Below are 72089 nucleotides of genomic sequence, written 5' to 3'. Positions count from 1 at the left end.
ATAGTATAAGAAATGTACAAAGAGCAAGATTCAAGCCTGCTGTTTAGATCATAAACAAGCAGAAACACAAATGCTTCTATCAAATGCTTCTAACACAAATATAGATAGATAGATAGTATAAGAAATGTACAAAGAGCAAGATTCAAGCCTGCTGTTTAGATCATAAACAAGCAGAAACACAAATGCTTCTATCAAATGCTTCTAACACAAATATATATAGATAGATAGATAGATAGATAGATAGATAGATAGAGAGCACATGAATTTGTTTTCCTGTCTTTTCCTCTCCTTTTCCAGCCTGCTGTTTAGATCACAACATTTATCAGTGATGCAGTGATGCAACGCGACCATGCTAATTTTCGCTAGCAATGATATGGGATTTCCTATATAACATTAGCATCAAGCTAATTGCGCCATATAATTTCTTAGCTTTTCAAACGCGAATTCAAACGCGGAAACAGAATGTGTTTGATTACAACAAATATTATATAGTATAGTATATGAAATATACAAAGAGCAAGATTCAAACATTTTTATTTATTTTTATTGTTTGACGGGACTCATTAGAGAAACTGTCGTCTCTACGTGCGATTGAATTGTAACTTTTGAAACACGAGTCTACAAATTTTCTGCCCTTTGTTGTAGTATCGGTAACATACAGTCTGCTTGTAACTTCAACTTTTTCGTGAAGTATCACATTTGGTGTTTTGGTCATATGAGCTTGGGGGTGAGCCAGCTTGTGCTTTGGCAGGCGTATGAGCTGGGGGTGAGCCGCTTCCACCGCATTACCAAGACAATGGGCGTTAATCCCTTCACAGCAGGGGAGTGGGCTACATGGACCCTACCAAGCCCTGTGAAATTTTTCGCTTCTCTAGGAGCTCTAGTGTTAAGCATGCCAACAACAGGTAATTGCTTTTTCCATATGTCCACAAAAATGAATGGAAATAGATTGGGATTGGGATGCGGCCAATCAGGGTTTAGGGAGGAGCTTCGAAGTCGGGGCTTCGAATGCTGGTTCGTCCCGGGGCCCTCGACCACATATCCGAAAACCACGTGTCTAGGCCCTTCCAGAGCCTTGTGAAAAAAATCTGAAAAAAATATTCCTGAAAAATATTTTTGAATGGACTGGGAAAAGGGATCTGTGTCCACGAACCATCTATCAGATAAATTGGAAGTGGGATGCGATACGGTTAAGGTAAGGGGTGTGAAAATTCCGTGAAAATTCTGCTTGGCTTTCGGACCCGTGCTTACAGTATGTTGTCCCAGAGCCCTCCCAGACATCCCCTATGAAATTTCATGACCTTACAACCTTGGGAAAGTCACTTCCTGGTTCGTTTTTCGACTTCCCGACCACCTACGGACACGAGCTTTTAGTATGTTGTTTGTGGTCCCTAACAGAACTCCCCTGCAAAGTTTCGAGCCAATTGGCCCATGGAAACACCTACTTCCGGCCACGCCCACTTTTGGGGGCGGGGCTTAAATATGTTGTTTTAGGGGCCCCACACTACTCCCCTATCAAGTCTCGAGCCGATCGGCCAATGGGAACACCTACTTCCGGCCACGCCCACATTTGGGGGACGGGGCTTTATTATGTTGTTTTAGGGGTCCCACACTACCCCCCTATCAAGTTTCGGACCCCTACGACATTTGGTTCTCTTCCTGTGCCCCTACCTTTAATTCCTGAACTTGTACATGCCCACCTGGGGTGGGTAGTGCCCAACCATCCCACTTGCAATCTATTTCAATACCAAGCAAACACATGGCATAAACTGGAAATGGGATGTGGGTGGGGTGTGTCCAAACCTCCCACTTGCAATCTATTTGAATAGCATGCCAACATTAGAATAAACTGGAAATGGGATGCCATGCCCGTTTGCTTATTATGCCACGTGTTAGGACTTAAAACTGATTCTGGATCAGTGTGAGATATCGGGCGTGGTCCACGGATAGCTCGAGAGCGCCCCCGGAGGCGTCCACCAAGGCACTATGGACTTACCAGTGTGGTCAGTAAGGAAATCACAAAGGTGTCCATTTGGTAATTTAGTTAAATGGCTATTGGGATCCCAAATCGGGTTACAATCCCATTGGCCCACTAGTGCGTCCACTGGCAAATTAATTCAAAGTTGCTTTATTGATAATAATGGGCAGCGTCATGGTACTCATCATGGAACCCATCGCGGTACCTGTCGTCGCATTGGTACCCATCGTCATTGGGAGCGCGGCATCCTGGGAAGCCCAGCCGGTGTCACTGGGAGCCAGGGCGGAATCCTGGGCAGCCGAAGTGGAGTCCTGGGGAGTACGTTTACCAATCTACAGTAAAAAAAATGTCATGGTACCCGTCGCAGTACCCATCGTCGCGGTGGTACCCATTGTCATTGGGAGTGCGGCATCCTGGGAAGCCCGGCTGGCGTCACTGGGAACCGGGGCAGAATCCTGGGCAGCCGGGGTGGAGACCTGGGGAGTACTTTTACCAATTTACAGTAAAAAAATGCTTTATTGATAATAATGGGCAGCGTCATGGTACTTGTCGCGGTACCCATCGTCACAGTGGTACCCATCGTCATTGGAAGCATGGCATCCTGCGATGCCCGGCCGGTGTCACTAGGAGCCGCTGCGGAATCCTGGGGAGCCGGGGCAGAGTCCTGGGGAGTACTTTTACCAATCTACAGTAAAAAAATGCTTTATTGATAATAATGGGCAGCGTCATGGTACTTGTCGCAGTACCCATCGTCGCGGTGGTACCCATAGTCATTGGGAGCGCGGCATCCTGCGAAGCCTGGCCGGTGTCACTAGGAGCCGCTGCGGAATCCTGGGGAGCCGGGGCGGAGTCCTGGGGAGTACTTTTACCAATCTACAGTAAAAAAAATGCTTTATTGATAATAATGGGCGACATCATGGTACTCGTCATGGAACCCATAGCGGTACCCATCACGGTGGTTCCTGTCGTCATTGGGAGCGTGGTGTCCTGGGGAGCCCAGCTAGTGTCACTGGGAACCGGGGCAGAATCCTGGAGAGCCGGGGCGGAGTCCTGGGGAGAACTTTTACCAATCTACATTTTAAAAAATGTCATGGTACCCATCGCAGTACCCATCGTCGCGGTAGTACCCATCGTCATTGGGAGCGTGGTGTCCTGGGGAGCCCAGCTGGTGTCACTGGGAACCGGGGCAGAATCCTGGGGAGCCGGGGCGGAGTCCTGGGGAGAACTTTTACCGATCTACATTTTAAAAAATGTCATGGTACCCATCGCAGTACCCATCGTCGCGGTGGTACCCATCGTCATTGGGAGTGTGGCATCCTGGGAAGCCCGGCCGGCGTCACTGGGAACCGGGGCAGAATCCTGGGAGCCGGGGCGAAGTCCTGGGGAGAACTTTTACCAATCTACATTTTAAAAAATGTCATGGTACCCATTGCAGTACCCATCGTCGCGGTGGTACCCATCGTCATTGGGAGTGTGGCATCCTGGGAAGCCCGGCCGGCGTCACTGGGAACCGGGGCAGAATCCTGGGGAGCCGGGGCGGAGTCCTGGGGAGAACTTTTACCAATCTACATTTACAAAAATGTCATGGTACCCATCGCAGTACCCATCGTCGCGGTGGTACCCATCATCATTGGGAGTGTGGCATCCTGGGAAGCCCGGCCGGCGTCACTGGGAACCTGTAAGTGTGTGACATTACATGCCTTTAAGCCTGGAGCCTTTCTGACATCCACACATAGGGCCCTCATCATTATTCATAAGCCCAAATGTGCACTTTAATCGGATAAAGTGTGTGGCATTACATGCTTTCATGCATGGAGCCTTTCTGACATCCACAGAGAGGCCCCTCATCCTCTCTCATAAGCCCAAGAGTGACCTTTAGTCGGATAAAGTGTGTGGCATTACATGCTTTCATGCATGGAGCCTTTCTGACATCCACAGAGAGGCCCCTCATCCTCTATCATAAGCCCAAGAGTGACCTTTAGTCGGATAAAGTGTGTGGCATTACATGCTTTCATGCATGGAGCCTTTCTGACATCCACAGAGAGGCCCCTCATCATTATTCATAAGCCCAAATGTACACTTTAATCGGATAAAGTGTGTGGCATTACATGCTTTCATGCATGGAGCCTTTCTGACATCCACAGAGAGGCCCCTCATCCTCTCTCATAAGCCCAAGAGTGACCTTTTGTCGGATAAAGTGTGTGGCATTACATGCTTTTATGCATGGAGCCTTTCTGACATCCACAGAGAGGCCCCTCATCCTCTCTCATATGCCCAAGAGTGCACTTTAATCGGATAAAGTGTGTGGCATTACATGCTTTCATGCATGGAGCCTTTCTGACATCCACAGAGAGGCCCCTCATCCTCTCTCATAAGCCCAAGAGTGACCTTTAGTCGGATAAAGTGTGTGGCATTACATGCTTTTATGCATGGAGCCTTTCTGACATCCACAGAGAGGCCCCTCATCCTCTCTCATAAGCCCAAGAGTGCACTTTAATCGGATAAAGTGTGTGGCATTACATGCTTTCATGCATGGAGCCTTTCTGACATCCACAGAGAGGCCCCTCATCCTCTCTCATAAGCCCAAGAGTGACCTTTAGTCGGATAAAGTGTGTGGCATTACATGCTTTCATGCATGGAGCCTTTCTGACATCCACAGAGAGGCCCCTCATCCTCTCTCATAAGCCCAAGAGTGTCATTTAGTCGGATAAATTGTGTGGCATTACATGCCTTTATTCCTGGATCCTTCCTCACATCCAGAGAGAGGCATAGCAACCTACTCTCATAAGCCCAAAAGTGCACTTTATTCGGATAAAGTGTGCAAAATTCCATGCGTGGATCATTTGTGAGATCCATAAAGAGGCCTCTCAAATCCTCTAAAATGCCCAGGGAGTGACCTTTGGTCGGGCAAAGCGTGCGCCATAATCCTTGTCTTCATTTAATGGTATACCATATACACGGCTTTCAGAAGACCCTCTCCCCTATATACCTGCTGGTAGGTGTTTGCATATCACCCATTCAAAAATCATCCAGACAGGGGAAATGAGATGCATGTCCGTCAGGGTGCACCTTCGGCGGGCACTGTCAGAGGATCGAGGCCTCTGGATGATCCACCCTGTGGTCAAAATTGGAACATAATGCGATTTTTGAACACAAAATCATAGGTATGGTATAACATTTTTATCGACATAGAATTATTTTTGCCGAAAACTGACGCCTATGGTATACCAAATTAAGCGACATAGAATATTTTCCACTTGAAAACTTCGTGCTGCTGGTATATTTATGGACATAGTGCAATTTTAACAGAATATGGGACTCTGTGCATTTTCTGAAGAAAATATCTTGCGTATGGTATAATTCAGGAAGGGAAATAGACTAATTTCCAACAAATACCTCATGCTACTGGTATATTTATGGACTTTGTGCATTTTCTGATCAGACACTTCAGACTGGATTTACACCTATTTCTAAGCAAGATAGAAAAAAAAACTGACAATTTTTCTTGATCCTGGTGATGTACCCGAGCTAAAGAGCATGTTTTTCGGACACTTTTATGCTTTTTTCCCTTAAAGCCACCACCTGCTACTGGTATATTTATGGACTCTGTGCATTTCCTGAAGAATACTACTTGTATATGGTCTAACAGAATATCACACTTAGACTAATTCACTCATAAAACTCCATGCTACTGGTATATTTATGGACTCTGTGAAATTTCTGACTTGAAAACCTCCACATGATGTTGGTATAATAACCACCTCATGCCCAGATGAGTGCACCTTCATCGGACACTTCAACTAGTCTGAGGTGTCTGGAGGAGCCACCCAGTGGCAATTACTAATGGTATAACAGAAAAAAAACGATGGAGTACCGGTGACATCTTGTGGACTTTAAGAGTCAATGCGCCTTCCAAATAAGATTAAACTGTGCACTTTTTTCCTAACAGCATTTAACCATGGTATAATTTAAATTAAACTCTCTTTTATTCTAAGTTCATTTGGCCATGGTATATTTTATTTAAAATGGCCTTTTTTACTCAAAGTGTCTTTTCTACTGGTATATTTTATTTAAAATGGCCTTTTTTACTCAAAGTGTCTTTTCTACTGGTATATTTCATTTAAAAAGGCCTCTTTTTATTCTAAGTGTCTATGCTACTGGTATATTTCATTTAAAAAGGCCTCTATTTTATTCTAAGTGTCTATGCTACTGGTATATTTCATTTAAACAGGCCTCTATTTTATTCTAAGTGTCTATGCTACTGGTATATTTCATTTAAACAGGCCTCTATTTTATTCTAAGTGTCTATGCTACTGGTATATTTCATTTAAAAAGGCCTCTATTTTATTCTAAGTGTCTATGCTACTGGTATATCCTTGGACTTTGAAATATTTCCACCTCGCCTAACCCTCAACTCTTCCTAACCACTACTCTAACCACTACTCTAACCCTAACTCTAACCACTACCCTAACCCTAACCCTAACCCTAGCCAAAATTTTGACTTTCTGCAAACTTCACCAAACTCACACAGGGAGTCAGGGGGACTCAAACTTAGAGAGGAGTGGTAAAAGAATCGTGCTATCATGTTCCAAAGCTGAGATCTGGAGATCCCACTTCCAATTTACTCAAGTCATCAAAATAGTGGGGTATTGGACAGTGGAATTTCAAAACTCTGACCACTCAGCTTGCATAAACCAGACATGGGGAACATGAATAAATGGTTTTTGAAGTGTTTCAGTCATTTATTTAAATTAAAATAAGTCAATGTATTTGAATGGCATCCCAATTCCAATCTACTTGACATATGAAAATAGATTGGAAGTGGGATCCCATTCAAATAGATTGGAAGTGGAAAATTCAGTGAAAATTCCGCTTGGCTTTCAGACTCGTGCTTACAATATGTTGCTCCATTGCCCTCCCAGACATCCCCTTTGAAATTTCATGACCCTACGACCTCGAGAAAGTCACTTCCTGTTCCACTTCCTGGTTCGTTTTTCGACTTCCCGACCACCTACGGACGCGAGCTTTTAGTATGTTGTTTGTGGTCCCTAAGAAAACTCGCCGGCAAAGTTTCGAGCCGATTAGCCCATGGGAACACCTACTTTTGGCCACGCCCACTTTTAGGGGGTGGGGCTTAAATAACTGCTGCTCTGCATGCCCTCAATTGCCCCTCGGGGATGAATAAAGTTTTGTGAATCTGAATCTGAATTTTTCTTGCTTTCACCCAAATTTGTGCTCCATCGATCCCTCAACCCTTGCTGCTACTATTTTGTCCTCCCTTCCTCATCAGAACTGCCTGTCTTCTCTCTCACTAGACACAATTACCAATACTTTCCTCTCTACGCTCTCTTCATCCTTCTGTGTCCTCCCTCCCCCAGGCTTAAGAGAACTGTTCCATCCTCCCCCTGGCTAACTGAAGTGCTACGCACCCACAGGAGAGATCTAAGAACTGCAGAGAGAAGGTGGAAGAGAAGTCGCCTAGATTCAGACCTCCACTCATATCAATCTCTCCTTTCAGAGTTCTCACTGGAAGTCACATCAGCAAAGTCAGCCTACTACAGAAAGAAATATAAAAAATCTGTATCCAACCCACGCAAGCTATTCAGTATGTTTTCTTCTCTCCTTAACCCTCCCTCATCCCCTCCTCCATCCTCTCTCACTCCTTAACCCTCCCTCACCCCCTCCTCCATCCTCTCTCACTCCTGAGGATTTTTTCATCTTCTTTGAAAAGATTGCAGTAGTCCATCAGTCCTTCTCCCCACTCAACTCCTTGGCTGCTTTCTCCCCTCCATAGTGCAGAAATGGTTTTTTTAGGGTTATCCATTCATTTATCACCAAAGTGGTATGAATGGTGTTAGCACAAAAGCGGTATGAATGGTGTAAAATAGTGTAGAAGTGGTTTTTTAGGGTTGACCATAAGAACCCATTCATTTATCATCAAAGTGGTATGAATGGTGTTAGCACAAAAGTGGTATGGATTGTGTATTTACAAATTATAGTGAGGTAGCAGTGCATTGTGTGTGTGTGTGTGTGTGTGTGTGTGTGTGTACGTGTGTGTGCGCGTGCGTACGTGCGTGTACGTGTATGTATGTATGTGTACGTAATGTCAGAATTGGTGTAAGACCGCAATAAGTCGGCAATAAGACCGCAATCAACTCGTGAAATATTTAATCAACATTCGTTAAAATATGATCTTATCATTTTATAATTTCATTTGCTCAATTTGTTGTGTCCAAGAGTCCAACATTTGCTTAAAACCTTGTGTAAATGCTAAACAAATATAGCAAATTTGTCTAATAAAATTCAGCTAAAATGTGCAACTTATGTAAGGATTTTCATTAATAAACAAGGAAAATAATATAAAAACACAAAAAATGACTTTTATGACATTTATGTATTTTTATTGAGTTTTTGAAGTGTGTTGGCTCCAAGGAGATTTCTCCTCTTAGATACATAAGTTCTCCTGCCTTAGAAAAAACTCTTTCACAGGGTACAGACGAAGATAATGTGCATAAATATCTAAGTGCGATGGAGAGGGGCTGACAGTCTGTTACGAATTGACCAGGCAGAGAGGGATCCAAATGCGGAAGAACACCGCTTTTATTGAAATGAGATGCTGGTACAGAAACAGGCAGGGGAATCACGAGTACTAGGATAAGTAACAGCGTGTTCTTGGCGTGGTCAGGACGGTCCAGGGTCATACCGGGGGAGCAGAAGTCAGGAGGTACAGAGGGACTAGGCAGGAGACAAGGTCGGGGACGTAAGCGAGGGTCAGAACACAGGAAGGCAGACAGGTAATAGAACGGCTTGGTATGCGGCATGAGTCGGCAATACTTCGCGACTGAGACGTGCTGGGGAAGGTGTATAAGTGTGACTGAAAGGGGGCGTGGTAATGAGGGGCAGGTGAGGCTGGTTAGGGAAGATCAGGTGGCATTCCTTACACAGTCTTTGATGATCATGTTGATCACAGCGTCATCCACAGCTTGCTTGTTAGGAACTGTAAGGAAATAGTTTTTGCCTTATTAAAGTACTGACAAGTTTACAAACAATATTACATTGTTACACAAAGCAATTTGTGTGTAATAAACAAATTTACATTAAAACATTTAAATTTTATTTGAGCATTTTAACATTTGGGGTACTCTCACCAGTATGTGCTGATTCTTCATTGCCATGCCGAGCTCTATATTTCCTCAGCATTGATGAAGTGCTCTTGTTGATGTAAGAAAGCTCCGTGGAGCAGAGTCGACACTTCAATCAATCAATCAATCAATCAAATTTTATTTATATAGCGCTTTTTACAACAGTTGTCACAAAGCAGCTTTACAAGTGCCGGGTCCTAGCCCCCAGTGAGCAAGCCAAAGGCGACAGTGGCAAGGAAAAACTCCCTAGTTTTTTTCATGAGGAAGAAACCTTGAGAGGTACCAAGACTCAGGGGGGGAACCCATCCTCCTCTGGCCGACACCGGTCACTATGACAACAACAATTTATACAGAAAGAAGAGAAAGAAAAGGAAAGAGATGTAATAATGTCCATCATGGTGTAGGCATCCGGTTTGGCAGGAGGTGGCTGGCCCAGGATGGATCGCTGGTCTCCTCATCTCATTATTCCTCAAGCAGGCAGGCAGCCATGTGGAGAAATGAAACAGGGAAAATTAGCGCTGCATGGGGACATATACAGGACAGGTGAAATTATAAACATTTCTGGAGTGTGGCAGCAACTCCGGCATTAAGTTAAATTATTACAGCCTAGCTAACAAAGGCAGAACCAGAAGGTAACACAGGCTTGGGGGCATCCTGAGACAATGGCATCCGTCCACTGCACTGTCAACAAACTTGAGTGACCTCGAGCAGTGACAGGATGACAGCACCAGCGCACCAGTCTACCATAAAACCCTTCGTCTATGAACCCATGGATCTGTACCTTTATCTAAGGGGGGATATTAATTATCAAACGCTAAACTAAATAAGTGGGTTTTCAACCTAGACTTAAAGATTGTTACTGTGTCAGAGTCCCGGACGCATTTAGGAAGATCATTCCAAAGCTGGGGGGCCTTACAAGAAAAGGCTCTTCCCTTTATCAAATGTTAGGTCAGAGTCGAGTATGAAGCCTAGGTTTTTGGCTACTGTGCCAGGTGTAATGGGGTAGTCTGCGAGATTAAGCATTAGATCTGGAATTTTCTGTTTTGAGGCCTTAGGGCCCAGGAGGAGAACTTCTGTTTTGTCCTCATTAACACTGGGAAGGCCAACGCTACGAAAAAAGTTGCGAGGAAAATCAGCCGCCGAGTAGCCCACTTCCCCGCTGTGAAGAGATTAGTGCCCTTTGTCTTGCTAAAGACATGGTGCGTGTTTGAAGCGCCGACCCCCGCTCTCCTTTCCAAGGAAATTCAGCCCGGCCAGTGCATCTGTATATCACAGCTCCAAGAAGCAATTCACAAGGCAATTTCACAAGGCAAACCAGACAATGACTAGCCCATTTTATGAGTGTCAAGCGCCGACCACCGCTCTCCTTTCCAAGGAAATTCACCATGGGCAGTTCATCTGTATATTACAGCTTCAAGAAGCAATTCAAACGTTACAATCTATATTTCTTTATAGCGCGAAGATAATTATTCATATGCTGAATAGGAATGAATCCTTTGGTTTGAATCACGCTAAACATTCTAAGTGAAATAAATCCTCGCGTTGTTTTTGTAGTAGGCATACGTGCTGTGCGATTTTCTCAAAGCACACCAGACACAGACTAGCCAGTTTTATATGTTTCATTCGCATTTTATGCTTACTTCATCGCACTAAAGAATAAACTACAATAATGTGCATGTAGTAGGCATACTTGTTGTGCAATTTTCACAAGGCAAACCAGACACTGACTAGCCCATTTTATGAGTTTCAAGTGCTGACCACCGCTCCATTTCCAAGGAAATTCAGCCTGGCCAGTTCATCTGTATATCACAGCTTCAAGAAGAATAAACAATCCATTTGTAGTAAGCATACGTGTTATGTGATTTTGTATGTGTTTCATACGTTTTTTATGCTTACACTAAAGAATAAACAATGCGTTGGCGGTACGTGTAGTGCGATGGCAAATTCACAGAATCGTGCTGCAGAGTAAACAAATATACATTTTGAATCCACTACAAACTTGTAAGATACCAGTCAATCTGTGTACCTATATTTTTTGTAATGTAACATACTTGCACATTGTGTTAGAGTTTGAGTATATACGCAATTTACAGAAATAATGCCGGTAATAGAACCGTTGTTGTAAAAGTTTTATACACACATACACACAGCATTTAATATCTCTTACACAGGCCTCAATTTTTCCTAAACTGAGTTTGTCATCAGGTTTGGCTGATATGTAAAGTTGAGTGTCATCTGCATAGCAGTGAAAATTGACACCATGTTTGTTTATAACTGTGCCCAATGGTAGCATATATAATGTAAATAATAGTGGTCCTAAAATGGAGCCTTGCGGGACCCCATATTTAACTTTTGTATGTTTAGATGGAATATTATTGAGCTCTACAAACTGATAGCGATTTGTTAGGTAAGAATAAAACCATGAAAGGGCTGTGCCTGAGACTCCAACCCAGCGTTCTAACCTTTCTAGCAGGATCCTATGATCAATTGTGTCGAAAGCTGCACTAAGATCAAGAAGCACTAACAGTGATACATAGCCTTGATCTGATGTGTAAGGAATGCCACCTGATCTCCACCTAACCAGCCTCACCTGACGCTCATCACCACACCCCCTGTATCTCTACTTAAATGCCCACATTCCACTTCCTAGTCGCGAAGTATTGTCGACTCATGCCGCGTACCAAGCCTTTCTATTACCTGTCTGCTTTCCTGTGTTCCGACCCTCGCTTACGTCCCCGACCTTGTCTCCTGCCTAGTCCCTCTGTACCTCCTGACTTCTGCTCCCCCGGTATGACCCTGGACCGTCCTGACCACGCCAAGACAACGCAGTTGTTACTAGTCATAGTGCTCGTGATACACCTGCCTGTTTCTGCACCAACGTCTCATTTCAATAAAAGCGGTGTTCTGCATTTGGATCCCTCTCTGCCTATTCAATACGTTACAGAAATACTTCGCCAAACCATGGATCCAGCAGAAGATACACTAAAGACACTCACCGAGACGGTCCAACAACTCGTGGGAATAGTTCGAGATCAAGATCTCCAAGTGGCAGCACTCCAGGGAGCCGTTCGTCTCGTCACAACGACAACTTCCACACCCGTGAGCGTCCCCGTAGCCGTACCCGAACGTTACGACGGGTCTCCCGAACGATGCCGTAACTTCCTCATGCAGTGTTCAATATACTTCACGTATCACCACGCTCGATTCCAAGCCGAGTTGCCAAGGGTCCACTTCATTCTCTCGTTTCTCACTGGTACAGCAGGTACTTGGGGCACCGCTTTGTGGGACACCAAAGACCCAGCCCTCTGTCTGAGAACCAGTTCACAGCGCTGCTCCGAGCAGTCTTCGATCACCCTGCAGACGGTCGTGACATCGGAGACTGACTCTACGGCATCCAGCAAGGACAACGGAGCACAGCGGATTATGCTAGGGAGTTCCGCACACTGGCGGCAGGGAGCGGTTGGAGCGACTCAGCCTTAAGAACCGTGTTTCGTCGGGGTCTGAGGACCGACGTGCAGGTCGAACTCGCCTGCCGGGGAGAAGCACTCTCTTTAACTGAATTCGTTCAGGCAGCGATAAGAGTAGATAAGTTGTTGAGGCCCTACCGTTCTGAAATAGATGACACTCCCATTCCCATGTCCTGTGCACCATCTCCCCGCGTATGTGAACAGAACCCCCATGAATCTGATAAGTCCATGCGGCTAGGCAGGTCCCCACTCACTTACCAACCCTTACTGGTTACCCAGAGAAAAAACCAAGTTAACCTACCAGTACTAGTATCTTGGGGGGGGGCATAGACATGAACCTGTCGGCTTTAGTGGATTCAGGAGCGGCAGGCGATTTCATAGACCGGGACCTAGCCTATCACCTCCACCTTCCCACCGTACCTATGGATCCTCCCTTGAAAATTAACTCGCTAAACGGACAGCCTTTGGGCGAGGGTGTAATTTCACTTCGTACCTGCCCCGTAGAGCTACGAGTGGGCCTGTTCCACAGCGAGATGCGGGAGTTTTTCTTGATATCCACGCCCTGGGATCCTCTCATACTAGGCTTTCCTTGGCTATCGGCTCACGACCCGGAGATCTCCTGGAAGAGACGAGAGCTGGTACGGTGGAAAACCCGTTGTCTCGAAAATTGTATTCACTTACCACTCCGGTCCTCCTCAGTAGAAAGTCCTGATACACCCCTGTCTGATGTCATCCCCGTACAGTATCGTGGATTCGCTGATGTGTTCGACAAGGACAGTGCCTGTCGTCTGCCTCCCCATCGGCCATGTGATTGCGCAATCGACCTCCTCCCAGGAGCCCCCTTACCTCGTAGGACGAAACCTTACCCTCTCTCACGTCCCGAGGATCAGGCGATGGAGTCCTACGTCACCGAAGCCCTACAGAAGGGATTTATCCGACCATCCACTTCTCCTGTCGCAGCTGGCTTCTTCTTCATCGAAAAGAAAGGAGGGGGATTACGTCCTTGTATTGATTACCGTGCCCTTAACGCAGTCACATCGAAGTACGCTTACCCTCTTCCCTTTATCACCGCCTCACAAGAACGTCTGATGGGGGCGAACCTCTTTACGAAGTTGGATCTACGGAGTGCGTACAACTTGATTCGAATCCGAGAGGGCGATGAGTGGAAAACCGCCTTTATCACCGCCAGGGGGCACTATGAGTACCTCGTAATGCCTTATGGACTGATGATCAGTCCCTCCGTGTTCCAGGCATTTATGGATGACATCTTCCGTGATATGATTGATGATTTCGTGTTTGTCTATATTGACGATATCCTAATTTATTCCCCGTCTGTCTCTGAACATGTCCGGCACGTCTCAGCGGTGTTGCAGCGCCTGCGGGAACACCACCTGTATGTAAAGGCTGAGAAATGTGAGTTTCATCGTTCCACAGTGACCTTCCTCGGATGTACGCTCTCTCCTGGTCAGGTCTCCATGGATACAGATAAAGTCAAGGCAGTCACGGACTGGCCAACCCCCCGTTCTACTAAAGAACTGCTGCGATTCCTGGGTTTCGCCAACTTCTGTCGCCGTTTCATCCACGGCTTTGGTGAGTTGGCAGCTCCTCTTACCAATCTCCTTAAAGGGGGGAAGTCACGAGAATTTATCTGGACTACCGAGGAAGACCGAGCGTTTTCACTCCTTAAACGGGCTTTCACGTCGGCTCCTGTACTACATCTCCCTGACCCCCTGCTCCAGTTCATCGTGGAGGTCGACGCCTCGGAGGTGGGAGTAGGCGCTGTTCTCTCACAGCGACAGGGAAACCCGCCGAAGTTATATCCCTGTGCCTATTACTCAAAGAAACTGTCAGCCGCCGAGATGAATTACGACGTCGGTGACCGAGAGCTCCTAGCCATTAAACTTGCCCTCGAACAGTGGCGTCATTGGTTGGAGGGAGCGACACACCCCTTCTTAGTCTATACAGACCACAAGAATTTAGAATATCTGAAATCTGCCAAGCGACTGAACCCGCGGCAAGCCAGATGGGCATTATTCTTCTCTCGGTTTCGCTTCACTGTAACTTACCGACCCGGATCAAAGAACGTCAAAGCGGATGCCCTTTCCCGACTGTATGAAAAGGACACTGTTGTTAAGGAACCCGAGTATATTCTGCAGGATTCCTGTTTCCTTGCAGTCATCAGGTGGGAGATTCAGGAGGAGTTGGATGAAGCCCTGCGTACTGATCCAGGTCCCGTGGAATGCCCCGAGGGTAAACAGTACGTCCCCGTACCCCTTAGGGGGCGTGTCCTCCAACTCACTCATGACACGGCAGGCACGGGTCACCCAGGTATTACACGTACACGACACCTCATCTCACAACGTTATTGGTGGCCGTCCTGGGAAGATGACATCAGGGATTACGTGTTAGCGTGCTCGGTCTGCGCCCAATCCCGCACTCCCCGTACTCTCCCAGCAGGAAAACTCCTTCCTCTACCTGTTCCTCTCCGGCCCTGGACTCACCTCGCTGTGGATTTCGTCACAGATCTACCCACTTCTGGAGGTAACACAGTTGTTATGGTTATCGTAGACCGATTCTCTAAAATGTGCCGCTTGATTCCTCGCCCCAAACTACCTACTGCTATGGAATCCGCGCTGGATTTGTTTAATTATGTCTTTCGCATATACGGCTTACCTGAAGATATCGTCTCAGACCGAGGAGCACAGTTCACATCTCGGGTCTGGAGGCAGTTCTGCAAGCTTCTAGGCATAACAGTTAGTCTGACTTCGGGTTACCACCCCCAATCTAACGGAGTGGTAGAACGATACAATCAAGAATTAGGGAGGTTTCTCCGTCAGTATTGTGCCTCCCAACATGACTGGCACAAATACCTCCCGTGGGCAGAATATGCCCGCAACTCCATCATACACTCCACAACTAAACTCACACCCTTCCAATGTGTCTATGGTTATCAACCTGCATTCTTCCCATGGGACAAGACACCTGCTGACGTCCCGGCCCTGGACGAGTGGCTCAAGCGCAGTGCCCGCACCTGGGAGATGGCACATGTCCATTTACGCCGCGCCCTGCACACACGCCGGCTCAACGCGGATCGCCGTCGTCTTCCTGCCCTGATCTATCATCCGGGACAGAGGGTATGGCTATCGACACAAAACCTGCATTTGAAACAGCCTAGTAAAAAGCTTAGCCCACGGTACATCGGGCCATTCAAAATACTCAGCAGAGTCAACACTGTCTCGTATAAGCTCCTTATGCCTGCTCATTATCGTGTCAATCCTGTCTTCCATGTCTCTCTCCTTAAGCCAGTTCACTATAGTCCGTTCACCACTCCCCCTGTGCCCACTAGCCCTCCGGATCCCCTGGAAATCGACGGTCGACCGGCATACATCGTCCGAGAGCTTCTGGAGTCTCGGTGCCGAAGGAACGGACTCCAGTACCTAGTGGACTGGGAAGGATATGGTCCCGAGGAGCGGGCCTGGATTCCGGCGAGGGATGTCCTCTGCCCTACCATGATAGCGGATTTCCACGCAACGCACCCCAACTTTCCCGCTCCCAGGCGCCGCGGTAGACCCCCGGCTCGTCGTAGAGCGTCAGGAGCCGCTCCTTTGAGGGGGGGTACTGTAAGGAATGCCACCTGATCTCCACCTAACCAGCCTCACCTGACGCTCATCACCACACCCCCTGTATCTCTACTTAAACGCCCACATTCCACTTCCTAGTCGCGAAGTATTGTCGACTCATGCCGCGTACCAAGCCTTTTTATTACCTATCTGCTTTCCTGTGTTCCGACCCTCGCTTACGTCCCCGACCTTGTCTCCTGCCTAGTCCCTCTGTACCTCCTGACTTCTGCTCCCCCGGTATGACCCTGGACCGTCCTGACCACGCCAAGACAACGCAGTTGTTACTAGTCATAGTGCTCGTGATACACCTGCCTGTTTCTGCACCAACGTCTTATTTCAATAAAAGTGGTGTTCTTCCGCATTTGGATCCCTCTCTGCCTATTCAATACGTTACATGATGCAAGGAGGAGATCATTTGTTACTTTAACTAATGCTGTTTCAGTACTGTGATGGGGCCTAAAACCAGATTGGAATTTTTCAAATATGTGATTCCTATGCAGATATAGGCATAATTGCTGGGCAACAGCTTTTTCTATGATCTTAGATATAAATGATGTGTTTGAAATGGGTCTATAATTAGATAGTACAGTCGGATCAAGATTTGGTTTCTTGATCAGAGGTTTAATAACTGCTAATTTACATGATTTGGGCATGTGACCTATTGTAATGGATGAGTTAACTATAGTTAGAAGAGGTTCACCTACAATAAAATAAAACGTTACTTTATCTGAATACAATTAAAACCAGAAAAGAGTACAAACATATTTTATAAAAAAATAATGTCCAAAGGAGAAACAATACCTTATTTGGCGTCAAAAGATCAAAATGACTCCAGACAGAGGAAAATGTCCTGGTTCGATCTGTGAGGGGAAAAATACAAAATACAAAAGCAACAGTAAAACTCCATCCAACAAACCCGCAACATGCCGATACAGTTCGTTTCCTTATAAACACAATTTGGCGTGGCACAGCCAAACGATACACTTCTTGTATCGGTCACGTGATTTTTGTTTAAAACAATACACGCACCAATACAGGTTTTCACTCTTGTGCGCTCGGCCCAGTGTTGACGCACCAGTATCGTTCGTCCCATCACTACTAGATGGCGTTTTGCACAAAAGGAAGAATGAGCCAAACAAAATATTCGTAATGGTGGCATTTGCACGTAATGTCAATATGTTAACAAATTAATGTGACTAAATAACCTTTTAGAATCAGTGCCTTGTGACCTTGTTCTCAGTAGCTTCCCCATTGCCAGTTTTGTTTAGTTTCATATTGCATTTCCTGGTTTGTGCGAAAACGTAAATGCAAAATATAGTTTCAGTTTTGTTTCTTGGTTAGTGTAATAGTTTGCTTGGTTAGTGTAATAGTTTGCTTATTTGTCTGTGTGTTATTCTGTTGGCATATATGTCACTATATTATCATGTTCGTTCGCCACACCACTAACCCACTGGCCCGCACGCCCACTGTGAAGCGTTCATGTCTTTTGTCTTGCTAATGCTACAGACTGCGGCCTTCCACCCCCACATCCACAGAAAGCTTGTTCAATACTCAGAGTACCAAAGTGAAGCCCGCAGACCGAGCTAAAGCAAGTTTGTTTGTATACTCAATCTTACGCCATTTCAAGTTTTAATGTCCAAAAGTTGTGTATGTTAGTGAATTGCAGGCTATGGTGAACATAACAAATCTACAAATCTACCACAATCTATAATGTGTTAGACAAAAAACAAAAAACATAAATAGGCAAAATTTATTACAAAAATATCATTATAAAAGGTAGGCTATGTACCTTTGCGTAACAAAATGCAAAATTATTAAAATGATATTTTTGATGGCTTCACGAATATAGTTGCCTCTCTCCTCTCTACGGTTCACTTTTTTATCTCGCCGTATTGTGTTGCCGTTTCAAATGGAGAGGTGTTTGATCGGTGAATAGCCGATGTGTGATCCCACATCCTAACGACCGTGTAATCACCGAGCGTTATCACCATTTGGTGATTTACATGTAGCTTATATTGCATAAGTTTTCGTTCCCCACCTCAAATTAAGTTCTATTTATGTAGTGAATTGTGAACTTTAGAATAAACCTCCACCGCTGTGGTCCATGTTCATGCACTGTTTGAACAATATTTGTTTATTTATTACAGCCAGGTTTAGGAGGTTGTAGAACACCGCTACAGGCCAACAACGGGTGCCTCCCGTCTCTCTTTAACGTATATTGAATAAGTTTCATTCCCCACCTCAAGTCAAGTTCCCTTTGTTTTGATTTGTATGTCGGCTTCACACAACTCAACATTCAAAACACAGCTTAGGTGCAGTCTTTGCACATTTGCCACAGACCAGTCGCTTACATGTCTGGCAGATGTCATGTTTTGTTCCCTGAACATCTGCCGACTTGGCATTGTTTTCTTTTTAAGGGCGGGCAAGGAGCTTCAGGTAAAATTTGCTTTTGTGCCACTGCCCTAGTTGTTTTCGCCATTTTCTGCTGTGCACATGGCTCCTGAAGGAACATTATGTCTTTTATACTCATCATGTACTCAAATCTTGTGAACATTGTGTCCTCTCCTATGTTCTCTGTGACCCTTGTCACCTCATTTTACCCCCCTGTCTCACTGTATGTGAAAGGTCCTTTCACCCTGTATGTGAAAGGTCTTAGTATGCCAAACGCAGGCTTATCATTTCCTTTCAGGTATTGTGCTTCCTGTCCACTATGCGACATGCAGAAGAATTATGCTCGGTCTGCAGAATTTTCTTACTTGTGAGAAGAAGGTGTTATTTCCATATAGGGTAGAATTTATTACCTATGTTAGAATAGCAATCTTGAGCCCACCCTGCTGCTTGCGTGCACAGGGATGGTCTGTGTATGTATAAATGAGAGGAGCGCCCTCTCATCTTTGAACATTTGAGATACAGCCTGCCTGTTTGAATAAACTCCTCCTATTTCTAAGAGAGTTGTTTGTTCCTCAATTGTTCCGGGAGCTCCCTGCCACACACTTCTCTGCAGAGTGTTACACTCAATTGAAGATTAGTTTCAGGTGATCCTCCGTGACCCTCCGCTCATTGCCGAACACAAGAAGGTGCTTTCTACTGAGAAAGAGACATACCTTTACAAGTGGTGACCCCGACGTGATCCCTTCTCTCAGGTAAGACATAAATTTGATTTTTTGACTGCCTGATTGACGGGATCACTAATTACGAGGGAGCGAGTCTGACCTTCCCCAGGGGAAGGAGACGGAGAAGTTCTCGAGAAACCATCGGTTTTCTCTTGAGAAACGTAGTTACAAGTAAAATAATTTGTTGAATTAAATTACACGTCTGCAAAAGAGAAGTGCTGGTTTTTTTTTGTTGGTCTGATTGTCTGTCTGTGTATCACCGCCGCGTGATAAGTATATTACTGTACATCTAGGTCCGTCATTCCGTCATGGGTACGTCATTCCCTAAGCCTGAACTCAATGAAACCCCTGCACAGTGGATGAATAGATGCGGACTCGCGTACTTTGTTACACCGTATCTAGATAATTTAGCTGGATGGACAGAGTCTGTCCCGCAGATACCGTCCTACCCGAGACAGGGTACGTTCGATGCTGGGTATCTGTCTAGTGCTTACCGTATGATACACGAGTCGTTGGGAGATCCCGAATGGGATTACCCTTATATGGAGGAATGTTATAAATGCTGGTATGATATGAAAGAGCCCTGGAATGAGGCAAAGAAAATATTTGTTCCAAACTCTGTGTTGAAAGCCATTCCTAAACCTAAAGTTAAAGTCAACGCGAAATCTAAATCAAAAGTTAAACCGACTGTCAGCGCGTCTGCACCAAGTGCTCCGCTGCCTCCGCCGTATGAGAAGCAGGAGGATAAGCCTGTTAAAAAGGCTGGAACACCTGTTAAACCCGTCACCACTCTTTATCCCGATCTCACCGCACTAAATGTCGCGACACCGGCTGTACAGCGTAAAGCTGCAGCTCGCCCTCCCCGACCTCCGAAACCGATGAAGCAAGACAGCTCTGATTCTGATTCTGATTCCGACTCAGAACCAGAATATGACTCTGGCGATCGCCCCGATCCACCGCCCTGGCCACCGCGCGCCCCCGCTAACGTGGGCATGGCATGGGCAACCAGTTCAGCGGGAGTTGAAATTACTCCCCCTGATGTCACAGCTTTTACCAACTCAGCCACCCAGAACTTAATCCCAAATTTATCGGGTTTATTGGCCATGAGTGAAACGACAGCGAGCTTTAGTTTAGTAGCGAGCATCAACAGTTATGTTCTCACCGGGCGTGTAAGAAGCAATACTGTTTTTCACAAATGTATCAAATATCTCAGAGATCATAGCAAATTTATCAGTTGCAAGGGGGCAGCCCTTGTGCTCTTGTCATCAAAGCGCAGATAGCGCATGATATCTCTGAATGTCTGTCTAGCACTAGAGCTCCTGAGAATTCAGGATTCTGAGGACATCACCCCTCCTTCTTCTCCTTCTTGCCAGCAATTAGCAAAGCCAAACATCACCCTTTATTATGTTAATTCACAGAGCAAGACTGAGGCAGCAGCCTCACCCAGAAAGTCTCTGATCACAGAGATCACAGATCACAAACAAGCAGAAACACAAATGCTTCTATCAAATGCTTCTAACACAAATATAGATAGATAGATAGATAGATAGATAGATAGATAGATAGATAGATAGATAGATAGATAGATAGAGAGGTAGTATAAGAAATGTACAAAGAGCAAGATTCAAGCCTGCTGTTTAGATCACAAACAAGCAGAAACACAAATGCTTCTATCAAATGCTTCTAACACAAATATAGATAGATAGATAGTATAAGAAATGTACAAAGAGCATGATTCAAGCCTGCTGTTTAGATCACAAACAAGCAGAAACACAAATGCTTCTATCAAATGCTTCTAACACAAATATAGATAGATAGATAGATAGATAGATAGATAGATAGATAGATAGATAGTATGAGAAATGTACAAAGAGCAAGATTCAAGCCTGCTGTTTAGATCACAAACAAGCAGAAACACAAATGCTTCTATCAAATGCTTCTAACACAAATATAGATAGATAGATAGTATAAGAAATGTACAAAGAGCAAGATTCAAGCCTGCTGTTTAGATCATAAACAAGCAGAAACACAAATGCTTCTATCAAATGCTTCTAACACAAATATATATAGATAGATAGATAGATAGATAGATAGATAGAGAGCACATGAATTTGTTTTCCTGTCTTTTCCTTTCCTTATCCAGCCTGCTGTTTAGATCACATTTATCAGTGATGCAGTGATGCAACGCGACCATGCTAATTTTCGCTAGCAATGATATGGGATTTCCTATATAACATTAGCATCAAGCTAATTGCGCCATATAATTTCTTAGCTTTTCAAACGCGAATTCAAACGCGGAAACAGAAAGTGTTTGATTACAACAAATATTATATAGTATAGTATATGAAATATACAAAGAGCAAGATTCAAACATTTTTATTTATTTTTATTGTTTGACGGGACTCATTAGAGAAACTGTCGTCTCTACGTGCGATTGAATTGTAACTTTTGAAACACGAGTCCACAAATTTTCTGCCGTTTGTTGTAGTATCGGTAACATACAGTCTGCTTGTAACTTCAACTTTTTCGTGAAGTATCACGTTTGGTGTTTTGGACATATGAGCTTGGGGGTGAGCCAGCTTGTGCTTTGGCAGGCGTATGAGCTGGGGGTGAGCCGCTTCCACCGCATTACCAAGACAATGGGCGTTAATCCCTTCACAGCAGGGGAGTGGGCTACATGGACCCTACCAAGCCCTGTGAAATTTTTCGCTTCTCTAGGAGCTCTAGTGCTAGACATTGTCTCTTTGAAAATGGAATTTCCCAAGTCAGCAGACCAGTATTCATTAAGTTTCATGCTTTTACTGGCTGTTATACCTCTCAAATAAACGAGACCCACAAATGCTTTCAGTTCGTCAGCTGTTAGTTTGAACTGAGCATTATTTCGTTCAGCCTCTGTGTATTTCAGAATTGTGCCCCACATTTCTGTGTCAAACACAGTAAGCTGGTCAGTGGACTTTTAACACTAGAAGTCCCTGAAATTTCAACCACCCCCCTGAAGTCCCTAAAGAGGGTCCAAAGAACCTTAGTCCAAACTGACACCTCTGGTGGCTCCAATTAACATCCATTCATTTGCAAAAGTGGCCACTGCCTAAGGAATCAGCAGGGGGGAGAAGAGCTGAACTTGCCTCCAGTGTTATGTAAATGAGGCGTGTGTCAGGTATGGGTGGTTGCTGCTGAAAGCTTGCACCTCCTTGGCTGCCATATGAGACTGTGCAAGATCTCTTGCAAGAAGTCTCCTCATCTACAGAACCATGTTTGAGATTTGATTTGTGAAAGGTTGAAATAATGTGAAATTGACACAAACATAATATTTGAATTATAATGGCATATAAGTGGCATATTGATTAGTCAAAATGGCTCTGATATTTTTAACCTTATTTTAAGTAGTTTTGTCTTTTGAAAAACTGCTAATAGGTATAAATGTTTTTACATAAATGTATACAAAAAACCCTCAGCTACTTAAAATAGAATAATATTATTGAGCAATTTTAACTTATCAAGATCAAGATTTTGCAGTGTGTCTCTTCCAAATACAGCCATAACCAGCAAACAAAAATAGGAAATTTAGGAAATCTTACCAAAAGAGATTTCACTACTACATATTTTCACTACTCTCTGAAAACTAACAATGTGTTGTGTGTGACGTTTGTGACCCTAGGCTTGAAAATTGCTTCATATGGGCTTTTCAAACTTTTTTTTTGGCCCACCTCCAACCTTTCACCTTTGGAGGACAACTTTGTTTTCATGTAAGGATCACAAGAAAACAATTCTGTATAATACAGTACAATAGTGATAAAAACAATTGGGGTTAGGTGAACCATACAGGACAGGAGAGAAAACAGGAGGAGAGAAAAGAAGGGGAGAGAAAGTAAAAAGGGAAAAGACAGAAGAGCAGAAAAAACAGCTCAAATGACCACTGCAATGATTCACCAACTGCTGCTACTAAATGAAGAGCAGAAAGTAAGACATACAGCACAAATGACTGATGTATGTGTGTGTGAGTGTGTGTGTTTATGTAAGTGCAACATAGGATAAATGTACATAATGTACTTATTAGCAAGGCCCCAGAGGCCAGAGGCAGGCAGAGAAAGACCAGGGAACCCCACCCGCCCACAGCCCCTCCAGGATCATGTCCAAAGCCGGCTGTGTACTGGAAACCTTTGCTATCCTTGCTTCTCAGTCAACAGAGTAAGTGAAATGTGTGGTGACATGGATTTTCATCCACATGTAGGTGGCTACAGTCATCTTTCTCTTTATTATAAAACTGACAGACATTATTTGAACTATAATTCCAAAACATATCAAGTCTACCTCCTTTGTACTAATTTTGGATTTTTTTCTCACTGCAAAAGGTGACATGATTATTGGTCAAAATAGCCAAAGTTCAGATTTCTCTGAAAGGGTCTTTTCTTCTCCATCTGAGTCAATGGATCAACAACATAGCTCACACTATCACCCATCCCCCCGTCTACCTAGAAATGGCTGCATGACAAAGGATGGCCTCATGGCCTCATGATCCAAAATACCTCAGCACTGGCTTTTGGCAGGCTCAGGTAGAAATGTAGTAATGTTAGTAATGTTTTTCTTCTAAAAAAGATAAGTGGGTTCAAAATAACAATTTTTGAAAAAAATGACCAAATTAATTGTGATGATCCACCTCAAAAAAGGTCATGCAAAAGTCTGTAAGCTGGTCCTGAGTGTGTCTGCCCATCCCCCAGCTGCATTGTTGTGCAGGGGACATGCATAAGGTGAGAGAGGCAGTCAGAGGGCCTGGCTGAGAGCAGCAGCTACAGAGGACATGATGTAAGTTTAGAAATATATACAATAAAGTTGAAATGTTCTCAACAGAGCACTCAGTCCGCCACTCCCTCATTTGGGGAGAAAGCTACACTATTGTGGCTATTCCCCACTTTAGACAATTTAGACAATTTTTAATCATGGAGGGGTCTGAAATTTTCGTCTTAGGTGCATGTCCTCACTGTATTGGAGTATTTTATTGTCTGAGTGAAAGAGAAACAAAATGGGGTCACTAAAGTGGGAATAGCCACAATACTGTAGCTTTCTCCCCAAATGAGGGACTGGCAGACTGGGTAGATAGTTGTATGTGAATGCTCTGATGAGAACACTCATGAACAATTGTGCAAATGTGAGATGTGTCGACTGCTACAGATACACGTGTGGCAAATGTACCAGGGAGATACCCTGGCAGTGCCAGGCATGTTCTGACAGACTGCTGAAGTGCTAGTCACACAAGAAGGACATGCCACTCACACACACACACACACACACACACAGCCCTGCACTGCAGCCTATTGTAAATATGTGTGGAATTGTTTTATTCCTTGTATTTTTTGTATAATTTTATGGCAATAATAAAAAGCATGGAACATAAAAAAGCATGGAAACATAACAGTTGTTCTTTTGTATGTTTCTCATGCTGAAATTTCAGTCCTCCTGACTTAGACACAAATGCTTCTTTCTGGTCATTACTCACATGTACCTGGCTATAAAATTTCTAATTTTCTATTTAAAATATAAAAAAAATAATTTATTGTTTGTGCTTTGTTGCTCAGATAAAACTAAACTAAATACAATATATATAACCTTTATATTATAAAATACAATAAACTGAATAGAACTAACTATAAACTAAATGGCTAAACTCAATGAAAAACAACAAGTTGTGAGCTGAAGCATGCCCCCTCCTGTGGTGCGCCAGTAATGGCCTTATTTACAGAACAAAAGTGCCTGCTCGCAGCTGATAATAGGATGTTAGCTAAAATCCTTCAGCTCTCTCGACCCTTCTCTGGGTTCCGATGGTAGAAGTGTTGAAAGACCCTTCTCTGGGACTTCTAGTGTTAATTTTGTCCTTGGCATAACACGTAGGCCCTGGGGTTTCACTCACAATATTGCACTCTTGTGGTCTACCCCAAGGTTTGCCAGCAGTTTGTTCAAACCACACCATACTGTCTTTGGCCTGAAATGAGTCACCACCACACTCAGTTTCAGAGTCTGATTCTGAATCAGATTCAAGATTCAGATCCATTTCACTTTCGCCCTCTCCATCAGACACCTCACATTGTTCGCCCTCCGATTCCATCTCATCAATATTGCACAGCATGTCCAGTACATGCTTTGGGGTGTACATGATTCTCTGTGCCATTTTTATAATGCACTACGCAACCGTTCAAATGCCCAAACTGAGGAGTCACGCAAACTGTGTTGCTGTTCAAATGCCCAAACCGAGCTTACAAGCAAACTGTGTTGCTGTTCGATCACCCAAACCGAGCTTTCAAGCAAACTGTGTTGCTGTTCAAACGCCCAAACCGAGGAGTCACGCAAACTGTGTTGCTGTTCAAACGCCAAAACCGAGGAGTCACGCAAACTGTGTTGCTGTTCAAACGCCAAAACCGAGCTTTCAAGCAAACTGTGTTGCTGTTCAAATGCCAAAACTGAGCTTTCAAGCAAACTGTGTTGCTGTTTGATCGCCCAAGCAGAGTTTTCACTCAAACTGTGTAGCCGCGTCCCAACAAATTTATAGCTCGCGTTGCCTCATGAATGCTATTGTGAATAAAGTTTTCATAACAGTACCGCCCATGCCATCATCTCAGTTTTACACCGCTTGCAAAGGTATGCATTTACATACGTAACTTGCATTCTGCTTAATTATTTTGTAATGCCAGTGTGTCAAAAGCAGCCATACATAATGTATGTATCTAACAGCTAGCCCTGGCGAAGAGGGATTATACCTGAGAAATCATTTCTTTGAGATATTGACTTGATAAGTAATTACCATTCGCAGAATTCCTGCAAACTACTAAAGCATTTATTAGGCAAAGCAAGACTCACTCACGGTTTGAAAACCGTTGATGTAAACTTATATATAGTATATATTAATATTATAAATAAAGTATATATTTTAAGACTTTGGAAAGTGAAACACTTGCATCTTCCAGTGCAAAGATATATTTTTTTGTGCTGCTGTGGTCAAGTAACCGGTGCTCGGCGCTTCTATGTATAATTAGGTCCAGTGGTGGCCAACCCGTCATAGACCAAGAGCCGCTTTTCTTACTGTGTTACGGCAAACAGCCACATCATACATGGGCGAGTGTAATTTGTTGAGCGGGGGGGGGGGGGGGGGGGGGGGTGGCGAGTGTAAATTATTAGCTGTGAAGACAGTCAAACGCGTGTTTTCCACAACGCCGGTTTTAAAAGTATTAGCGGCTCGCTAGGCTTGTAAACAAACCACGCACCACAAAAATGTAGCAGTGTGTCGCCCAGTTTGTGCAGGTGAGCCGGCGGACCAGCTGGGGAGCCGCATAAAACCAGGCAAAGAGCCGCATGCGGCTCGCAAGCCGCGGGTTGACCACACCTGATTAGGTCGAACAGAGGCGGCGCTAGTAGACGTCACAGCGGTCAAATGACCGGTGCTTTGTCACTTCTAGTGTTAAATGATCATGTACTGAAGACAGATTCCTGAGTGGCAGTCCAATGATTTGTCCACATATGTTGGTGTTCCTCTGCAGGAGGTTTCTGTTCTGGAGGCTGGTTGAGTAGAACCAGCAGGTAATTGAGAAGGTGGTGATACTCTCAATGAAGGAGTAATAAAATGCATGTCTTTTTTCACACCAAAGGAGTTGAGCTTTCTGAGGAGGTACTGTCTCTGATGACATTTTTTGAGAATCTCTTCTGTGTTAGCTGAGAAATTCAGGTGGCTGTCAAAGATGGTACCCAGATATTTGTACTCCTCCACCAGTTCAACAGACATGCCATGGATAGAGGTGGTGACCGATGTTGTCAGAACAAGCTGTTTTTTGGAGAATGTTGGTATCACCATCTCCTTGGTTTTGCTGACATTCAGCTCGAGGCATGAGTTGTCACACCAGTCAACAAACTCCTGGAGGGCTGGACCATCAGACTGTGATGTGCCTGAAAGCATGGAGAGGAGAACTGTGTCATCTGCATATTTGATCAGAAGATAATTGGGTTGAGTGGATCTGCAGTCATTGGTGTATAAGATGAAAAGCAGTGGAGAAAGGACACAGCCTTGTGGGGAGCCAGTTAACACTGGAGCTCCTGAGATTTCAAGGTTCTGAGGACATCACCCCTCCTTCTCCTGCCCAATTAGCAGGACCATACATATGTTAATTTCAGAGCAAGACAGGAGCAGAAAGACAGGCAGGAGCTCTGTGGCAGGAGCTCTGTGGTGCACCAGGTCTAATCTGTGTGCAGTCTGTGTGCACCAGGTCTAGTTTGTAGTCTAAAATAAATAAATAAAGTTTAGCCCTGTTTCGGCGTTATGTGTGAAGCGCTACATATTGACATAAGTATTATTTAGAGCAGTGAACCATTATCATTAGCGTGGTATTGGCGTTATGTATGAAGCAAGCGTCTCAGATTTTCTTGTGTATGCACTTCAATAGCGCCACACATTTACATGGCTGAACCAACCATTATCATGGGTACATATTGTTCCCGTGAAACACATTATCATTAGCGTGGTATTGGCGTTATGTATGAAGCAAACGTCCCAGATTTTCTTGTGTATGCACTTCAATAGCAGCAACAAAGTAATAAAGGTATAGTAAAGTAATATTTATTTTTACATTTACTTATTTTTACTCATACAGCATAGTAACATAATATTTTTTTGCAGTGTTTATGCTTGTGTTTGACTGATATTTCGTTTGTGTAAATAAGATATTTTGTTCGTGTAAATAACTTAGCGTCATTTATTTATTTTTACTCATACAGCATAGTAATATAATATTTTTTGCAGTGTTTATGCTTGTGTTTGACTGATATTTCGTTCGTGTAAATAAGATATTTCGTTTGTGTAAATAACTTAGCGTCATTTATTTATTTTTACTCATACAGCATAGTAATATAATATTTTTTGTGTTTTCTTGTGTTTGACTGATATTTCGTTCGTGTAAATAAGATATTTCGTTTGTGTAAATAACTTAGCGTCATTTATTTATTTTTACTCATACAGCATAGTAATATAATATTTTTTGCAGTGTTTATGCTTGTGTTTGACTGATATTTCGTTTGTGTAAATAAGATATTTCGTTTGTGTAAATAACTTAGCGTCATTTATTTATTTTTACTCATACAGCATAGTAATATATTTTTTGCAGTGTTTATGCTTGTGTTTGACTGATATTCACGGATTGCCGTGAACCATTATCACGGGTCCAATCACCTTTTATTGTTCCCGTGTATGCAGGGGATTAGCCCGGTTTCGGTTTCGGCGTTATGTGTGAAGCGCCACCTATTATAATAAAGTATAATTAGTATGCGCTGTTGTGGGTGTGTTCTTCAGAGTCATGATAAAAGCTGAAACCCAAAGGCAGGCGACTTACATTTTCACTACTATCCTGTGTGGAGACGACGCAAAACACCATGGCAAGACAGAGGACGTTCACCGGTCAAGAAGTTGCGGCTTTGCTGACCAACGAGGACTGCTGTGAGTCCGATGCGGGAGAAGGACCCTCCTGTTTTTTGACCAGCGATTCATCCGATGAAGAAAGAAGCAGTACATCGGATGAGGTACAACAGAGCCCTCCAAGGAAGAGACGGACACAGGCTGACACCACACCTGCACCAACCGTACGGGCAAAAGATGGAACTGTTTGGGAGAAGGTTGGCATCGCACGCTCTCGTGTCAGCAGCTGTTCGCCTAATTCAACATTTGTTGAGCTGTCCGGGCCTACAGAGCATGCAAAGGTATAGTAACTTCATATTTCTTTCCAGTGTTTCTGCTTGTGTTTGAATGATATTTAGTACGTGTAATTTACCTAGCGTCATTTGTTTACTTTTACTAATACAGCGTAGGATCACAAGCAGACTGCAGAGTTTTCTGTGTTTGCTCGACATGGAGATGCTGCGAATCATCACAGACTGCACTGTCCATGAAGCCCGCAGAACAGACAGCAGCTGGAGTTTGTCGGTCAGCGAGTTTATGGCATTCGTAGCAATCCTATTTCTACGAGCAGTCCTCTGTCCAGTTGGAGCGATGTCGGACTGTTGGTCGGCAATGTTCGCTGTGCCTTCGATCCAGGAGACAATGGCACGGGACCGCTACCAAGAAATCATGCGGTACTTGCGCTTTGATAATAAGGACACCCGTGCGGAGCGTGCAAAGAGCGACAGATTTGCTGCGATTTCGGACATCTGGCAGCGATTTGTGAACAACTGCATTTTGTGCTATACCCCAGGCAAGGAACTGACAGTCGACGAGCAGCTGTTTCCGACCAAGGTTCGCTGTCCATTCACCCAGTACATTGCCTCAAAGCCGGACAAGTTTGGAATAAAGTTTTGGGTTGCTTCTGAGTTGAACACAAAGTACATGTGCAACGCCATTCCATACCTTGGAAAGGACCCCGATCGTCCCAAGGGGGAAAGAGTGTCCGAGAATGTGGTGATGAAGCTTATGAAGCCATACCTGGGCAAGGGCAGAACTGTAACCACAGACAATTTTTTCACATCTCTTTCCCTGGCTAAGAAGCTGCTGGAATGCAACACGACTCTGCTTGGGACAATGAACAAGATTCGCCGAGAAGTTCCTTTGGAAGCCAAAAACGCCAAGGGACGTGAGAAGTTGTCAACGGAGGTGTACAGATCCGATGATGCGCTTCTGACGGTGTATGCCTCCAAGCCCAACAAAACAGTTTGCGTTCTGAGCACTATGCACACGCACGTGGAGATTGCAGACGACCGCAAAAAGAAGCCAAACACTGTGACGGACTACAACCGGACGAAGGTATGCATGTGTTGGCATTGATAAATCAATTTATCATACATGAATGAATTTATTCAAAATATAACATGTACTTCTTTGTATTTGTTCTTTGCAGTGCGCCGTTGACATCATGGACCAGAAGGCGCATGCATACACAGTGCGCGCAGGAACACGCCGGTGGCCCGTTGCAGTGTTTTATAACATATTGACCTGGCAGCGATGAACGCGCATGTTTTGTACACGGCATGTACGGGGTCCACAGAGAGTAGGAGAGTTTTTATGTGTACTCTTGCTGAGGAACTCCGTCTTCGTTTCCTACAGGAAAAGGAGTTGAAGAGAACGCCACGTCCTTCGCCTGCTCCTGGAAAGAAGACTACGTGTCAGGTGCAGACAAACTGCAACCGGAACCACAGCATAACCCCGTGCGCTGCATGCGGCAAGTACACCTGTCGCAAGTGTAGGGCAGAGTGTCCCTGGCTGTGTGGCAACTGTGTACCTAAAACTACATGAAGGTACGTCGATAAGTATATTTATATATATATGAATGAATTAATGTTTCAATTTATATAGCGCCTTATCTAAATACCAAGGCTCTTTACAATTGTTAACACAGCTACGTTACAGACAACCAATCACACACACATATATATACACACACACTATTATTTGAACATAACCAAAAATCTCTTCTCTTTCTGTTCCACAGTCGCACATCATGAAACCCGGTGTCACGGTCTGCCCCGCATCTCCTGCCATTTCATGTCTGTTTCCGTGTTAGTCCTCTGTTTATTTCTCGTCGTGGTTGCTGGTTATTTTTCTCATGGTTGCTGGAATTGGATTCCCGTTCTGTTATGACCCATGCCTGTGATATTTTCACAGAATCAATTTATACATGAATGAATTCGTTCTAAATATAACATGTACTTCTGTGCGTGCATACACAGTGCGCGCAGGAACACGCCGGTGGCCCGTTGACCTTGGCAGCGATGAACGATGAACCTGCCGCAAATGTAAGAAAGAGGGTCCCTGGCTGGTACACATGAATAAATTCGTTCAAAATATAACATGTACTTTGTTCTTTGCAGTGCGCCGTTGACAGACATCATGAAGGTGCGTGCATACACAGTGCGCGCAGGAACACGCCGGTGGCCCGTTGCATGCGGCGAGTACACCCTGGCTGTGTAGCAACTGTTGGCTACAACTACATGAAGGTACGTTGATAAGTAGGCCTACATACGTAACACCACATATGTTACGTATTTTTGTCTTCTGAAAGATTTTATTCAAAATGTAAGGTGTACCTTGAATTGTTCTCCACAGCATCAACGCGTGTGTTGCATGCGGCAAGTGCATCTGGCGAGTACACCCTCAACTTCAAGACACCCTCAACTTTCTTGACATTCCACTTCAAGAAACCCGGAATAGACATCCATGTTTGATCAAAATAAAGTTGTTTTACAGCACATGAATTTGTTCTTCCTGTCTTTTCCTCTCCTTTTCCAGTCTGCTGTTTAGATCACAACATTTATCAGCCATATATATAATTGCGCCATATAATTTCTTAGCTTTTCAAACGCGAATTCAAACGCGGAAACAGAAAGTGTAACAAATATTATATAGTGTAGTAAATATACAAAGAGCTTCAAACAATATACAAAGATGTTCAAACAATTTTATTTGTTTTTATTGTTTGATGGGACTCATTTGAGAAACTGTCGTCTCTACGTGCGCTTGAATTGTATCTTTTGAAACACGAGTCTACAAAATTTCCGCTGTTTGTTGTAGGATCGGTAACATATACAGTCTGCTTGTTTGTAACCAAGTTTTTCGTGAAGTATCACGTTTGGTGCTTTGTATGAGCTTGGAGGTGAGCCGCTTGTGCTTTGGCAGGCGTATGAGCTGGGGGTGAGACGCTTCCACCGCATTACCAAGACAATGGGCGTTAATCTCTTCACAGCAGGGGAGTGGGCTACATGGACCTTACTAAGCCTTGCGAAAATTTTCGCGGCCGTCGGGTTCCTAGTGTTAAAGTATAATGTTGGAGTGGACATTATTGACAAGTACTTTTTGTGTTCTGTGTTAGAAAGTCCAGTAACCATAGAATAATCTGGTCCTCCAAGTGAAAGTGGGATGAGAGTTTGTGGGCCAGGATGTGAGGCTGGAGGGTGTTGAAAGTAGAGGAAAAGTCTGCAAACAGAAGTCTGGCTGAAGTGTTTGGACATTCCAAATGTGTACTGTATCCATGATGAAAACCTTGGCACCGTCAACGCCTTTGCTCGTGCGATAAGCAAATTGGAGAGGGTCCATCTGCGAGTTGGTAATTTTTATTATATGGTGTCTAATAATCCTCTCCATGGCTTTCATCACGAGGGAGGTCAGGGCCACCGGTCTGAAATCATTGAGTGACTTGGCCATACTCTTCTTGGGAATTGGAATGATTATTGAGTGTTTCCATAACACTGGGACTGAACAACTGTCGAGGGAGCTTTGGAACAGGGTCTGAAAAATGTGCCACCCAGCTGTTCCGTGCAGTGCTTTAGCACAGGACCACTGATGTTATCTGGGCCAGGTGAGCTAGACTCTCTGGTGCTTCTCAAGGCTCTCATCACCTCAGCTTTACTAAAGGTGAATGCACGTTCCTTAGATTGGAGAGCAGTCCTGATATCTTCCAGTTGGTTCGAATTATCTTTTTCAAACCTGGTGTAGAAACAGTTGAAATCATTTGGGAGGGATGCAGGGCTGATGCCATCTATCTGTATGGAGCAATGATTTGTGGTGGTGTTGACGGCAGCCATATTTTTGAGACCTCGCCAAGCTGATCGGAGGTTTCCATGAGTGAAGTGTTCCTCAACTTTGTGCCTATAATTTATTTTTGCAATTTTTATGGCTCGTTTTACTTCTTTGTTGACCTCTTTTTTTCTGATTCGGTGCCAGTGAAGACGACCCTTTTCTTTTTGTTGAGGACTTCCTTGAGCTCCTTAGTGATCCAGGGCTTATTATTGGGGAAGATTGTGACTGTTTTGGAAGGAATTATGTGGTCTACACAGAAAGAGATGTATGAGGTTATGGTGTCAGCTTGTTCATTGATGTTGTTGGAGGGAGTTAAGAGGTTATTCCAGTCTGTGGATTCAAAGCATCCTTGAAGAGCCAAGATACCATCTGAGGTCCACTGTTTGATGTTACGAACAATTTTTTTAACTCTTCTTATAGTCGGAATATATGCTGGAACTAGGAGGATGGTGTTGGTGTCAGTAGAGCCCAGAGGGAGGAGGACCTGTATACATCTGGGACTGATCCAAAGCATTTATCCAAGTTCTTCCCCATACGAGTGGTGCATGTAATATACTGCTGAAATCCTTTAACACTAGAACTCCTGAGAATTCAGGATTCTGAGGACATCACCCCTCCTTCTTCTCCTTCTTGCCAGCAATTAGCAAAGCCAAACATCACCCTTTATTATGTTAATTCACAGAGCAAGACTGAGGCAGCAGCCTCACCCAGAAAGTCTCTGATCACAGAGATCACAGATCACAAACAAGCAGAAACACAAATGCTTCTATCAAATGCTTCTAACACAAATATAGATAGATAGATAGATAGATAGATAGATAGATAGATAGATAGATAGATAGATAGATAGATAGATAGATAGATAGATAGAGGTAGTATAAGAAATGTACAAAGAGCAAGATTCAAGCCTGCTGTTTAGATCACAAACAAGCAGAAACACAAATGCTTCTATCAAATGCTTCTAACACAAATATAGATAGATAGATAGATAGTATAAGAAATGTACAAAGAGCAAGATTCAAGCCTGCTGTTTAGATCATAAACAAGCAGAAACACAAATGCTTCTATCAAATGCTTCTAACACAAATATAGATAGATAGATAGTATAAGAAATGTACAAAGAGCAAGATTCAAGCCTGCTGTTTAGATCATAAACAAGCAGAAACACAAATGCTTCTATCAAATGCTTCTAACACAAATATAGATAGATAGATAGTATAAGAAATGTACAAAGAGCAAGATTCAAGCCTGCTGTTTAGATCACAAACAAGCAGAAACACAAATGCTTCTATCAAATGCTTCTAACACAAATATAGATAGATAGATAGTATAAGAAATGTACAAAGAGCAAGATTCAAGCCTGCTGTTTAGATCATAAACAAGCAGAAACACAAATGCTTCTATCAAATGCTTCTAACACAAATATAGATAGATAGATATAGTATAAGAAATGTACAAAGAGCAAGATTCAAGCCTGCTGTTTAGATCATAAACAAGCAGAAACACAAATGCTTCTATCAAATGCTTCTAATACAAATATAGATAGATAGATAGATAGTATAAGAAATGTACAAAGAGCAAGATTCAAGCCTGCTGTTTAGATCACAAACAAGCAGAAACACAAATGCTTCTATCAAATGCTTCTAACACAAATATAGATAGATAGATATAGTATAAGAAATGTACAAAGAGCAAGATTCAAGCCTGCTGTTTAGATCATAAACAAGCAGAAACACAAATGCTTCTATCAAATGCTTCTAATACAAATATAGATAGATAGATAGATAGTATGAGAAATGTACAAAGAGCAAGATTCAAGCCTGCTGTTTAGATCACAAACAAGCAGAAACACAAATGCTTCTATCAAATGCTTCTAACACAAATATATATATATAGATAGATAGATAGATAGATAGATAGATAGATAGATAGATAGATAGATAGATAGATAGAGAGCACATGAATTTGTTTTCCTGTCTTTTCCTCTCCTTTTCCAGCCTGCTGTTTAGATCACAACATTTATCAGTGATGCAGTGATGCAACGCGACCATGCTAATTTTCGCTAGCAATGATATGGGATTTCCTATATAACATTAGCATCAAGCTAATTGCGCCATATAATTTCTTAGCTTTTCAAACGCGAATTCAAACGCGGAAACAGAAAGTGTTTGATTACAACAAATATTATATAGTATAGTATATGAAATATACAAAGAGCAAGATTCAAACATTTTTATTTATTTTTATTGTTTGACGGGACTCATTAGAGAAACTGTCGTCTCTACGTGCGATTGAATTGTAACTTTTGAAACACGAGTCTACAAATTTTCTGCCGTTTGTTGTAGTATCGGTAACATACAGTCTGCTTGTAACTTCAACTTTTTCGTGAAGTATCACGTTTGGTGTTTTGGTCATATGAGCTTGGGGGTGAGCCAGCTTGTGCTTTGGCAGGCGTATGAGCTGGGGGTGAGCCGCTTCCACCGCATTACCAAGACAATGGGCGTTAATCCCTTCACAGCAGGGGAGTGGGCTACATGGACCCTACCAAGCCCTGTGAAATTTTTCGCTTCTCTAGGAGCTCTAGTGTTAAGTGCTTTACCAGGGGAGCAGTGGTTAAAATCGCCCAGTATAAATTTTGGTCGGGGGTGATATGTTCCAGATTGTTTAAAGAATTAATGATATGTTCTATGGCGGCGTCAGCATTGGCTCTGGGATGAATGTAGACCACAATAAAAAATAGCTGTGGAAATTCCCTGGGAGATAGTAGGGGCGGAGAGAGATGGTGAGGAGTTCAATGTCTGGGGTGCACAGTTCCTCCCGCACCACGACCGTCGAGCACCAACTTGTATTTACATACAAACAGACACCATCGCCATGTTGTTTTCCAGGTGGTGAATATTAGCTTGTAGCTCATGTAACTTGTTACGGAGAGAGCGCACGTAAAAACTGAATCAGTGAATCGTTGAATCAGTGAATCAAAGAACTTAGCATTAACCGAGAAGCTAGCACTATTGAGTAGTGTTGCATGGAGTGAGAATGTATAATATGCAAAATCAGAGATTTTGAGCTACGAGAAAATGAAGAAATACTTGTACTGAAATGCTAAATAAATTATATACAAGATAAGATTTAAAAAAGTATTTATAAAAAAAGAGAGATAAGGACTGCTCTGCGAGCAGGCCGGTCGACCACACGAGCAGTGACCCAAACCGGAAACGTATGGGGAATTGTGAGTGGAAATGGCAGGAAGGGGGAAAGAAAAGGATAGAAGGTGATGGTCTGACAGGTGAAGTGGGGTGACTGATGTCCGATGTTCCAGTGGCTTGTGTAAAGACCAGGTCCAGAATGTTGCCTGCTCTATGAGTCAGAGGGGACAGGTTGATGGTGAGGTCAAATGACAACAATGGAAGGATGCAAGATGAATGTAGTTTGTCAGAGGGGACAGGTTGATGGTGAGGTCAAATGACAACAATGGAAGGATGCAAGATGAATGTAGTTTGTCGGATTGGAAGGTTGAAGTCACCAAGGAGAATGATCGGGTTTGCTTCAATGGTGAATTGACTGAGGAGAGTATCAAGTTCATCAATGAAGTTCTCAAGGGAACCTGGAGTTCAAAAACCACCCTTCAAAAACCAAAACAATATGGTGGGCTAGATGCTCCAAATTTTTACCAATATTTTCTCACACCACTTACAGTATATTCGTCAGTGGACCAATAATTCAAATCCTACTTGGCTAGACAGAACAAACCATTTGCAAAGATCTGACTCTTTTTAGACATTATTTTTAGAGTCAAATCAATCAGAACCCATTAATGTTTCAAATACAACACAATAAACACTACTCTCTCTGCCTGGTGGAAAGCAAATTATATCCTCAACTTTCAAACTCTCAAATCTACCCCAATTTACAATTAACAATATACCTTTGCAACATGGAAAAGGAGAGGGATAACCAGCCTAGGGGCCCTCTATAGTGATGGCTCTCTCAAGACCTTCTACCTTCTGAAACAGACATGTAACCTACCACCAAACTGCTAATTTCAATATTTACAACTCAAAGAGACTATCAAAAATGTCATTGATATCTACAATTTTTAATCACTGACTTCCTATTTATTATTCAAATTAAACTCACTCAAACCCAAGAAACTACTCTCCCAAATATATAAACTCTTTTCACATCATGACACCATTTCACTAACAATAGACAAATGGACTTCAGACCTTCAGACTCAAACCGAAAATAACTGGCAAGTCATTTGCAGTAACACATTTAAAATATCATAAAATTCCAACATATAGCTAATTCAATATAAAATATTACACAGAACACACATCACTATTAAGAAAATGCATCTGATGGACTTTACTGACCTCAACACTTGTACACACTGTCCCACTGTAACAGATAATCATCTTCACGCATTCTGGAACTGCCCCCCTGTCAGACAGTTTTAGTCGCAGGTCTTGGGAGAGCTGTCCAAGATCCTCAGCCTCAGCATCCCAATTTCTCCCACATTAGCTGTGACGTGGGGACAGAGGCGGCCGAAGGTGAGGGTTGCAACAAATGGTCTTTATTCTCCATAGTCAAATAAACCAAAAGAGAGACTGCAAAGCAGTCAGCTTAGCAACTTCCAAATAAAGGCAAGTTATGCCCGGTTCACACTACACGATTTTAGGCTGGTTTTTCAGTCGCTGACTGATCGCCGACAGAAACTGTGGTCGGAGGCAAATCGGTGATCACTCGTCGCTCGCTCAGTCGTGTAGTGTGAACTGCTGAGAGACGCTCGCCGAGCAGTCGCCGACTGGTCGCCGACTCGTCGCAGACGACCGGCAGATATCTAGCAGGTTTAATATCTAGCCCAGTCGGTGACTGAGAGTCGGCAGCAGCGTCTAGCTACAGCCAATGGGAACGCGGAGAGAGAACCGTGGCACCGCTGAAGATATCTCTGAAGAATGTAAAAAACTTTCAAGAATACTTTCAAAACAGTAACCCAGCAAACACACAAAATCCTCACCTTTCTTACAACTTTACTACAACACTGTGTTTAAGTTATTGTGACAGCACTGGAGAAATAGTGCGATTGATTATATTTATGTTCACTTGGGACTATGGAGTGTTTAAACTGTAAAAAAAAATAACGAAAATGTGGAGTACATGTACATTGTTTTTGTTTCTTCTACATGGTGTTGCTGGTTCTCGCGAGAGTTTCGTTTCGTGTTCTCGCGTTTTTGGACGGCAGCCAGATGAGTCGGCGATTCCCCAGTCGTGTAATTCGTGAGCCCGCGTCGCCGATCAGTCATGTAGTGTGAAAGCCACAACAACTGAGAGACTCACGATTACAGCACAACCAGTCGTGTAGTGCGAACGGCACAAAAACCTGACGACTGAAAAGTCGTGTAGTGTGAACCAGGCTTTAGACATCAGATGCGGAGAGAGGTCCAGTGACGAGCTTTCAGTGAGGCAATGTGCAGCACTGGACTGAACGACCTGCAGGAATAAAAAGGATGCACAACCTAACGGGGAACAGGTGCTAATACTCTGGTGAACGGGACGGTAGGAGTGGTTTGGTGCTCGGGGGCATGTGTTGAGAAGCAGTGTGAGAGGATACATGCACCCTCTGGTGGCGACCCGGCCTCCCCACTGTGACATTAGCTCTGCTTGGCGACCTTTCCTCTCTACCAACTCCAAAACATCTGCAAACATTCATCCTCATTTCTATAACAGTGGCTAAAAGATTATCTTACTTAACTGGAAAGACAGAACAAAATTATCAATAAATCACTGGTACAATCTGTTAACCGAATATTCAATTTTAGAAAAACTTACATTTATCATAAAAGAGAACATTAATTATTACAACAATATCTGGTCCCCATTTTCCAATGGCAATTCATCCAGAGCTGATCCTTCCTTTCGTTCTTTATCTATTTATTTATTTTTCCTTTTTTCTTGCTCAATACCAATTATTATGACCCCCCCCCCCCCCGTTTGTTGTTCTGTTTTGTTGTGTGTTTATTTTTTTATTCTGCAATAACCCCTTTCCCCTACACTATTTTGTATTTGTGACCCAGTTTTTGTGCAAATAAAGAAAAAGAAAAAAAAAAGAAAAACTGGAAAACCGTCAGGGTTAGGGGATTTGTTAGAAGGCATTGCTTGCAGTGCCTGGAGAACTTCTTTGGGAGAGAACCTGGCATTTAATAGGCTCCAGATCCTCCACTAGAGGGAGCCATTATGGCTGCTGTGTTTTGTGAGTGTCTGGAACAGGAGAACAGTGGTAGTGTTTCACATCAGTCACAGTGTGTTCTGGGTTTTTCTTCTTTTAAAGTCCTGTTTATCTGTTTTGGTTTGTGATGGTTGATGTATCTCTGCTCCACTGAGCTGTTTGATTCTTATAATAATGATGCTGATTCCTGTTTTCAGCTCTGAAGATATATCCAGCAAGACTGTACAGTTCTCTGTACACAAGACACCTGTAAGTCAGAGTACAGTAACACACTATAGTGAGGGATGATGAACTGAATATTGAAGATGAATTATTAATGTCTGACTCTCCCCCTCCCACCTGAATATAGTACAGCTGTAATAATGGGACTACTGTAGCTTGAAGGTGTTTCACAGAGTCCTAATGTTCACCAGTCATGAACTATCATTTTCCATGTTTAAATATTTATAAAACTTATAGACTTATTATGGAGAGTCTTCATACACAATGACATGTTTGTGTTTTGCTGTCTGAATTCACCACAATTCCTCCACAGACCTCAAGTCTTAGTCAAATGTTACACTATAACACTCAACTTCCTCATTCTCAGACCATCAATTAACCACTTAACAGTGGTTTTCTGTTAAATTACATCATATACTGTACCACCTTCAAACTTATGGGAACCTACATTGCACTTCCTGTGTTTGTGGTAGTATGATCGGTAGATCTGAGCAGTTCTACAGAAACCAGCTCCAGTTTAAGACCTTTTATTATCTTCCACAATAACAATCACGATAAGTTCACTCATCTGGTATGGATAAATAAGTCATACTACAAACACGACCTTACACGACAGGGACGTAACACGTACAGATTTAAAAGCCTGTGTAAACTAAGAAAAAAAAAACATATTTAGATGACGTTCATGTGTTATCTGTATTTTTAAATTGTGCTATTGTGGTTGTGTAGCTGAGGAAGTTCTTTCTGAAGTAAAAAAAACACGGCAAATATTGTGAAAGTGTGAAATTTTATTTTCCACAAACTTCATCACAGTCAAGCAGTTGCGTCCATCAACAAAAGGTCACAGAGCAACAGGTACGTATACAGAGTTCAAACATCAGTTTTACCTTAACTAGGTGTTCACAAACGTTGGTTCTTCAGTTATACGGTGCACTTTCAAATGTTCATTCTCAGTCATGTTCATGTTCACAGTTACTATCACACGTTTATCAGCCTCTACATCAGGGGTCGGCAACCTTTGAGACATGGAGTGCCAACTTTAACATTTCTAGTCAATGAGTGTGCCACTATCAACAAATAAAATTGGAGTGGGGGGGTGGGCTGGCAATTGTTGACGGGGGTTGGGGTTTACTAATAGACCTGATTTATTTCAGCGAACTCTGAGTCGTCCCCCACGAGTCGTTTTCTACGTGGTCCTAGCGCTTGATTAGTTGCTATTTAAATATTTGTTTTTAACCGGCTTTTGAAAAAGTGGGGGGGGGGGCATGTCTTAATTTTGTTGCTGATGCTGGTCCACCGTGGCACGTGCCAGTCATTATGCCTCGGCATGCCAACGGTGGCACGCGTGCCATAGGTTGCCGCATAGGTTGCCGACCCCTGCTCTACATCCTGCTCATCTCCTCCCACTGGAACATCTAGAGACTTCATGTGCTGGTGGAGTTCCATGTGTGCTCTTCTCCTCTCTAATGGGAGTCTTTCAGGTCTGGTGATGACACAGCACATTTTAAAACATTCTCATTTGTTCTAAACGAAGCAGCTACTTTACAAGTGCATTAGATAATACAGCAACACGGCACCAGGAGAACCAGGAGAACCCAGCTATTACTGCACAAGCCATTTTCATTTAGTCCCCAGAGGAGCAGACAAAGATTCTGATCACTGAGGAGCTTTTAACTGACCTCAGATCAGACCCACTTTATTAATAAACATCTTTGACCTTTAGGCAAAGAATGAAAATTGTTCCATCATGGCTGATCTAAATTCAGTCCTGACCATTAACATCTGGATGTTTCAGTGTCCACATTCTGCCCATGTCTCTCTCCTAAAGGGAAAACACACCAGAAAACACATTAAGACGGCAGATGCACGTAACACAAACATGATATTGGTACTGTATATCACACACACACACACACACACACACACACACACACACACACACACACACACACACACACACACACACACACACACACACACACACACTCCCTCCTACTCACACACCCCACACACAGTTTCTCTCACTGATTTCCTGCATCATTTGTCCCCACAGGTCTCCTCCTCCAGCGCTGCACTCTGATCTACGGGACACGTGCTTGTCTGCATTGCTGCGCTCATATGCTGGAAACGCTGCTTCTCCTGCATTTGAGAGCTTTGTGTATGTTTACACGCCAAGAGACTCAGTGTGTCTGTTCTCATCTTGACTACGGAGAAAAAGAATGTTCCACTGCTGCCCTCACCCACTGATTCTTCACACACCCCAACCACACACACACACACACACACACACACACACGCCTTCACTCACTGCTTCTTCCTTAAGGACGCCCCCAGCGTCACATAAATAAACAAAACAAAAACTGAGGTAAAACCTGAAAGGGAACTAAAGGCTCAAACACCCATGAAGGGCCCTGTGTGTGTATATGTGTGTGTGTGTGTGTGTGTGTGTGTGCGTTGGTTTATGTGGTTTACAGAGACTTTTCACCTGATTACATACCGACATTACCAGGACATTTGGGTTTATCAGGACAGGGCTGGTGTCCTCATAATTCCGGCACTGTAGATGCTCTTATCTAAGTGAGAGAAGCTCCCTCTCAAATTTTGGGGCCATGTCCTTATACACCATAAAACCATGAAAATCGCTTTACACAGTGTTGTCCCAGAATTTAGTATAGCGCCCCCCGTAGCCTGGTGTCGGAAATGCTCCTGTGTGCCCTCAGTGTTACGATTTGCGATTTCTGATTGGTTGGGCTTTAAACTGACTACTCAAGCTGTAATTGGCTAAAAGCTCTGTCAATCATGCCAGTGTTATTCGATCAGTGGGCGGAGTTTCACTACGCAGATGCCACGTCATACTAATCGTCCCATAATTTCTAAAGACTGGAAAATCAGGTAAGGTAATGACCTTTATAAATACAAACACTGTTGTTGTATAATTGCTAAACATTTATTAATACTTTAGATTTGTCTGAATGATAAATTAAGCTTTATGTTGGGTCTTAGAAAGCTATTTGTCCCGACTACAAAAACGCTGATTTCCTCTAACATTTCCATGGGTTTGTAGTATAACGTTAGCATCAAATTACTTAGCTAGTCTAGTCTTTAATACAACATAGAATGAGTAGCTCTAGCCTGCTGGGTTAGATCACAAACATTTATCACAAATATTTATCAGTGCTTTGATGCTTCTACATGAGAAAGTATGCTGTACTTGATGTTTTAGAAAGCAAATTAGCGCCGCGATTATAATGCTAATTTCCGCTAGCATGTCTATGGGATTTCCAATATAACGTTAGCATCAAGCTAATTGTGTTATATAATTTCTTATCTAATCACACCAGCACAGTCTATATACAATATAGAATGAGTAGCGCTAGCTTCAATGCCGTAATCTAAAATGTTTAAATGATTATTTTGATTTAGAATTCATTTGTTACTAAACATTTCACCCCATCTGAGTAGTAGTAGCCAGCTTGTCAGCTAGCTAGTCAGTGTTAGGGAGTTTTCTGTGACTGGGTGAGTGCTAGGTTAGTTCAGTTATTTTCTCACTTTTGTTGGGTTTAATCTGCATGAATATGTGGTCTAGTCTACTCTTTAATACAACATAGAATGAGTAGCTCTAGCCTGCTGGGTTAGATCACAAACATTTATCTTAAACATTTCAGTGCTTTGATGCTTCTACATGAGAAAGTATGCTGTACTTGATGTTTTAGAAAGCCAATTAGCGCCGCGATTATAATGCTAATTTCCGCTAGCATGTCTATGGGATTTCCTATATAACGTTAGCATCAAGCTAATTGTGTTATATAATTTCTTAGCTAATCACACCAGCACAGTCTATATACAATATAGAATGAGTAGCGCTAGCTTCAATGCCGTAATTTAAAATGTTTAAATGATTATTTTGATTTAGAGTAGTAGTAGCTGATTTAGAGTAGTTCTGAGTAGTAGTAGCCTATAAGCTTGTCAGCTAGCTAGTCAGTGTTAGGGAGTTTTCTGTGACTGGGTGAGTGCTAGGTTAGTTCAGTTATTTTCTCACTTTTGTTGGGTTTAATCTGCATGAATATGTGCTCTGATGTTTATGATGTTTACTGTATTTGAATATATCATCATACAATTTAAAATGCCATTCATATTTGTAGATAACTATCTCAGGTAGTTCAGCTCCCCCAAATCACATTGTGAGAATGAATAAAATCCCCTGTAGTGGTTATTAATGGTTGGTTAGTTTGTACTTGTCATTAAGTCAGTCTACATTGTTTTTTCTTTGCAAACTATACAACACTAATTAGATAAACCCAAAAAGACAATCACAAAAATCACAAAAGACAGTTGTGTATTTTCAGTAACCTTATTACCAGCATGTTCTTATGACAGTTGGGCCTGCATTGTTTATATGCTGTGAATTAAGTGAACTCGCTCATCACAGCACTCTCCAGCCATTCAGAAACTCATATCTTGTTCAAAAATGCAGAAATGTGGGCTAATATGTTAGCTATAAGCCCTGAACAATCAAATAAACAGACTAAGATGTATTTAATGATATTAATGAGCAAAGTAAAACTTAAGTTTTTTTTTGCTAGGAAGAGTAGCACTTGAGTTGCCATGGAGCTGAGAAAGAGAAAGCTTAATCCAAAAGAGGAGGCTGCATATTTTACATCTGCTTGTAAAGACAAAGACGGGTTTGATGTGAAGTATATAAATGCTATAATAAATGCTATATAAATAAAGGTAATTTAATATTCATGCGTAATAGCATGTATTTGTTTTGCATTGTTGTGGTTTAACACTGGGGTGGCCATACCTTAGCCAAAAGGCTATCATCCCTGCCACGTACCAGAGCTTAGCCAGAAGGCTAGGGTTGGGAGGTGTGATAAGCCCTTCTTACTTCCAGTGTTATGTAAATGAGGCGTGTCTCAGGTGTGGGTGGTTGCTGCTTCAATACACACCTTTGGCTGCCTGCCACAAGAGACTGCAAGCTCTCTTGCAAGAAGTCACAAAGTGAGAAGAAGTCAGAAGTCACAAACATAATATTTGAATTATAGTGACATATAAGTGGCATATTGATTATTCAAAATGGCACTGATTTTTTTAACCTTATTTTCAGTATTTAGTCTTTTGAAAAACTGCCCATAGGTAAAGATAATTTTACATACATTTATACAAAAAACCCTCAGCTACTTGAAATAGAATAATAATCTTGAGCAATTTTAACTTATCAAGATGGTACTTTTTAGTGTGTCTCTTCCAAAAACACAACAACAATCTTACCAGAAGAGATTTCTGAGTCACTACTCTCTTTTTTTTGCCCCCCCCCCCATCTTTGGAGGACAACTTTATTTTTATGTAAGAATAAAAAGAAAACAATTCTGTAAAATACAGTACAATAGTAATAAAAATAATTGGTGGGACATACAGCGAAAAGAGGAGGCGAGAAAAGAGGGTCAGTGTTCAGTGTTCATGGTCAGCCACTGGTCAGTGTTCATCCACAACGTCCCCTCAAAAGCCCTCAATGTCTAAAATACAGTAAAGAGTACAGGAAGAGGTGCCTTACACTATCACCGACTATAACAGCCTAAAATGTGGTGTCCCACCAGCCCCACTGCAGAGAGTAGCCTGTTCAGCCAACCAACCCCCCCCCCCCCCCCCCCCCCAAAAAAAAAGTCAACATTGCCAGAAATTTTGATTCAAGTTAGCTTTATTGATATTCGCACAGTAACGAAACGTGTTACTCTGCACACACCTGGCACTGCCACATCATCTCTTTTCTGCACTTGCCACATGTGAACTAAGTACAAGAAATTACAACGCTTAGTGGCATGATTATTCTTGCAGCCACACTTGACTTGGCACAATGCCCTTTTCCCTGTGTCAGGTGTGTGTGGTTGCTGCTGAATCTGTTCCTTGGACACCTCCTTGGCTGCCATATGAGCCTGTCCAAGCTCTCCTGCAAGCTTCACCAAGAAGTCTGCCCATCTCTCTTTTACACCTGTGCATGTTGTTGCTCATCTATGGTGATGTGCCTTCCTGGGTTGTAAGCATTGAAGCAGTTGGCAACGAAAGACCCCCAAACATTAGAGACTGCAGCAAACGGGTCAGTTGCAGCTCGTTCACTGCGTGTGTCCATGCTGTACACACATGCGTGTGTCCTGGAACCGGTATCGCTGCATAATCTTCATGATGGAGGGCTGCTGCATTGCTGGATGAGGATGGCAATGAAAGCCATTAGTTCAGGGAGGGCCATGAACCAGTTTTCATGCTGTGTCGTCTGGTGTGCATGCTGAACAGTCCACTCCTGTATGGTCCGAAGCATTTTCAGAGAGATGAAACAGAGGAAACTCTGTAAGCGACTAGACACTTCACTTCTGGCAAAAGCAGTTGGCTCTCCATTCATGGGATGGCATTCAATTGGGCTGTGATGCCTTCCATAATGTCTACCAATCTGTTCCTCATGCCACACTGTGCCGTCTTTTGCCATCTCTGTCAGCTGCTCATGTGACTCCATGTGACCTCTCTTTTCTGGAGGTGATGAAGTCTCGTGATCCACAGGAACATAGGTTTGAGATTTGATTAGTGAAAGGTTGAAATAATGTGAAATTGACACAAACATAATATTTGAATTATAATTCCAAAACATTTCAAGTAAGCCTCTTTTGTACTTATGTAGGATTGTTCTCACACTGCAAAAAGTAGCATTTTATTAGTCAAAATAGCTCTGATTTGTTTTACCTTTTTTGAAATAGTTTTCGTCTTTTGAAAAACTGCCACTAGGTAAAGATATTTTTACATTAATTTATACAAAAAAAAACCCTTAGCTTCTTGAAATAGAATAATTGTGACGGTGGGTGCAGCGCGAAGGACGAGACACAGAATCCCTCGATGGCAGCAAATGTCACGTTTAATAAAGACGTGTATTGCGCACGATAAACACTAAACACATTCAGCACAACGTGCAGACATAGACAACGACGAGCACAGGACACTGCGCGAGCGCACATTAAATAGACAAACCACATTAGCCCTACGTGATTACGAGACGATTCACAGGTGAGACACATTATTCACACGACATAGCCCTCACCACAGAGTTCACTGACGCAGACAAAGCACGTGGACAACGTTGACACACGCCCAAAAGGGAGGGGCCGGGGTCCTCAACGTGACAGACGCCCCCTCCAAGGGCACTACCCGTCCCGGGGTGCCAACAGGACCGAGTGCCCCGAACCCACGACGATGGGCGGATCCGACGCGCTCAGTCCTGCGTCTGAGAGGTGACTGCCCTCGGGGAAGCGTCCGCTACGGACCGCCTAGAACACCCTCCCTGGGAATACAGGGGAAAAGACGTTAGACAAACACAATGGAACAGACACGAATACACACACAGGTACATTCACACACAGAGGAACAAGAGGGAAGAAGGGGTTTGGTACACATATGGGCAAACTCACGAACACTGGGACAGACACACATGACAGTGGCGCCAGGCTGCGCGCCAGGAGGAGGGCGATTAGGGGAGTGAGATCCGGAGCCACTGGTGCTGCAGGCGCTGCGGTGGGCGGTGCAAACCCTCCACCGGGCGCAGCACGGCTGGCGGACGCGCCAGGTGCAGCGCGGTTGGCCGACGCGCCAGGTGCAGCGCGGTTGGTCGACGCGCCAGGTGCAGCGCGGTTGGTCGACGCGCCAGGTGCAGCGCGGTTGGCCGACGCGCCAGGTGCAGCGCGGTTGGCCGACGCGCCAGGTGCAGCGTGGTTAGTCCCGCCCCTCGGTGGGCCGTACGGGAATCCCTCTTCACCCAGGGATCTCCCTCCGGACCTGGCAGTGGGAGTGGCTTCCTCTACTTCCATCTCCTCCTCACTGCCACGGCTCCAGCTCATGGGCTGCCCCGAGCTGCCACCCCGGGAACAGTCCATGTCGCTGGCTGGGGAGCGCTCGTGGGATGAGCCCGCCTCTGGACTCCTCCTCCTCTTCACCATCCCGGCGGACAGTTCCGAGGGGGGAGGGCTCTCCTCCTCCGAGTAGGAGCCCTCGGACGGAGGGTAATCCCCGTTTTCCTCTTCTTCCCCACCATCGTCATCGGGGTAAGCGAAGCACTCCGACGGAGGGTACTCTTGCTCCTCCCCCTCTTTCTCGCCTTCCTCGATGGTGGGAGAGAGACCTACGGGCGGAGGGAGGTAGTCCTCCTCCTCTGACTCCTCCTCCTCCTCACCGTAGCCAATGGTGGAGGCGTCGCATAGCGACGGAGGGTAGGCTTCCACCTCTTCCTCTTGCTCCTCCTCCCCACCGTAGTCGACGGTGGAGTCGTCGCATATAGAAGGGGGGTAGTCTTCCTCATCCCCTCCCCCACCGTAGTCCACTGTGGAGGCGGAGTCCTCAGGCGGAGGGTAGACCTCTTCCTCCGAGTCCTCTGCCCCAAACTCCTCCTCTGGGGTAGATGCGGTGGCGCCGACCACACATGAGCCTACCCTCAGAGGCGAGAGGGCGCGGGACGGAGGGGGGTTTCGCCTCATCCTCCATGTCCTGGCCGCGCCCTCGCGGATCATCTCCGCCAGCTCGGGGTTGTCGCGCTCGCAGTCCCGAGCCGCAGCCAGCTGGAAGGCACACGCCGGGTCCGTCTCCATCTCCTCTAACGTCGGCGTGGCTTCATGGCGCGGAGGGGAGGGAGAGGCACGGTGACGCCGTTTGCAGGGCTTTTTGCCCTTCTTCGGCTTGGTCTTGTAGCCTGGCATTGTTGTTGGTGTCTCGGAAAGCTCGTCGTTCTGTGACGGTGGGTGCAGCGCGAAGGACGAGACACAGAATCCCTCGATGGCAGCAAACGTCACGTTTAATAAAGACGTGTATTGCGCACGATAAACACTAAACACATTCAGCACAACGTGCAGACATAGACAACGACGAGCACAGGACACTGCGCGAGCGCACATTAAATAGACAAACCACATTAGCCCTACGTGATTACGAGACGATTCACAGGTGAGACACATTATTCACACGACATAGCCCTCACCACAGAGTTCACTGACGCAGACAAAGCACGTGGACAACGTTGACACACGCCCAAAAGGGAGGGGCCGGGGTCCTCAACGTGACAATAATAATCTTGAGCTATTTTAACTTATCAAGATGGTACTTTTTACAGTGTGTCTCTTCCAAAAACACAACAGCCATAACCAGTAAACAAAAAAGGACATTTAGTAAATCTTACCAGAAGAGATCAGCTGCTCGTGTGTCTCCATGTGACCTCTCTTTTCATACATATTCACCCAAACACATATACAGCCTCACACACATACACACCCACAAACATTATTTTCAGTAGTTTTTAGCACTTTGAGTTGCATGTATGTATGAAAGGTGCTATACAAATAAAGGTTATTATTATTATTTATTATAAAAAGGGAAGGGCAGAAAAAAACACAGCTCAAATGACCACTGCAATGGGGGAGGCCAGGGTTTTTTTCTTCTCTATCTGAGTCAGTGAACACATCCAGCAGAACAATGAACTGACACCATCACCCCCCCTAAGTGGTTGCATGTACATAACAAAGGGTGGCCTAATGGAATGCAAATGTCCCCAGAACTGCCCCCTGGTGGAGACCAGGTACAAAATTTTGGAGTGAAAATGCTGGTAGTCCTAGTGTTAATGTGATGTTTTCCAATAGCAACAAGAAGTCCACACTGGGAAGACCTAGCTTGACATGTTCTCTGTTTTCTCATGTAGGCCGTGGAGTTTTCAGCTGTGTCCATTTTGATAAGGGAGATTTTCTTTTGGAATACAGAGGGGACCTAATAAACAAACATGAATGTGAGAGAAGACAGAGAATATATAAAGAAGCGCTGAAAATATTCATGTTTGAATTTCGTTACAATGGAAAGCTTTTTTGGTATGTATATTATACTCATTTGTAGCTACACACTGACCAGTCACTTCATTAAGTCCACCTGTTTGTATCCACACTCATGCATTTGATCAGTACAACTTACCATATGTATGGTTTTTGTAGTTCTACAATAAAATAATATAATCCAGCGGTTTCTTTGCATACTTTGCCTCCTTTCACCCTCTTTAGTGGTCAGGACCCCCAGTGTGACTGCATTGATGAGAATGATCTACCACTGTGGTGGTCCTGACCATTGAAGAACAGGGTGAAGGGGACTAGTAAAGTATGCAGACAAACAGAAGTAATTGATAGAATGTAACTGTAGAACAATAAAGAGCACCTTGAAGTGGTGCTGAATAAATTGATAGTGAGTGTAAATACAAGGAGGTGTACATAAAGTGGTTGTGTGGTGATTATTTTTGAGGTTATGCTGTGATAAAAAAAAGATATTATTTTATTCATTGTTGTACTAAAAGTTGTCTGTTATGCTTTATTTAAATGTTTCAGTGTTGATGCTTCATTGGAAGATAAGTCTCTTGGGAGACTTGTGAATGATGACCATGTTAGCCCAAACAGCAAAATGAAAACAATCAGAGTAGCGGGAAAACCCCATTTGTGTTTATTTGCAACAAGGAGCATTAGTCCTGGAGAAGAGATCACATACAACTACGGTGACTCTGAATGGCCATGGAGATGCAAGGTATTAAGATATGAGCATTCACTATAATTAAAGCAACATTCTATATGCAGATATATTTTAATAAATTCGGTGAGTGTATTTGAGCTGTGCATGGCTCAGACGTGTCCTGTGAGTGCAGTGTGTTTAAGGACATTAAGAATTTGCTGGTCAAGCTTAATCCATGAGTCAATGTGTGTCACAGGAACCTTCTATATAAGGACACTGCTACATATTGTAACTGCAGTGTTTGCTGGGATATTGTGTGCACCCGGTTGAGTTAAGCATAGACCTGTTGTGTAAGCTGCAGAGTCTCTTGCTCTGTAAGGTGCAGAGTCTCAGACTAGAGAGTCACTTGCTGTCTTCAAACATAGATTGAAACGTAGACCTGTTTCTTGAGTACTTAAAATGAGCACTAACTCAATGAATAACACTTGTAGTCTGTTCTTAAATTGTATGTCTCCTGTTTAAGTGAGCCTGTTTTAATCAAAATACTAAGTGATGGCATTGATTCCTGTGCATGTTAATGTCAACCAGTTAATGTTGATATGTATAGTGTAGGACAAAATTGTGGTCTCGAGGGACTTCTTTTTCTGAAGCTGTAGTTTGTCACAGATTATCTTGCATATTGTTTACACAACATTTCCATATACTGACAACACATGAAAATAGTCCACTGGTAACTAGCAATGATGCAGGTGGTATCTTGTCTCTGAAACGTCTTTAGGCTGTTCCTGGGACCTGTTGCCAGTGCTAGAATGGCTACCTTATCACCTGACAAAGAGCCACGACAGGTAATTTGTATTAATATAACATTCTTAATTAACTTTTGATCCCACAAATCTATTTTTGAAGGATTGTTACACAAAAATCAGCTGTCCACAACAGCAGATGTAGATAAATGTATTTCAGGTATCATTTACAGTCAAATTTTGTTACATAAGCAATAGCAGTAAGTTAGTCAGGGCTTTTAAAAGATAACACTTTTTACTTTCCTTCAGGAATGATTGGTGTCACATTTCTGAATCTTATTTGTGTTTCTAGAATTCAGCTGAGATAGATGCTGAGGAAACAACGTCTGCGCCACTGACTATGAAGGAGCACCATTTACAGATTTCATGTGAAGTAGCACAAGAGGTAATTTTGAGATACAATGCTGTGATTTTCAGAAAAATGTTGCACATTTTTTTGGAGTTGCAGTAAACATTCACTGTGTAATTGCCTCAATTCTTTTATGGTCCCTGAGGAAGAAAGAACTATAAAAATTATGTCAGATTATGAACCCCTGCATTCACTAGCAGAACTTGATGAGTTCAGTAAATGGAAATTGCCTGAATGTTGTGTTGTATTGGCTAAATCCTTAATATGTGTATTTAAGATTGTGTTTGACCATGACCTGTTATGAGAGAACATTGTGTTTATTGAGGACAGTGACAGAATATCTCAAAGTGCTTTGTCTTTACTTAAGGAATATTCATGTGTCAATGTGTGTGACAGAAACCTTTAATATCAGGACACTACAACTTATTGTAACTGCAGTGTCTGCTAGGATATTGTGTGTACCAGGTTGTGTTAAGTTTGGACCTGTTTTGTAAGCACACTGTGGTTTACAGGGAGGCTATAGTAGTTTATCAGTGCATGTTAATGGCAGCCAGTTAATGTTGATGTGTATAGTGTATGACGTGATTGTGGTCTCGAGGGACTTCTTTTTCTGAAAATATATTTCAAATCACAGACTATCTTGCACATTGTTTTCACACCATTTCCATATACTGACATCACAGGAACATGGTGCACTGGTGCCTACCAATGATACAATGATAGTGGTATCTTGTTTCTGTAACATCTTTAGGCCATTCCTGTAAAAGGACCAGTTGCCAGTGCTGCAATGGCTACCTTATCACCTGACAAAGAGCCACGACAGGTAATTTGTATTTCCATACCATTCTTAATTACCTTTTGATCCCACAAATCTATTTTTGAGGACCTGTTGCACAAATATTTGCTGTCCACAACAGCAGATTTGGATAAATGCATTTCAGTTATCATTTACGGTCAAATTGTTTTACCCAAGGAAGTAAGCAATAGGTTAGTGATGGGTTTTTAAAAAGATAACACTTTTTACTTTCCTTCAGGAATGTTTGGTGTCACATTTCTGAATCTTATTTGTGTTTCTAGAATTTAGCTGAGATGGATGCTGAGGAAACAACTTCAGCACCACTGACCATGAAGGACCAGTTGTGGACTGAGGAGCACCATTCACAGATTACATGTGAAGTAGCACAAGAGGTAATTTTGAGACACAATGCTGTGATTTTCAGAAAAATGTTGCACATTTTTTGGAGTTACAGTAAACATTCACTATGTGATTACCTCAATTCTTTTATGGTCCCTGAGGAAGAAAGAACTATAAAAATTATGTCAGACTATGAACCCCTGCATTCACTAGCAGAACTTGATGAGTTCAGTAAATGGAAGTTGTCTGAATGTTGTGTTGTATTGGCTAAATCCTTAATAAGTGTATTTAAGATTGTGTTTGACCATGACCTGTTATGAGAGAACATTGTGTTTATTGAGGACAGTGACAGAATATCTCAAAGTGCTTTGTCTTTACTTAGGGAATATTCATGTGTCAATGTGTGTGACAGAAACCTTTAATATCAGGACACTACAACTTATTGTAACTGCAGTGTCTGCTAGGATATTGTGTGTACCAGGTTGTGTTAAGTTTGGACCTGTTTTGTAAGCACACTGTGGTTTACAGGGAGGCTATAGTAGTTTATCAGTGCATGTTAATGGCAGCCAGTTAATGTTGATGTGTATAGTGTATGACGTGATTGTGGTCTCGAGGGACTTCTTTTTCTGAAGCTGTATTTCAAATCACAGACTCTCTTGCACATTGTTTTCACACCATTTCCATATACTGACATCACAGGAACATAGTGCACTGGTGCTTAACAATGATACAATGATAGTGGTATCTTGTCTCTGTAAAGTTTTTAGGCCATTCCTGCAAAAGGACCTGTTGCCAGTGCTACAATGGCTACCTTATCACCTGACAAAGAGCCACAACAGGTCATTTGTATTGACATACTAATTACCTTTTGATCCCACAAATTTATTTTTGAGGACCTGTTGCACAAACATTTGCTGTCCACAACAGCAGATTTGAAAAATTGCATTTCAGTTATCATTTACAATTGTCAAATTGTATTACCCCAGGAACAGCAATAGGTTAGTGAGGGTTTTTAAAACCTAGCCACTAGGGTGCACACACCAGTGTATTTTAGTGCTGGTCCCATGCCCGGATAAATAGGGAGGGTTGCGTCAGGAAGGGCATCCGGTGTAAAAACGGCGCCAAATCAAATGATGCGGATCAAAAATAGAAATTCCATACCGGATCGGTCGAGGCCCGGGTTAACAACGACCGCCACTGGTGCTGTTGTCCAACAGGGCATTAGTGGATATTGGACTACTGTTGGGACAAGGAGGAGGAGGAGGAGAGGGGGGAAGAGGGTTCTGAAGCTGAAGGAGAGGAGGCAGAGCAGGAAGTTGTTAGAGTTGGTACGTTGAATGTGGGCTCTATGACAGGTAAAGGGAGAGAGCTAGCTGATGCGATGGAGAGGAGGAAGATAGATATACTGTGTGTACATGGGACCAAGTGGAAGGGGAGCAAGGCCAGGAGAATTGGTGGTGGCTTCAAACTCTTCTACCATGGTGTAGACAGGAAGAGAAATGGAGTAGGGGTAATCCTGAAAGATGAGTTTAGTAAGAGTGTAGTGGAGGTAAAGCAAGTAAGTGGCAGGGTGATCTGTGTAAAGTTAGAGATTGATGGGGTGATGATGAATGTCATCAGTGATTAAGCTCCTCAGGTAGGTTGTGATGTGGAGGAGAAAGAAGAATTCTGGAGAGAGTTAGATGAAGTTGTTTTGCAGGTTCCTAAAGAAGAAAGAGTGGTTATTGGAGCAGATTTAAATGGACATGTTGGTGGAGGGAACAGTGGTGATGAGGAGGTGTAGGGTAGATGTGGTGTTAAAGAAAGGAATACGGAAGGACATATGGTGGTAGATTTATGCTAAAAGGATAAAGATGGCTGTAGTTAACACTTACTTTAAGAAAAAGGAAGAGCACACGGTAACATATAAGAGTGGGGTATGATGCACACAGGTCGACTATATCCTCTGTAGGAGATTAAACCTGAGAGAGGTTAGTGATTGTAAGGTTTTACCAGGGGAGAGTGTAGCTAAACAGCAGTGGACAGCAGGAAGTGAAGAAGAGGACGAGAGTGAGAGCGGAACCTAAGATCAGGTGGTGGAAGTTAAAGGATGAGGACTGTGGTGTAATATTCAGGGATGAGGTGATGCAGGTACTGGGTAATGGTGGTGGTGTTCTGGATACCTGGGATGAGACTTCAAATGCAGTGAGGGATGTGACTAGGAAAGTACTTGGTGTGACCTCAGGACAGAGGAAGACAGACAAGGAGTTGTGGTGGTGGAATGAGGAAGTTCAGGAAAGTTTGAGAGGAAAGCGGTTGGCTAAAAAACATTGGGATTTTCAGCGAGATGAAGAAAGTAGACAGAGGTACAAGGAGATGTGTCATAAGGCAAAGAGAGCAGTGGCAGAAGCTAAAGAGAAGGCGTATAGCAAGCTGTATGAGAAGTTGAACACTAAGGAAGGGGAAAAGGATCTGTACAGATTGGCCAGACAGAGAAACCGTGATGGGCAGGATGTCCAGCAGATTAGGATGATAAAGAATAAAGATGGAAATGTGTTGTCTGGTGAGGAGAGTGTCTTGGGAAGGTGGAAGGAGTATTTTGAGGAACTGATGAATCAAGAGAATGAAAGGGAAAGAAGGTTAGAAGAGGTAGAGGTTGTGAATCAGGAAGTGCCTCAGGTGAGCAAGGAGGAAGTAAGGGCTGCAATTTGGAGAATGAAGTGTGGTAAGGCAGTTGGACCAGATGATATTCCAGTGGAGGTATGGAAATGTTTGGGAGAGACAGCAGTGGAGTTTTTGACTGGGTTATTTAACAGAATCTTGGAAGGTCAGAAGATGCCTGAGGAGTGGAGACAAAGCATAATGGTGCCGATTTTCAAGAATAAGGGCGACGTTCAGAGCTGTAGTAATTACAGGTGAATAAAGTTGATCAGTCACAGCCTGAATATCTGGGAAAGAATAGTGGAAGCTAGGCTTAGAGGAGAGGTAGAGATCTGTGAGCAACAGTATGGTTTCATGCCAGCTAAGTGCACCACAGATGCTATGTTTGCTTTGAGAATGTTAATGGAGAAGTATAGGGAAGGACAGAAGGAGTTACATTGTGTGTTTGTTGACTTAGAGAAAACTTATGATCGAGTACCGAGACAGGAGCTGTGGTATTGTATGAGGAAGTCAGGAGTAGCAGACGTTGTGGTTCATAATAGGTATTCAGGAGCAAACCCGTGCAATGCTTTATAAGTTAATAAAAGAATTTAAAAATCAATACGGAATTTAACTGGGAGCCATTTTGTAGTTCTGATTACTGTTATTAATTGAATGTTTAATAGTCAAATGGTTCTTAAAGTTACACTTTTAGTTAAGTATTTATCGTATTTGGTGGATTTAGACATAGCGATTGCTTAATTCGTCAACATATATTAAATGTGGATTGGAACAGAATTCATATTCTGACATCATGAAACTATACAGTCTACAGCTCTGGCTCGTCCTTTTTTGGATATTATGTTCAAGAATTTACCAACCTGTGATGGGTATTATCCACTATTCTGCTGCGGAACTGGTTCGGCTACGATACTCTCAGTTTGTTCCATTGCTCTCACTACCGGCGCCTCTGCTTTCCAACGCGGATTTGATTTATATCCCCCGTCGAAAATATATTAATCGAGGGTCCCGCCGGTCTCTATATGAGGACATAACTGCTCCACTGAAATCCATCGGATCTACTGCTCGTCGAACCCGCCGTGGACCGAGTCGGGTAGTTGACCACAGTGTGCTAGTGTGCCCAGACCGGTTGGCTAGCACCTCTACTGGAGCTGACAGTACCATAAATTCGGTCTGCTTAACATCCGCTCGTTAACGAGCAAAGGACTTCTTATCCAGGATCTCCTTGTTGACCGTAAGTATGACATCCTCTGTCTAACTGAGACATGGCAACAACAAAATGACTTTACGCAACTTAATGAATCCGCTCCTGCTGGATATGTTTACATCTGTAAACCACGTGACTCTGGTCGAGGAGGAGGTCTTGCGATATTCCATCGGGAGGACCGAAAAGTCTCTCCGGTGTCTGCGCCTGTCTTCGCCTCCTTTGAGTCACTGGTCTGTCAACTTGCTGGTTCCACACCTACCATCATTGTGAACATCTACCGTCCTCCTAAAGGTAACAAAGACTTTCTTCAGGATTTCGCTGCGCTGCTAACTCATCTGATCACTCTCTCACCTGCTATTATAGTTATGGGCGATTTTAATATTCATATGGACAGCACTAACAATCCCCTCACCAAAGACTTTATATCATGTCTGGGGAGCTTCGGACTGGAACAGTTTATTGACGTTCCCACACACTGTAAAGGTCACATTCTTGACCTCGTTTGCTGCTCTGGTGTCACTCCTTTTAACCATTCGGTTGAAGAGCTAGCTATATCTGACCACTCTCTCATCTCCTTTAATGTCAGTTTGCCTCTCTTCATCACGAAGCTTCCCCGTCTCATCACCTTCCGTAATATTAAGGATATTGATTCTGTCTCTCTGTCCTCCAGTATAATCTCCCACTTGGATTTCCAACAACAAATGTTCCCTGATGAACTAATGTCATCATATAACACTGGTCTTCAGGCCATTCTGGATTCTCTTGCCCCGTTGAAAACACGTATGGTTCACTTCTCACGCTCAGCCCCATGGTTTACACCTGAGCTTCGTCTCTTGAAAACCAAGGGACGACAATATGAGCGATTGTTTCGCAAAACTGGTTCATCTGTTCATAAGGACATGTATAAGGACCATATGCTGCACTATAAGGACTCACTATCACAGGATAAATCGGACTTCTATACTGGATTAATTATTTCTATGAATGGAGACACTAGATCATTGTATGCATTTTATAAAAAAAACTGTGCAAGCTCCGGACTCTCTTCCATCGTATCTCTGTTCTATTACCTTCTGCAATTCTCTTATGTCATTTTTCAATGAGAAAATTAAGAAGATTTACAAGTCTCTTGAATCTCCATCTTCTACATTGACTATCCCTAATTATTATAATTTTTCCTTTCTTTCCTCTACATCTTTTTCATCTTTCTCTCTTCCTCCTACCTCAGAACTCTATGATCTTATTAGTAAGGCTAAGCCATCTACCTGCTCATTGGACCCTCTTCCCACTAAACTGGTCAAATCCTGTCTTCCTTCTCTGCTTCCTTTTATTACTGCAATCATTCACTCTTCTCTCACAACTGGGACTGTACCAGCTGCCTTGAAAACTGCAGCTATCAACCCAATTTTAAAAAAGCCTGGTGCTGATCCTACCGATTTTAATAACCTACGCCCTATCTCCAATCTCCCATTCATTTCAAAAATACTTGAGAAAGTTGTTACAGCTCAGCTTCACTCATATCTGTCACACAATGATCTTTATGAAAAATTTCAGTCTGGTTTCCGTTCCTCTCACAGCACAGAAACAGCACTTGTTAAAGTCACCAATGATCTCCTCTGCACAGCTGATTCCGGTCAAATTTCTATTCTTATTCTTTTAGATCTGAGCGCTGCCTTCGATACTGTCTGTCACTCCACTCTTCTTCATAGACTGTCTTTCATCGGCATAACTGACACACCGTTACAATGGTTTAAATCATATCTGTCAAACCGCACACAGTTTATTCAGCTCAAAACCTTCACTTCTCAACCTTCTCCTGTAATTTCTGGTGTGCCTCAGGGTTCTGTCCTTGGCCCCCTTCTTTTTATAATCTATCTTCTCCCCCTTGGTAACATCTTCTGTAAATATCATATCAACTTTCACTGTTACGCGGATGACACACAGCTCTATCTCTCAAGTAAGCCTACTTCCAATCTTCTTCTGCCTTTCCTTACAGACTGTTTAGCCGAAATAAAAACATGGCTCTCTCTCAACTTTCTCAAATTAAATGGTGATAAAACTGAGGTTTTACTTGTTGGCACTAAATCCAATCTATCCAAAGTGACCAGTTTTTCTCTCACCATTGATAATTGTTCTGTCTCTCCCTCATCTCAGGTAAAGAGTTTGGGTGTCATCCTGGATAGTACCTTATCACTTCAGTCACACATCAACAATATTACCAGATCTGCTTACTTTCACCTTAGAAATATCAATTGTCTACGGCCTTCTCTTTCCTCCCACACTACTGCTATTCTGGTCCACAGCCTTGTTACATCCCACATAGATTATTGTAATTCCCTTCTTTTTGGTCTTCCACGTAAATCACTTCACAAACTTCAAATGGTTCAGAATTCAGCTGCACGTATCATTACAAGAACTCCCTCTTCTCACCACATCACTCCTGTCTTACAACAGCTGCACTGGCTCCCGGTTAGGCAACGCATCATCTACAAAATTTTACTACTTACTTTCAAGGCTATTCATAACCTTGCACCTCCGTATATAACAGATCTCATCAACATTACCACTCACTCACGATCTCTGAGATCATCTGCCTCCACTCACCTGTCTGTCCCCACTGTCCGCTTAAGCACCATGGGGGGCAGGGCTTTTAGTAACTCTGCTCCTAGGCTATGGAATGTCTTACCACCCGATTTAAGAAACTCTGACTCTATTACGTATTTTAAGTCAGGTCTCAAAACGTACTTGTTTAGAGTTGCCTTTAATGTATGATTCCGATCTTCTGTCTATTTTATCCATTATTTTAATTTATTTGTACCTTTTCTCTGTCTTAATTTTATTTATTATTATTATTATTATTATTATTATTATTATGTAAGGTGACCTTGAGTGTCAGAAAGGCGCCATCAAATAAAATTTATTATTATTATTATTATTATTATTATTATTATTCTGGTCAGAACCCTGGCTGCGGCATTTTGAACTATTTGAAGTTTATTTAAATTCCGATTTGAACATCCTGACAGTAGTGAGTTACAGTAGTCTAGTCTGGAGCTAACAAAGGCGTGCACCAATTTTTCTGCATCATCTTGTGATAATGTATTTCTTAACTTAGCAATGTTGCGGAGATGTAGAAAAGCTATCCTAGTAGTATTATCTATGTATTTATCAAATGATAGGTCAGAGTTGAGTATGACGCCTAGGTTTTTGGCTACTGTGCCAGGTGTAATGGGGTAGTCTGCGAGATTAAGCATTAGATCTGGAATTTTCTGTTTTGAGGCCTTTGGGCCCAGGAGGAGGACTTCAGTTTTGTCCTCATTAAGTTGGAGGAAGTTTAGAGACATCCAGCATTTAATATCTCCTACACTTGATCTCTTACAGTGGAAAGTAAGTTGAACAGGCTAGGTAAAGTTATCTATGATTATGGTGTGGCAAGATTTGGTGTTGTGCAGAAGAAAGGAATGAGTAAGGCTGTTTGTAAATCAAGGAGGCAGGTAGAAATAGGAAAACTTGTCAAGGAGTCAAGGTTGTTGAGGAAGCGGTGGAAGCGGGGTAATGAGCAGGAAAGAGAGGGCATTGAGTTACTGCAAGACGAGTTGAAAAGTAAGTTAGGGAAATTACGGAGAGCAGAAGCTATGAGGAAAAGAAGGAAGAAGAAAGAGCGCGCTAGAGAGGCATTCTTTAAGGCGGCGTTTCTCAACCAGGGTCCCGCGGCACCAGATCTCTCAAGTTTGGTGGGCGTGAGCTTTTTTTCAGGCGGGGGAGGGATTGGAATCTGTCGCGATTACGTTCGCCACCCCCCAACCCCCCCGTCAACAACTTACGTTCGCAACTGGGGTGCCTTAAAATTTTGCATGCATATAAAGGGTGCCACAACTGAAAAAAGGTTGAGAAACACTGCTTTAAGGATCTGTTTAGATTTGTTAAAACGTTGTTTAGTCAGGAGAAGTCAGGGAGCCTAAAGGTAGGAAAGAAGGAGCTTGAGGGGCATTTTTAGAAGGTGTACTCAAGGGAGGAAAAGACTAGTGAGGTGAAATTGCCAGCAGATATTCCGCCAGTAGGTGACCTACAGTGGAAGATGGATGTTAATCCCCTTAAGTGGAGTGAGGTACAGGAAGTAGTGCGGTGCGCAAAAGCAGGTTCAGCACCAGGGCCTAATGGAGTTCCATATAGATTATATAAAAGTGCACCAGATGTTTTGAAGTTGTTATGGAGGTTGATGTTTATAGTGTGGAAGAAGGGGATTATCCCAAAGGACTGGCGAAGGGCAGGTGGTGTTCTTATTCCGAAAGAGAAGGATTCTGTAGCCATAGAGCAGTTTCGTCCCATAAGCTTGCTTAATGTGGAGGGTAAAATATTCTTTAGTGTAGTTGCACGTAGGTTGGCAGCATTTCTGAAAAAGAATAAGTTAATTGATACATCGGTGCAAAAAGCAGGGATTACAGGTTTTTCAGGGTGTATAGAGCATAGTAGCATGATTTGGCACCAGATTCAAACAGCAAGAGCAGAGAGAAGAGATCTACATGTGGTATTCTTAGATCTGGCTAATGCTTTTGGTTCGGTACCGCATGCTCTGTTGTGGAAGGCATTTGAATTTTTTCAGGTTCTAGATGAGATTGCGAGGTTAGTTAAAGCTTATTTTGGAGACATTCAGTTTTGTTTCAGCACAGAGGAGTTTGTTACATCTTGGCAACGTCTGGAAGTAGGTATAATGGCAGGGTGCACAATCTCATCATTGGCATTTACAATAGCAATGGAGGTGATTATCAGGGCTTCTAAGTGGGTTGTAGGTGGGGAGAGGCTGCATGATGGCACCCGGCTCCCACCGATTAGGGCATACATGGATGACATGACTACATTAACGACTACTGTTCCATGTACTCGGCGGCTGTTGGAGAAGCTAGGGGATAATCTTAGGCTGGCTAGGATGAAGGTTAAACCCAGTAAGTCTAGGAGTGTTTCAATTGTGAAAGGGAAGTTGACACAAGAAAAGTATGTGATGGAGGGAGAAGTAATACCGTCTATTCTGGAGAAATCAGTTAAGAGTCTAGGTAGGTGGTACACCGCAGCACTGAACGACAAAGAGCAGGTTGTAGAGTTAAGGAAGGAATTGGGTGAGGCGATTAATAGTATCGATAAGTCCTTTTTGCCAGGTAAATTAAAGTTGTGGTGTTTGCAGTTTGGATTGTTGCCTCGTCTAAGGTGGCCACTGACAGTGTATGATATTCCAATGACTGAAGTTGAGAGGCTAGAAAGGATTGTTAATAAGGCTGTAAGAAAATGGCTTGGGGTTCCACATTGTCTTAGTAGTGTGGCATGGTTTGGGAGAGGAGTGCTAGAACTGCCACTAACAAGCTTAGTTGAGGAGTTTAAATGTGCCAAGGTAGGCCGAGAAATGTTGTTGATAGGGTCGAAAGATGCACTGATCAAAGCAGCGGCACCAGTGACACGTACAGGAAGAAAGTGGAATTCCCAAGAGGCAACTCAGGCAGCAAAGAGGGCATTGGAGCATAGAGATGTTGTAGGGCAGGTGCAAAATGGGAGGGCAGGACTAGGGTCAGGTGATACATGGAGGGCATTCAGCAAGGCCACATCTCCTGAGAGAAGGCGAATGGTGACTGGTTTTATTCAAGAGCAGGAGGAGGAAGTAAGGTGGGCAAAAGCTGCAGGACAGAGTAAGCAGGGTCAGTGGATGAAATGGGAAAGTGTGGAGAAGAGGAGAATCACCTGACGAGAGTTGTGGGCATTGGATGCAAGTCGTATAAAGTTTCTTGTGGGAGCTACTTATGATGTGCTTCCAATTCCACAAAACCTTGGGCAGTGGTTTGGTGAGGATCCAACTTGTAAACTATGTGCAGGAAGTGGTACATTGAAGCACATCCTGTCGGCATGCAAGGTGAGTTTGTCACAGGGACGTTATACATGGAGGCATAATCAGGTACTTAAATCATTGGCAGGTGCACTTGATAAGAAGCGGTTGGAAGTTAATGGCATGCCAGTTGCTAGTTCCAATAGAGTAATTAGGTTTGTGTGTGAGGGGCAGCATAGCAAGGAGCCAGCACAGTTTTCAAAAGTTGGTGGTAAGTGGGCTGATGCAAGAGATTGGAAACTGTTGGTTGATGTAGGCTGTAAATTGCAGGTTCCAGAGTGTATTGTTGTCACAAACTTGAGGCCAGATGTTGTGTTGTACTCTGAAAGTAATTGGATAGTGTATTTCATAGAGCTAACTGTTCCATTTGAGGACGAAGTTGATGCAGCACATGAAAGGAAAAGGTTGAAGTATGCAGATTTGGTGGCTGAGGTAAGAGAGCGGGGCTGGCAAGCATATATTAGACCTGTAGAGGTAGGGGCTAGGGGTTTCGTGGCGAAGTCTGCCACAAGACTACTGGCTGAGTTTGGATTTAGAGGCTGTGTGATGAGAGCAGTGGTAAAAGAGTTGTCAGCGGTAGCTGAGAGATCTAGTCAGTGGGTGTGGCTAAGAAGGGCTGAGGTTAGGTGGGGTAAGGATAGTACTTGAAGAGATCAATTGTTTGGTGTGTGTGATGTTGAGATATGGGTAGGATTGTCACTTGGCTTTTCCGATAGCCGTCGGGTAGCAGGGTTGTTGGTAATTTTGTGATGGGCTACATTGTGAGCTTGGAGGGGGGTGGGTCTGGGACACCAGACTCCACTGATGAGCCTTCTGGAGGTGTTGGGGGCTCAATTCATCGAAACACCAACAAAGGGAGGTGCCTTCCTGATGACCCCAAGGAAAAGCTTGCAAGGTATTGTGTGTGTCCATGTCACTTTGTTTTGAAGGTCAGTCCAGGTTTGTTTGGTGGTCTGAGTACTTGGCAGTTGAGGCAATGGACCATGAACATAGTGCACTGTGCTTCTGGATCCTTGTCGAGCCAGTATCAGATTGTAGCTGCTGCTGTGTTCTGTTCAAGCAACTAGTGTGTGCATAGGGTGTGTGAAATATATCTTGTCTTCTTAGTAGTATTGTGTAGGTATTATTAGATCATAGTTGTTAGTTGGTTAATACATCCTAGCCAAGCCTGTTGCATGACTCCGGATGTTAGGTGCAGGATTTATCATCTTCCTGTATTATGTTACTTACACAGGCCTCAATTTTTCTTAAACTGAGTTTGTCATCAGGTTTGGCTGATATGTAAAGTTGAGTGTCATCTGCATAGCAGTGAAAATTGACACTATGTTTGTTTATAACTGTGCCCAATGGTAGCATATATAATGTAAATAATAATGGAGCCTTGCGGGACCCCATATTTAACTTTTGTACGTTTGGATGGAATATTATTGAGCTCTACAAACTGATAGCGATTTGTTAAGTAAGAATAAAACCATGAAAGGGCTGTGCCTGAGACTCCAACCCAGCGTTCTAACCTTTCTAGCAAGATCCTATGATCAATTGTGTCGAAAGCTGCACTAAGATCAAGAAGCACTAACAGTGATACATAGCCTTGATCTGAAGCAAGGAGGAGATCATTTGTTACTTTAACTAATGCTGTTTCAGTACTGTGATGGGGCCTAAAACCAGATTGGAACTTTTTAAATATGTGATTCCTATGCAGATATAGGCATAATTGTTGGGCAACAGCTTTTTCTATGATCTTAGATATAAATGATGTGTTTGAAATGGGTCTATAATTAGCACAGTCGGATCAAGATTTGGTTTCTTGATCAGAGGTTTAATAACTGCTAATTTACATGATTTGGGCATGTGACCTATTGTAATGGATGAGATAACTACAGTTAGAGGAGGTTCAGTTACCGCTGGTAATACCTCTTTTAATAACTTTGAGGGAACCGAGTCTAGAGTGCAGGTAGCACAATTTAAGGAAGAAATTATTTTCTCTAATTCTGATTGTGGGAGTGGATGAAAAGCATCAAGTTTTTCTCCCAGTATGTAATTTAAATCAATATCAACCAAACCAGATGACATACCAGTTGTTTTGCTAATAAAAGGTTTTTTTTTTATTATCAAAGAAATCTATAAATACATTACTAGTGAGGTTTACTAGAATCTGAGGTTCTTCGCCTGCTTGATTTTTTGTAAGTTTGGAAATAGTATTAAAAAGAAATCTAGGATTGTTTTTATTTTTCTCTATCAGTGAGGCTAGGTATGCTGAGCGTGCTTTAGTGAGAGCCCGTTTGTAGTCAATAATGCTATCCTTCCAGGCACAGTGAAATACTTGTGAGATCGCCATTTACGCTATAATTTACGTGCTATTTGTTTGAAGTTTCTAGTTTGGTCAGTGTACCACGGGGTGAGCTTTTTAGATCTAGTCTTTTTATATTTGAGTGGAGCTACTATATCTAGAGCTGATCTGCAGGTATTCTCTATACAGTTGGTTAGACTGTCTAACTCTCCTGGATCGGATGGCGATCCTTTCTAGACACTTTATTAGGAGTATCTCCATATATACACTCCATCTATTCAACTCCACTTACATGTAGGACCACTTTGTAGTTCTGCAATTACAGACTGTAGAGCATTTGTTCCCATACATACTTTGTTAGCCCTCCATTAACCCATTCATCAGTGGTCTGGACCCCTGTATTTGAGCTGATGGACCACTTAGGCACAGATGGATAAGACACAGCAGTGTTGCACACACTGTCCACATACTGTACACTCTATTACACACTGCTACTTTGTTGGTCTGCCTTGTAGATGTAAAGTCAATCTTTTTGCTGCACAATTCTTTTATGTCATCCTCTAGTTTTTCATCAGTGGTCACAAGATCCCACTGGATTTTTTTAGTTAGTCCACTGTTCTGTGGGAGTCATGAAAATTGAAGGATAGGATGAAAAGGCGATAGCAAAGTATGCAGAGAAACAAATGTTTACATATATTTTCAAATACACATGCTGATTCATTGTAATTCCCTTTTTTATAGAGATACAGAAGACCCAGACAGATAGGAGCATTACTGTGGGATGCTCTCCTGGTATTTAATTTAATCACATAGATGGACATTAGGTGTCACACAGAATTTTAATTGTGAATCACAATTTACATGGCAGCTAATCATTAGGATATTACATGATCACAGTAATCTCACACTTTTTAAATTCTGTGACAGTAAATCATTTTACATTTGCTTAATGCAAAATTTGTAACTTGTTTTTTGTTTGTTTTTAATAGTGTGCAATGACAATTCTGCAGCAGAAATCAAAGGTCCTGGGAAAAGGACAAAAACACTGTGGTCTAAACAAGAAGTGATGGCTGTGATGAAAACACTTCAAGCCTCATATAACAAAAGGAAAACTGGCCACGTTGGGAGAATGTCAGCAGTGCAAAGATGCTGAGGACCCTGTACTGGCAGGCCGAACAGTACAAAATATAAGAGATTTTGTTAGAAACAGAGGGAAAACATTTCAAAGGAAAGCCCAGTCTAATTGAAGATTTTACAATAATACATAGTTTTGTTTCAGGCTTTGTGGATTTGTTTTTTTTTCCTTAAAAATGTAGGAAGAGAGATTATTCTCTTGTTTTTAAATATAATTTACATTAAAATACAAATTATAAATAACAAAGCTATAAACTCATTATGTCCAATGTTTATTCAATGCAAGGACTTGTTCTTCTTAAGCATGCCTGTCTTGGTAATGCATCAAGCAGTCATGTTTGTGTTTGTGTATAATCAAGTTCTAGTAAACCATCCTTGTCCTTCTAAAACAGTGAAATGGCCATTTTTGTGTATTGTTAAGTGAGTGTACTGGTAAAGCAGGTAAGACCTTATAGACCACATTCTAGCTATAGGCGGGACATTTTCAACATGTCCCCATATGCAAGCACAATGTCAGGTTGACATGTAAAGAGTTTGATTTTGTCTAGAAGAAATCTGAAGTGATATTCATGTTCTGCAAAAAAATCCAGATTTTTTAATGTAGCCAGCAACTCTTTAGAGCAATGGGAAAGGTAGGTCCCTCTAAACCACATTCTAACTGGTTTGGCAAGGAGTGTCCTCGTAAGACATAAAAACCAGTATGTGTGTGTGTGTGTGTGTGTGTGTGTGTGTGTGAGAGAGAGAGAGAGAGCGTCAATGAGAGAGTATATATGTGTGTTTATTACCTCTGTGTTTCCAATGGATGAATGCTTCTATCCTGAGTATGCAGAGTATTAAAACCATCAAGATGCTGAGAACTGGGTGAACACACATAGAACAGTTAGACTGGATAGAGGGTCTGTTGGTATTTGAGAGCATATTAAACGGAAAGTGGATTGACCTAGGATGTAGCGTACTGGGGAGAAACAATGTGTAGTCTGAAGATCTGGTGGTTCTTTAACTACAGATGTGACAGTTCCTGTAGGAGACACTTCTGGAGACGTTCTTGATGTCCATGAATGTGTCCCAGTTTCCCTCACTATTCACATAAATAACATATGAAACCAAAAACATCACAGACATAGTCACCTCTCTCCACCCTACACTAGTTCCTCAGGTAAAATATCACTCTTATACAGATCAGTTGATAGATTTGCTGGGCCCAGGGGCATGAAGTCTTCACATGTACCAGCCTTTACTACCTCTTCAATTATTCAATCAAGCAATCACATAATCATTTAAATTAATGTCTTATTGAACAAGACAAAATACTGTAATTAAAAACTGTAGCAAAACCCACAAATTTAGTTACGAGAAAAACAAGACAAATTATATTCTCAATTCAGTGGTCAGTTCTCTGCAGTGGTTTTTCTGTCTGTGTGCTGTTCTGGTCTGTGTAGGTCAGGGATTAAGGTCTCTCCACTACAAACGGATCGGGTCTCCAACTTTACGGAGCTACAACGTTGTTGTTTATTTACAGTCATCTCTGGGCTCACAGACTCAAACCCAGCGCTCTTTTAAAAACCTCTTCATATAATCTCCTTCACCTCTATGATCTTCCTCTCTTTTAAAAACCTCTTCAAATAATCACCTTCACCTCTATGATCTTTCTCTCTTTTACTTTTGTCTTTTCTTTTTTGTGCTCCAAAAATGGCCATTTTTATGTGTCATCTATCTGTCAGATTTGCGTAGTATCAGAAATGTTAAAACTCCTGCTGCTGTGTGCCGGCCGGCTACACTCAGTGCGGAACAAACCATTTTTCTGTGGAACGTGGGAGTGTTTGCAGTTAAAGGAATATATATAATAAAATATTCAGTGGTATATTTTACTAAACGACAATGCAAATTATGTTCAACTTTCATGATGACAAAAAACTGACATAAAAATGTATTATGATGCATTAAGAAAAAGAAATATTTAACACAAACTCTAAGTCTACTTAAAAACAAGTTTCCTAAACAGTAAACATAGGTGAACCTTTATTCTCTCAGTCATCTTCACACGCTCACACTGCAAAGGACCTTTTCACGACCACACATGCTTGTCATGTATATTTCACTGGTTTACCTGAAACACGCAGAGTGAAGTATCTGAAATATCTGGGTTCACTCTCACACCTGTAGTGTCCCTCATCCTCTTCTCTCAGGTCAGTTATGAGCAGAGACAGATTTCCAGGAGAGAGTTCATTAAACCGCTGAACTCTGTCTCTGTAGCGCTCATCTCTGAACACTTCAGTCCAGTGTCCTCTACTCAAAGTCCTCCAGGTGAAACTCTGAGGTTGTGTTTGCAGGTCAACGCAGGAGCAGAACAGCAGGACTGAGCCTCCTGAGTGACCTTTGACCTTCATGGTCGTATTGTCAGAGAGCATGCAGCCTGCACAAAGACAGAAAACTCCCACATTATTATCACTCAGAGGGAAAATATTACAATGCTACTGGCTATAAGCCTCCAAATGCAGGTTATAAACTATCCAAAACTTCATCTCTGTTAGATGTTCAGTTGAACAGATTCAGTAGTTGTAGTCTAATACTGATCTAATAAGGACATTTCTACACACACTTAGTCTAAACTACAGACACCACATCACTAATGTGAACACCACTGAACTCAAAACTGAGTCTCAGTTTGTTTCTAAGAGAACAGATGAAATAACTGATCCCACCTGCAGTGATGTGGATCACAACCAGCAGAAGACACAACCTCTCCATCCCTGTGTGTGTTCTGAGATAATACAGTTCCTCAAAATCACACCACGTAACCCTCTAACACACACACACACACACACACACACACACACACACACACACACACACACACACACACACACACACACACACACACAGAAGACACGACCTCTCCATCCCTGTGTGTGTTCTGAGATGATACAGTTCCTCAGAATCACACCACTTAACCCACACACACACACACACACACACACACACACACACACAATGCTTCTTCACTTAAATTAGTTCTGCAGGGTGAGATGTCTGCGTTTGGAACATCTGTGGTCAGGGTGTTCATATGATGCCATCAGACAGGATCACGTCAACAACATTGTTATAGTTACAAGCAAAACTAAACAAGTACGAAAAGTTCACATGACCACATGGAACTAGCAACACAATACAATCCAGTTCATGTTTTCAAGAACGGTTCATGTTTTTGTGAAGACGTGTTTCAGCAGTGAAGATAAAGACACACAATAGAGAAGTCTGAAATTCACACTTACTCACATGCTAAAATGGAGAAATAGTGCAGAACTTTCAGAATAATGTTAGAATAATATAAATGCTGTGAATTTAACAAAACTGTGGCAGGAGGAGAGAGAGATGAAGGTGGTAGGAACATGACTTTAATCTCCAAAACACTGGCAACACCGGATATAGTCCAAGGTGCACAGCGCACAAAGAACTGAATAATAACACTCAGGTATGCAGCTCAGTAGTAGCGGCAGACTTCAGTAGCATGTCTGACTGCAGGAGAGGGTGTGGAGGTCACTGGGAGGCTAGGTGGAGGTCGTGGGGAGGGCCGGTGGAGGTGAACATGAATTCTGAGATGCATTTTTGAGGACTCTCTATCTGTCTCACTGAATCTCTGGTTCTGTTTCTCTGTCTCTCTCTCTCTCTCACTTGACGCAGATTGTTCTAGATCAGGGGTTGGCAACCTTTGAGACATGGAGTGCCAACTTTAACATGTCTAGTCAATGAGTGTGCTGAGTAGTGAGTTTAAATTGTTGAGCGGGGGGGGGGGGGTAAGCGGCGAGCTTAAATTGTTGGGGGGGTGTAAATTGACACAAATTAAGTATTATATCGCGATCGAGCGCCAAGTATAAATGCCTCCGCTGAGCAGAGCATTGAGGAGCGATTTCGTGTCTGAGATTTTTTATTGTTAATTTTTTTTACTGATGCTGGTCCAGCGTGGCGCGTGCCACTGATTATGCCTCTGCGTGCCAATATTCTCCACCACCTCCAATATCTGAGAGTCGCCATCGCTGGGCTCCTCTACTACTGGGTTTGTCAGCAGCTGCATGTTCCTCCTGGTCGGCTTTACACAGAGCTCTGACCCCACTCAGCAGGGCTTTACTGCACAGTGTAACATGTGGTCCCCCCCCCCCCCCCCATGTCAATCATGGACTTGTTGGTTTTGTTTTCCTTTTCCATGTGCACTTTTACGTAGTTTCCACGTTATGTTCATCCCCTTGTTCTGAGTCATTAGTTTCACCTGTATGTAATTAAGGGTTCTCTGGTTTTAGTATTTAGATGCCTGCTTTTGTTTCCTGAGTTGCTGGTGATTGTTTCTATGTATGTGCGTCTCGGCAGAGTTTCATGTTCAAGTCTTGTCTGTTATATTACGTTCAATCCTGGTGGTGTTTCTTGGTCATTCCAGAGTGTTACTTTCGGTCTGTGTGCGTAAGTGTTATGTTTTGCTTTTCCTCGTGATTCGTGTTTTAGTTCTTTGGTGTTTTCCTTCTTTGTCCCTGTTCATTTGTGGAAATGTAAGACCGTTTCGAAGTCAAGTCTCTTGGTTAGTCGTGCGTGTTTTCGTAGTTGTACGTCGTAGGATCTACGTTATCTGTCGTAGTGTTTTGTGTTGAAGTCAGTCCAGAGTGTCATACTTGGTTTTGTTTAGTTGGTTTCCTTTAATTGAAGGTAGAAGTGTATTTGGTGTTTAGTAAGTTCTTGTCTAGTGAGTTTGAGTTGTGTCTGTGTTTTGTATATCTCTAGAGTTATAATTGAAGTGTTATTGTTTTTGTTCGTTCTTTATTCATTATGCCCCGTCGTGCTCGTAAGTCTAAGTCTAAGTCTGATATGTCGATCGGTTGTTTGTCTCTTGTTCGCTCCTTCGAGAGCACACACATATTAAATGGTTTCTCTCCGCAATTGTGTCCGCCCCCTGCTCCCTCTGAGTTAGAGTCGTTACACACAGGTTCTTGTCATTACTACAGAGCCAAATAAAAAAGAGTGAATAAGAAAGAATAAAAAAAGAGGGAAAGGAGTAGAGTGTGGGAGGAAACTGGAGATCAGTGTGCTGTATGCTGTCGAGTTAAAATCAGATCAAAGATGGTTGATGAAACATTCATTCTGGACTAGACATTCAACTGCAATGAGTTTGGAGGTCTACAGAAAAGGTCAAAGTGCGTGAACGTCAATGCCAATGTCAATGTCAAATTTATTTATAAAGCACGTTTCAGACAACAGAATGTTGAACAAAGTGCTGTCCAGCAATTAAAAGACAAGACACACATAAAACATACAAATATACAAAACACAATAACTTTTAGTTTCATTAAAAAGCCAAAGAAAAAAAAAAAGATTTAAGCCGGGATTTAAAAACCAACAATGTTGGGGCACTTCTAACGTGTAATGGCAATTGATTCCATAATTTGGGAGCTAAAACTGCAAAGGCACGATCACCCCTGTGCTTCAGTCTTCAGCTTAAATTAGTGACCATCTATCGACCGCCGGGTCCCTACTCAGAATTTCTTCAGGAATTTGCTGAGTTTCTTTCGGAACTAGTCTTAACCATCGAGAGATTTGTAATTGTGGGTGATTTCAACATTCATTATGAAAATGAATCAGACCCACTGAAAATTGCGTTCGACTCCATACTAGATTCAGTAGGTATAGCCCAAAATGTGACAGGGCCTACCCACCGCTGTAAACACACCTTAGACTTAATACATACTTACGGATTAAACATAGAACATCTGGCAGTCATCCCCCAAAATGACGCCATTTCAGATCATTTCTTACTAATATATGAAATGACTTTATACAATGTACATCAGATGCGCCATACAAAAACCACGCGCACTATTACATCCGACACTGCAGCAACATTTATAAACTTACTGCCAGAGCTACTGAACACTATGCTACTGCAGCCCAATGAATTGGAACAGGCAACACAACAGTTTTATTCCACACTCAGCAATACCTTAGACAGTGTAGCTCCAATTAAAACAAAATTAATTAGGGAGAAAAAGCTATCACCATGGTATGACGAACACACTCGTCTTCTAAAACAGGCAGCTCGAGCAGCGGAGCGAAAATGGAAATCCACCTCACTAGAAGTGTTTAGAATCACATGGAAAGACGCCATAGTCAAATATAAACATGCCCTAATAAAAGCTAGAGCCGCATACTATTCGACACTAATAGAAAACAACAAGAATAACCCTAGATTTCTCTTCGCGACGGTATCTAAACTAACAAGAAATATCAACGACACTAGTTCTAACACAGCACTTACACACACTAGCGATGAATTTTTAAACTTTTTCAATAATAAAATAGATAATATCCGACTACAGATTCATAATACATTGCAGCCTAACCTCCAATCCAACCCCAGTAGTTCAGCTATTAGTAACTATGCATCCAAAAATATTACTGAGCTAAATATCTTCAATCCTATATCGCAAAAAGAGCTCACAACATTGATTAATTCGTCTAAGCCTACATCATGTATATTTGACCCAGTTCCAACCCGTCTATTTAAAGACCTACTCCCAGCCACTGCAGGGCCCTTACTTAATATGATTAACTCCTCCCTTAACCTAGGTTACATGCCCAAACAATTAAAATGCGCCGTAATTAGACCCTTGATTAAAAAACAGAATCTCGATCCGCACATTTTAGCCAACTATAGACCCATTTCTAATCTCCCATTTATCTCTAAAATTTTAGAAAAAGCAGTTTCCAATCAGTTAAACCACTATCTCCAATCAAATAGTATCCATGAAAAGTTCCAATCAGGATTTAGACCAAACCACAGCACTGAAACAGCTTTACTCAGGGTAGTAAATGA

General features: G+C 42.8%; 2 protein-coding genes and 1 long non-coding RNA gene across 3 annotated transcripts; 2 read left to right on the top strand and 1 right to left on the bottom strand.

Moving 5' to 3' along the window:
* The first annotated feature begins 30399 nt into the window (after positions 1-30399).
* On the top strand, positions 30400-31476 carry LOC143496506 (uncharacterized). Its single transcript, XR_013125617.1, has 3 exons — positions 30400-30577; positions 30772-31276; positions 31386-31476. It is a non-coding gene; the product is annotated as an uncharacterized LOC143496506 (long non-coding RNA).
* An 8638-nt stretch (positions 31477-40114) lies between these two features.
* On the bottom strand, positions 40115-68130 carry LOC143496470 (uncharacterized). The gene is made up of 6 exons (XM_076992628.1): positions 67939-68130; positions 67344-67649; positions 66177-66314; positions 66022-66093; positions 41332-41445; positions 40115-41128 (listed from the first exon to the last, which is right to left on the bottom strand). The coding sequence occupies exons 1-6, from the start codon at positions 67982-67984 to the stop codon at positions 41082-41084; spliced, it is 723 nt and encodes a 240-aa protein (XP_076848743.1). The 5' UTR covers positions 67985-68130; the 3' UTR covers positions 40115-41081.
* LOC143496472 (uncharacterized) lies at positions 42117-65397 on the top strand. Its single transcript, XM_076992630.1, has 9 exons — positions 42117-42198; positions 49025-49187; positions 49692-49884; positions 50588-50654; positions 50905-50997; positions 51713-51784; positions 52039-52149; positions 64844-64894; positions 65092-65397. The coding sequence occupies exons 4-9, from the start codon at positions 50619-50621 to the stop codon at positions 65167-65169; spliced, it is 441 nt and encodes a 146-aa protein (XP_076848745.1). The 5' UTR covers positions 42117-42198; positions 49025-49187; positions 49692-49884; positions 50588-50618; the 3' UTR covers positions 65170-65397.
* Positions 68131-72089: the final 3959 nt, after the last annotated feature.

This window comes from Brachyhypopomus gauderio, unplaced genomic scaffold (genome assembly GCF_052324685.1).
Source record: "Brachyhypopomus gauderio isolate BG-103 unplaced genomic scaffold, BGAUD_0.2 sc95, whole genome shotgun sequence".
In the NCBI taxonomy this organism is placed as follows: Eukaryota; Metazoa; Chordata; class Actinopteri; order Gymnotiformes; family Hypopomidae; genus Brachyhypopomus; species Brachyhypopomus gauderio.
The sequence above is the reverse complement of the archived record's forward strand: the minus strand, read 5'-3'. Positions and strand labels throughout refer to the sequence as shown.

What these genes read in the sequence shown, in the direction of transcription:
- LOC143496472 (XM_076992630.1), top strand. Translation starts at nt 50,619, where the DNA reads ATGGCTACCTTATCACCTGACAAAGAGCCACGACAG. An exon ending in CATGTGAAGTAGCACAAGAG is followed by an intron (nt 52,150 to 64,843) that starts GTAATTTTGAGA and finishes CCTTTTTTATAG; the next exon opens with AGATACAGAAGACCCAGACA. An exon ending in TACTGTGGGATGCTCTCCTG is followed by an intron (nt 64,895 to 65,091) that starts GTATTTAATTTA and finishes TGTTTTTAATAG; the next exon opens with TGTGCAATGACAATTCTGCA.
- LOC143496470 (XM_076992628.1), bottom strand. Translation starts at nt 67,984, where the DNA reads ATGGAGAGGTTGTGTCTTCTGCTGGTTGTGATCCACATCACTGCAG. An exon ending in CCCAGTACGCTACATCCTAG is followed by an intron (nt 66,094 to 66,176) that starts GTCAATCCACTT and finishes GTGTTCACCCAG; the next exon opens with TTCTCAGCATCTTGATGGTT. An exon ending in ACAAATGATGCAGGAAATCA is followed by an intron (nt 41,129 to 41,331) that starts GTGAGAGAAACT and finishes TTTTCCCTTTAG; the next exon opens with GAGAGAGACATGGGCAGAAT.